At 33.0% G+C, this 72,089-nt stretch overlaps 1 long non-coding RNA gene across 1 annotated transcript; it reads right to left on the bottom strand.

Annotated features, from left to right (window-relative positions):
• Positions 1-12,360: 12,360 nt before the first annotated feature.
• On the bottom strand, positions 12,361-34,221 carry LOC116667757. Its single transcript, XR_004324786.1, has 3 exons — positions 34,210-34,221; positions 21,582-21,592; positions 12,361-12,880 (listed from the first exon to the last, which is right to left on the bottom strand). It is a non-coding gene; the product is annotated as an uncharacterized LOC116667757 (long non-coding RNA).
• Between the last annotated feature and the right edge of the window lie 37,868 nt (positions 34,222-72,089).

The raw sequence follows: 72,089 nt of genomic DNA on the forward strand, positions 1-72,089 counted from the left end.
GAGGAGAACTGTTGGAGCAAAAACCCTAAAAACAAAAATGTGTCTGATATATTATAGAAGAATAAGGACACTGGAGTGACTGGAACAGAAAGAGAAATAGCAAGAGCTTGTAAACACAGAAATCTGAGAGAGAATGGAGCCAGGTTATATAGGATCTGGTAGACTCTGGGGAAGATTTTTTTTTACTCTGAAATAAATAAGATATTACAGGATTTAGAACAGAAGGGTGACATAATCTAACTTATGTTTTAACAGGATTACTATTTCTGCTTTTTTTTTTTTAAACATAAAGTGGAATATACTGCAGGGACAATAGAAAAAGGAAAGTCTGTTAAGAAGCTATGAAAGTGAAGGATGATGGTGGCCTAGTACAGAGTGGTAACAATTCATTGGTGAGATGTGTTCAGACTCTGGATGCTGAAGTTGAAGACAAGAAAGTTTCTTGATAGATTGAATGTGCACCATGAGAGAAAGAGGGGAGTACAAGGATAACTCCAAGATGATTGACCTGAGAAACTGGGAGAGTGGAGTTACTACTGATTAAGAATAGATTTGGGAAGAAAGATCAAGAGTTCAGTCTGGGCATGTTGAGATTTAGATGTTCAGAGGTTATCGAAGATAAGTTTGTGTAAGCATTTTTTTAATTGGAGTTGGACTCTGGGGAAAGGTCTTTTTATAGAAATATAAATTTTAAAGTGTCATTTAAGTTGTATTTAATAAGTGGAATTGAATGCAATAATCAAGAGTTGTAAAAAGAGCAGGTTAAAATGTACAAAATGTCCACACTGAAAACCAAAAAACCAAAAACAAAAACAAAACAGCTAAGATACATTTTCTTAAATCTAAAAAAAAACACATATATACATGTTCATGAATTAGAAGACTCAATATTGTTATGATGTTTTAAATATCTCCTCAAATTGAAATATAGACTAAATATAATGCCAATTGAAATTACATATTATCTTTAAAGAAATTGATAAGCTGATTCTAACATTAATATATGAGTACAAAGAACGTAAACGAGTCAAACAATCTTGAAAAAGGTAAACAAAGTTATAATACTTTCAATACTTGATATCACAACTTACTCTGAAGTCAGAGTATCATCGTGACTATATGATATTGGCATAAAGAGAGACATACTGATCAGTATCACAGAACAAGTTCAGAAATAGTCTCACATGGTTAATTGATTTAAAAAAAAAACAAAACATTGCCAAAGCAATTCAATGGAAAACACAAATCTCAGGAAATGTTGCAGGGACAAAGAACCACATAGATAATCAAACTGAAAAATTACTCAGAGATGAATCATAGTCCTAAAATTAAAATCTTGAGAAAACATGAAAGTATTATCATGACTTATGGGTAAAGAAAAATAGTCCACATAAAACAATAACCATAAGAGAAGACATATTGAGTAGTACATCATCAAAAATTAGAAACATGTGCTCATCACATGAAAGCAAAAGGAGGTGGATAACCTAACTGCACACTGGGAGAAAATCTTTCAATACATCTATCTGACAAATGACTTTGTTCAAAATATAAAGAATTCTTACAACTCAGTAATAGAAAGATAAAATGAACAAAAGACTTACACAGACATTTCAGTAATGATGAAAACACATGCAAAAGTGCTCAAATTAATAATAATCAGGGAAATGCCAATCAAAATTATCAAGAAACATCATTTTTATACTCACAAAAGTTACTAAAATTAAAAATGCTAATAACATCAACTGTCGGTGAGGATGTGGAGTAACTGATATTTTTACGTATTACTGTGTCAGTATAAAATCATACAAGCATGCTGACAAACTATATGAAAGTTTCTTGTAACATTAATCATACACCTAAGTCCCAACAATTCTACTTCTAGGTATTCACCCAGTTATTTATCCAAGAGATAGGAAGTTGAATGTCCATAAAAAGACTTGTACAAAAATGTTCATAGCAGTTTTATTCATAATAGCTGCAAATGGGAAACAACTCAACTATTAATCATGAGGAGAATAGTTAAAAGAGAAAATTCCTTGAAATTAAAATATTATTACTAAAAATTTAGGGTATCAGTGAAATAAAAGAGTTGGGGAATTAGTGAATAACTTAAAAGCAAAATTCAAATAGGAAAATGTTAGAAAACATAAAAGGCAAAGAGAATTAATCTAAAACATCCAAGATCCAAGTAGAATGAATATAAGAGATTGGAAAATAGGATATTATCAATGGAATAATATAAGAACAAATTTTAGAGCTGAATTGAGACATGGGTCTTCTTTAATAGGTCTAGAGAGTATGAGAAGAATAAATAAAATACCAAATGACTCCTATGTTATATACCATAACTTTAGGCTGTTAAATATCGGATATTCTCTCCTTATAGAAAAAAATCAGAGATGGAGGCATTTATTCTTATTATGCAATCATTTTTAGTACTACTTAAAATCTAATGTTGTTTTGGAATATATTCTTTTAAATAAAGGCGACCATTAGGAAATATTATCCCTGATCAACTAATACGTTATGAGCATGTACATATATATGTAATGATTTAACTTTCTTTCTGGCTAAATTTAAGAAAAATAGTGACACCATTAAATGTTGGTGAGATGTCATGGACTTAAGGACTTAATAAGCCCTGTAATGTAGAACAAAATGACCTTCAAAGACAAGAGACAAGGCCAATTCTTTTTCACGGCTTGGGTGGTCTGAGGTCTAAAGACTTGATCTATACTTTCTGATGGGGAAACAAGCAGGAGGAAAATAGAAAACCAGCTCTAATAGGCACCTTCATATGTGCACTCACATACATGCACACACCAATAGTGGGGGATAATTCTGATACTGTGAAGAATTTCTTAACATTTTATTCTAAATTAAAGGGAGTCACTTATTAGTAGTGTTACACTATGAAGTATTACTTTATGAAATACAGAAAATGTCTTTTTGTGTATTTGAAATGATTCATCAATCTTCAAAACAATAGTGTGAGAACTTCTTTTGCATACTCAAGATTAAATGTAGTAGTAGAAGCATGTGATTTGTAGTAAAATTCTCGTCAGATTCACATGAGCTAGAACCCTGGGTTACCACTTAGAAACCACCCATGCCCTTGGGATCTGAGAGCTTCAATGAAAATGAACCTTTCATTTAAATGAAAAAAATAATGTATACTTTATAAATTTAATATAAATTTGAATACATGTAAAATATGTAATATGTAGCCTTAAACATTGTAGGTGCTTAATTTGGAATCATTCTGCTGAATCCTTCCCTTGCTTCCCAGTTCTCCTACAATAAAATCTAATGCCTTAAATATGTATCACCAGACTCTTCATCATCGACGACTACCTCATCCCTCCAACTTAGCATATGATTTCAGCAATATTCCAGCACTTACAGTTTTCTTAAATGTGGCATGCTGTCATCCACTTCTCGTACTTTGCATGTGTCTTTTCTTGCATTTGTCACTCTACTCTTCAATGCACATATGTTTCAGCTTTCAACTTCTCAGCTGCATCTTATTTATTTTTGTTTGTTGATACATTCATTCATAACACAGTAACTGTTACTATTTTCCAGGCACTGCATTTAACTCTCAGAATACAGTAGTAAAATAAGATTGGCCCTCAAGGAGCTTACAATTGAGTGGGTGAAGATATAGATATATGCCCATGCACGCACACACACACGTGCACACACACACTCAAATACATAACACATGGAGGCAAGTAACGTAAAACCTGTTGGTGATGAAAGGTATGATCAAACAGAACCACAGGCTGTAAGGCAGTATGGATTTAATGGTGTAAAATAAGGCTGTGAATGGGAGGAAATGAAGTCACAGACAAGGAATATTTAGTATACCACCCAGTAAGACACACTGAGAAATTCAGATTTTATGTTAGGAAGAATGGAGGATTTGGAAAATGATAGAAGCATAATCTGATTGGCATTTAACAAATATCTTGATATTTTATAGGATAGCAAGGAAGGAATAAAGAGACCAAGTGGTCAAGGTGAGAGAAGATAATGGCTTTTGTTAATGTCATAGAGGTGGAACTTGGGTTAAGAGATTCTTAATGAGATATTTTGAAGAAAAAAAAGAATGACTCCAACTTCCTAATTAGATTTAGACGTGAGAGACAGAGTACAAGATTGACATCTAAGCATGTTGGTGATGAGGAGGAGCAGAGAAAGAGATAGAAGAAAGTCCAAGATTCCTTTTTAACATATGTTAAATTTGAAACTCCTGGTAGTTTTTCAAGTGAAAATATGAGTTAGTGGAGTTTTGAAAAAAATTCCACAGAAGTTATCAGCATATAGGTGGCATTTAAACCCATGGGACTAAAGATTATATAAAGAAGAGAAGGGAACAGAGGACTGAACCCTGGGTAGCTCAGTTCTTTTGGCAAAAAATGAGAGGAAGAGCATATATACAAAACAGAAGAAGTGACCAAATAAGTAACAGGGAAACCATGAGATTAAATAGTCCTGAACGTGTGCTGAAGAATTTTGGATTACTTAGTGTACAAACTAAGGTAAGACAAAGATCTAAGCACACATTGGGTTAAATAGATTTTTTTTTAATGTATTAGTCCAAGAATTCAAAGTCCAGGTTGGTAGGGCAGTTTTGTCACTTTCAGGATGACTTCCATCTCTGGGTCCATGTGTCTTCTCCTATTCTAATCATCTCCCAGCTGGAGGAAAATAGAAGAGTGGCAAAGGGAGTTTACTCCTATTACTTTTGAAGCCATGACCCTAAAGAGGCATACGTCACTTCTGAACACAGCCTGATGGCAAATACTTGATTTCATGGTCCTGCCAAACTGCTGCAGAAGTTGAAAGTATAGTTTTTAAAGAGATGACAATGTGTTCAGCTAAAACTTGATTACTACAGAAGAAGGAAAAAGAATAAATAGGGTAATGATTAAGAGTTTCTTCCATACAGCTATAGTAAAGAAGGCAGCGATTGACTATATAGAAAGTTGAAATGAGGTCAAGAAATTTTGGAACAAGGGATTAATTGTTGGATTTGTTAAAATAGAGCTTACTAGTGGCATTGACTTATTTTCAGTGGAGTAGTGGGAATGTAAGTCTGATTGCTGTGATTTGAAAAAAAAAAACTGGGAGACTTAGGAGTAGAAACAGTAAATATGAAACAGCAATAGTCTTAACTTTTAAGAAGATGGCAGCAGTGCTGGTTTCCAGTCAAATTCATCTTTCTTGAAGTAAAATGAGGAAAGAAAACACAAGGTCACACAATGAAAATTTTAAAACTTGATGCATATTTAAAAATATAAAATGTTTTAAGTTTTGTTTATGTCCTGACTTGTTCCAAAATGTTTTATGTAAAGAAAAAAAAAATGTTTGTGAAGAATGAGCATGGCTAATGCAAAGACAAACAAAAGCAAGCAAAACTTTAGAAAAAGGAGAGGCAAATCTCAAAATTTTTCAGCCTCTATAAACTCCATAGAATCAGCATTAATGAGAGAAATACCAACACAGATTTGTTCCCTTGGGAGCAGAACTTAATAACAAAAGGCAGCATAAAGATAGAACAATTCGATAGCACTTATTTACAAATATATATCGTGTGTGATCAGATAATGAATATATCTCAGCAGAGCTGGAAAGATTGTAAGCCAAACTAAAGCAAGGGAAAAGATATTGAGAGAGTTCTTGAAAACCTCAATATATTCATAACTCCAGGATTCAGTGATACACAAAGATGCTCCAAGAATTGCTTACTTATATTATATCACTTTAGGCAATATTTTGATGGAAATTCAAAGAACAGGAGAACCATGTAAGTTAAATTGACCAAAGGAGCTTTCTTAATAACAAATGACTAATAATTTCAGAACGCCTCGCTTACCTTGACTCCTAGACATGCAGTCAGGTAAAGAATCAGACAACAAATAGAGCATGGAGGAATTCAGAAATTATTTAAAGACAAATATTTTAATGTATTTGATTTTGCACCTCTGATTGCTCTTTTTTTCCTTTAAAATTTTGAGAAGGCATTGTTTTCATTCATACTACTAAAGACTTTTTTAAAGCATTATATTTTATGTCAAAATTTTATGCATGTTACAACCACTTCATAGATAAGGAACCAGCTATTGAGAGATTGAGAACTGATATTTTCATAAGGTAAAAATTTTAAAAAGCAGATTTGTTTTACTTCAAAAATCACTTTTTGTTTCATTACATCCCATTGGCTTCAGCAGTCATGTGTGATTCCCATTCTGTGAAAGTATAATCAGCAGTTAGTGTAAAACACAAAGTATATAGAACATCACCAAAATTACTCCTTCATAACAGGTAAAGCAAATGGAAGTAAAGAAGGAACAGTTTCCTTAGTAATCTGTCCTTCATTAATTGCTTTTCAACTAACGTAGTGGAATGAGTCTATCTGAACATCTCAAAAAACCACTGCTTTTGGAAATAGATTAATTGGTGTAAAAATAGAAAATATCCAACTGGCTATTTGACATTTCCCCATTCAAAAGTGATTTGATTGAAAGCTTTACCTTTTGACTAATAACTTTTTTATTGTAGAATAAAATAAATTATGTCAAATTAAGAATGAGATGCTTATACGAATAGCAGAATAGCAGAAACTAAACATGTAGGAAACATTTCATTTTCTCCAGAAAGAGTGTGTCATGGGTTTTGCAATATATCTGTATTCACAAAATTTATCTTCTTTCTAATAGCAACAGCAAATTCCTTCTAGTAACAGATAATAGCCTACTTGATTCTGCCTTTCATCCAAAAGGCTATTTTTGTTTATAGATGATGGGAAATATTAAATAAGTTAACCTCTGTTCTCACCTGAACACTTGATGTTACTTGTGAAAGCTGCATATACATCTAGGTGTTCCTGACAACTCCCAGCTTTCATGTGTCTGGATGAAAAGTCACAGGGCACTTGGAGTCTTGAGGTTGAGGCAAGTTCAATCAAAACATATTGGAGCAATCTTGAGTGTAAATGTGAAAAACAGCAGAACATGTACTTTATAGCATGGACAATTTTAACAAAGGGATTCCCTTCTCCCTCCCTTTTTTGAATGAACACATGTAAACCGTAAGAATGAACTAATTCAAGCTGTAAGAAAGAACTACTTAATATCCATATGCACACACACACAGATGCATACTGACCCACATTTTTGGAAGATAAATAGCAAAGGTAAGACATTTATTTTCAAGCTTGTCAGAAAATTCCCCTAACTAAGCATACTGCTTTATAATATTTACATTCTAAATATTTTGTTGAACTCTATTGCATTATTACCCAAAGTTATATTTTTTAAAATTCCAAAACAGTCCAACTAACACTTGTGAATTTTTATAGTCTACAAAATGATCTTTTCATAGAATTTCTCTTTCAGTGTCCAACTAACAGGCAAATACTATTACTATCTCTTTCTCATGGTTAAGAAAAATGTTCAGAGGGATTAAAGTCACCTGATTGTTAAGTGGCTATTACCAAATTCTGGAATTAATAACATCAAATTTATTTCTAATTGCATAGCAATGTTGGAAAATAAGTCTTCCTAGATATATGTTTTTCAATATTTTTTTAAAAATCACACTTTATCTGTTCCCTAAAACCATAATATTCTTATAAATAGGGAATAGCTCTTTGAAAAGAAGGTCATAATAAGTCACATATTTTATAAATAATAGCATTACTGTGAAAATTGATTTTGAATATCAGTGATAAAGGGAATAAATAAAAACAGCAAATGTATATTCCTATAGCAACTGTTGGTAGAGGTCAGTGAGCCTTAAAATTCTGGCTTATTACATGGAGGCAAATACTGTGTATTTATTAAAGTAGAGTTTCCCAAGTTTTTCAGGTTAAAATAATATCTATAAGACTTATAAAAATGATGGGCTGCAATCCAGATAGAATGAATCAGAATATTCTAAAAAAAAAAAAAAAGACCTGAGAATCCATATTTTTAATAAATAAGCTAAGTCATTCCTATAATTATAAAAGTTTGGGAGAAACAGTCAGTATACCTCACAAACTTCTAAGGGTAAAAAGGAATAAAGTTAAGCATATCTCCTGTTGTGTTCTAAATAGCATTGTGTGTTTCTGCTATGTTTTTAGAAATGCATACACCCATGTAACCCATAATACAACCAAGATATGGAATATTGCCATTATATATTACCAGGAATTTCTGAATGCCTTTTACAATCAACTTCTGCCCAACATTGCGTAGAAACAATGGCTTTTTAAAATTTTTTCCACCATAGGTAAGATTTGCTTATTCTATAAAGTCATAAAAATGGAATCAAATAATATTACCCTTTGTTTAAGGCATCTTTCACTCAGCATAAGGTTTTGGAAAATAACCCATAGTGTTGCATGCACCAGTAGTTTGTTATTTCACTGAAGTGTTCCATTTTATTATTTATCCATTCTCATATTGATAGACATGTGGAATGTTTCCAGTTTGGGGCAATTATGAAGAAAGCCACTATGAATATTCTTGTACAAGTATTTTATGAACACATGTTTTCATTTTCCTTGGGTATATACTTAGGATTGGAATGGCAGGGTCATAGAGTAGGTATAGTTTTAATTTTATCAGAAACTTAAAGACATTTTCCCAAGTGGTTCCAGCATTTAACACTGCCACCAGTAAGTTCCAGTTATTCCATCATTTGGTGTGTTTTCAGATTTTTTTTTATTATGGTGTTGATTGGTATTTTCTTGGTAACTAACGATAGTGAGAACATTTGCATGTGCTTAATGATTATTCAGAGATATTTCTAGTGAGTTTTCTGTTCAATACTATGCATGTATCTGGTTTGTTCCTTTTTTGGTAAACTCTGACCTTCTGCACTTTGGGGCAGATGTACTTATGAAGACTATGTAATTATACATAACATGTATTTTCTGTATTCTTGGCAACTTTCCCTCTTTATTTCTTTAATGAATTATAACTATAAGCTCTAAATCTTAAGCCTTTATTTTATTTCATATGTGTTAGTATAAAGTATATTACTTTTCATTGCTTTCTAGATAGTTTGAAATTTCATTTTTTAAATTTTTTTCTTTGATTCTATATTCACCTACATGTGTTTTTCCAAATTCCCAAGTAGTTATTTCTTAACGTCCTTTTTATTATTCATATCTAACTTTATTAGATTATAATAAGAGGAAATAGCCTATAAAATCATAATATTCTAAGTCTTCCTTGTGGCCACAACTTCAAAGGTTTTACTAACAGCTTACGCTAGTGGATATTTATGTAATATATGTATGTTGTTTATTTGAGAAAGTTAATTTTCTAATTTTCTTTTCTTTTTATCTCTTCTTCCCCCCAATTCATCTTTCATTTCTTCTACTTCTCTATGATTTTTAAAATTTTTATTATAAAATTAATTTATTATAGAATTTATTTTATTATGAAATCAATGTCATTTTTATGATGATTATCTCTTCCTAATGTACTATTATTATTCACTAATAATGCCACCGCCCATATCTTTATTCCCAAATGTCAGTATATCTAACATGAATATTCCTACATTTGTGCTCATTTTGTTTTTATGTACCTGTTTTTCTATTGCAAATGATTATTTTCAACCTTTCTTTATCACTTAGTCTAATCTTGTCATTGCTTTGTAAATAGCCTTTAGTTGACTTGTTTTGTATTAACCCAATCTGAGACTGCAACATAGGATAGTTAAGTCTATCCACGTTCTATATAATGTTACCTTTGAAATGTTATTAGATATGTCTATTTAATCTATGCCTACCCTTACATTGTTTCCCATTGTTTTTCTCCTTTCTTATTTCTCATTACTTTTTAAAAATTTCTGTTCTTTACCTAGTTACCTGAGATATTTTACTACATTTTATGTTTCACTGATGACTTTATTCTTTTCCTGTTATTTTCCACTGCACTTTCCCCCTTCCAATAAGTGACCTTTTTAATAATTTTATTTCTCTTCTCTTTTCTCCTGTATATCTCTCCCCTTTCTTTAAGAATCTTTAATGAGATTCTGAAAACCTTTTATTCCCCCCTCCTTCCCACAAACCTCAATTTTTACTGAAATTCTTCATTCATTTTAGATTGTCTATTATTACAGTGTCACTCAGGGTATAACTCCTTTTTCCCCAAAATATCTTATTTAGCACAGTCCTGTTATAGTTAGCCGTTGATTCTTAGTTTTCCATATTTGGAGGACTCAGGTCTGCTTCATGTGTTACGTGAGATTTTCCTCAAATGTGGTGCTTGTAGATTTTCCTCAGGTATAGTACTTCTGTGATGTCTCTAAATTCTTGTATCTCTGTACAGATTTTCTTTTCCCTTGACTATATAGATATCTTTGTGGGATATTAGATAATTTGGTTGAAATCCTTTCCTCTCAGTCATTTATGACTATTATTTAATAACTGTTCAACATCTAATATCAGACTAATATTGTACACTTTATAAATTGCTAATGATCGTTATGACTGAAAGCATATAGATATTTTTCTTTAAGATTAGACTTCAGCAGTATTATCAGGATATGCTAAGAATTGTGTTTTGTCTGCTTTTGCTATGTATTTATTTCTCATCAATTCATCTTGAATTCTCTAGGCTCTTTTAATTTTAAATTGAGCCTCCTCAACTCAGGGAAACTTTCTTCAATAATTTTTAACTACTTTAATTTTTCTTTTTTCTTCTACTGGAATTCTAGATACATTAAGTGTTCTCAACACATTTTCTTTTCTGTCAACATTTTCCTCCCACTTGATAAAAGTGCTTAGGCCTTTGTACCATGGCCCAGTTGGAGGCTGCCCTGAGAAGCAGATGGAATTAGCTCAAAAGCCAGGGTAGGCGCCTAGAGGTGGGAGTTGTCAGCTGATCACATTTCTCGTGTCTAGGCAGCCATTCCTCTCAGGAGGGATCTGAGCCTCACATTTCTGTGCCTGGCAATAAATGGTAGGGAGAAACATCTACATCTTTATCCTGTTTGTTTAAAGAAGCATTAAAGGACATATCAACAACATAATAAGGTAACATTGCTTAAATATAGAAAATAAAGAAAAATTAAGAACAAGATTTTGAGATTAAAAGGAGCCAGGAATGCAGCTATGCATGACTATAAATTGTGCGTGAAAGGTCAAATTTTAAAAGTCTAAGCTAACACCTAACTGATAGGAAGAAATTAGACTATTTAAAAAATTCACTTTATCCTTAGATTAAGACTTTATAATTACTTACATGAATCACAACTTTCCTTGGTGCAATGATCAGACGGAATTTCTTCCCCAGCGTATTTGTTATGGCAGTAGGCTGGTTAGGGAAGAAGACTAGACTTTGTAATATCACTGAACCAGAGGGTGAGATTGCCATTTTGTTTATTTTCTTGCTTTTGGTCTTACTCAGCCTAGACTCAGTGACAGCCCTGAGCCCAGAAGTATTCAGAAAGAAAACTCTCCAAGGGAAGTGCTCATATTCTGGTTCAATAAGTGGGAAAAGGAAATTTCTAATGGTCAGAAACAGTGGGGAACATACTATTTTTCTTTTCTTTCTCTCTCTTTTTCCTTTTTTTCCCGTCTTACCCCAGTGACTGCTGTGGTGGTGGTGGTAAAAGTAGAACAGAAACCACAGTGGTTGTCAGGCAGCTGCCGTAAACTGAAAGGGAGGGAAACATTTGTCTCTGACCACAGGAGCTGTAGTCCAAGAGCTTGAGCTGAATCTCCCCTGCTTATCCTCTCTCTCTTTATCTCGATAGTTGGCTCTAGATGTGGACGTAGTTACAGCAAGTGTGAAGGAGAGCAGAAAAGATAAAGAAGTGAAGCCCTGGGTAAGCAAAAAGAGGGAGATTGCAGAGAAGAGGGAGCTCAAGAAAGAAATCCCTTAAAATTGTTTGTGATATTCTATGTTTACTCTCAAGCTGCACTGCACAGACCTGTCCCTAAACAAAATACCAAAGATTTTGAAAACTGAAATACAGATAAAAAGTTACCATCAAAGTCACAGACTGCCTACTGGGTGGCATATATGGAAGACAATTTCAGGTAACACTACAAGGGCTTTTGGAAGTTACAAAGTGATAGTTACACAATATTAGATAGAAGTGATGAGAATGGGCATCCTTGTCTTGTTTCAGATTTTAGGAGGAAGGCTTTCAGCTTTTCACCACTGAATATTACTTTGCCTGTGGGTTTGTCATAAATAGCCTTTATTTTGTTGAGATACATTCTCTCTCTTACCACTTTGGTAAGAGTTTTTTTGTTTTTTTGGTTTTTTTAATCATGAATGGATGTTGAATTTTAGCAAATGCTTTTTCTACATCTATTGAGATAATCATGTGGATATTGTCTTTCCTTTTGTTGATAATTATGTTATATTGATTGGTTTATGTATGTTGAACCATCCTTATGACACTGGGATGAATCCAAATTGATCATGGTGTATGATCTTTTTTATGTGTTGTTGGATTTGATTTGCTAATATTTTGTTGAGAACTTTTGCTTCTATATTCATCAATGATAGTGGCCTATAATTTTTGTTTTTGGTTTTGTCTTTGTCTGGTTTTGGTATCAGGGTGGTGGTGGCTTCATAGAATAACTTTGGGAGTGTTCCCTGCTCTTCAATCTTTTAAAAGAGGTTCAGAAGGATTAGTGTAACTTCTTTGTCCATTTGGTAGAATTACACAGTGAAGCCATCTGTTGGTAGAGATTTTATTTTTTTATTACAGATTCTGTTTCACTTCTAGTGATCAATCTGTTCAAATTATCTGTTTCTTCTTGATTCAGTTTTGGTGGGCTGTATGTTTCTAGAAACTTGTCCATTCCTTCTACATTGTCCAATTTGCTGGCATATAATTGTTCATAATATTTTCTCTTTTTTTCCCCTGTATTTCTGCAGTATTGGTTTTATTATCCAATCTGCCACTCTATCTTTTGATTGGAGAATTTATTCCCAAGGTAATTATTGATATATATGTATTTATTGACATTTTAGACGTTGTTTTCCAGTTAATTTTGTGTTCCTCTTTGTTCCTTTCTTTTTGTTTTCCTTTTGTGGTTTTCTTTTGTATTATGCTTGTGTTCTCTTCTTTTTGGTTTTTGTGAGTCTATTGTATGTTTTTGATTTATGGTTACCCTCTTTTTCAAGTATGTTAGCCCATTACTGTATCTACTCTTTATGCTCATATAGGCTTAAACACATTCTAAAAAAAAAAATCTACATTTTCTTACTTTCTTCTCCCACATTTTATGATTTTGATGTCCACTTTTACATCTTCGTGTTTATTCTTTTGCTATTAATTATAGTTATCATCACTGTCACGAACTTTTTTTTTGATATTTTATAATCTATGTGCTGCCATATTTAACTGATTTTCTTTCCAATTGTGATTTTCTCTCTCCTATAGATTCTTGCTTCTTTTATGTTTAGAAAAGACCTTTCAAGATTTCATTTAGGGTAGATTTAATACTGATGTTATTTAATACTGCTGTTAATACTGCTGTTACTGCCTCAGTTTTTGCTTGTCTGAGAAATTCTGTATCTCTCCATTTATTCTAAATTATAATGTTGCTGGGTACAATATCCAAGGGTGCAGGATTTTCCCTTTCAGGACTTCGAATATATCTTGCCACTCCATTTTGGCCTGCAATGTTTCTGTAAAGGAATCAGCTGATAGCCTATAGGGATTACCTTGAAATTAACTCTTTGTTTTTCTCTTGCTGCCTTTAGAATCCTGTTTATCCTTAACTTTTGCCATTTTAATTATAATATGTCTTGGTGTGGATCTGTTTGGGTTTATCTCGTTTGGGACTCTCTGTGCTTCCTGTACCTGGATATCTGTTTCTTTCTCTAGTATGGGAAGTTTTCATCCATAATTTCTTCACCAACATTTTTTATTCCCTTTTCTCTTTTTTCTCCTTCTGGGATCCCTATTATGCATAAATTGGGATGCTTTATATTATCCTGTAGTTCTCATATATTGCTTTTTTTTTTTAATTTGTGTTTCTGTCTGCTCTTCTCATTTTATCTTCCAGATCACTTATTTGTTATTCTGCATTATTCAGCTTGCTACTTATTGCCTTTAGTTCAGCTTTTATCTCAGCAAATGAGTTTTCTAATTTTAACTGGCTACACTTTATAGTTTCTAGTTTTGGGGTTTTTTGTTTGTTTGTTTTTGTTTTTAATAGTAAGCTGTATTTCTATTGAAGGCCTGTCTTTATTCCTTTAGTATTTTTATTACCTCTTTTTGAACTCTAGGTCTGGTAGCCTGGCCCTGTTTCATTGATTTTTCTTTCAGGGGAATTCTCTTGATCTTTTATTCAGAAGTGGTTCCTCTGCTTCATTTGACTTACATTTCCCTTACATTTCCCTGACTCTCTGTGTTTAGGAGAAACAGTTATCTACTGTGGTCTAGGAGGGCTGTTTTTATGTGGAAGAGCCTCTGTGAAGACTGTGTGTGCCTCATATTTTTGTTGCTAGTCATGTTTTTAGTATGTATGGCTACCATATCTTTACTCCATGTGTGCTGGCTGTTATCTCCTTGATTGGGTGTTTTATTGGTGTTGTGGTGACCAGGGCCTGTAGTGGATGTTGAGAGGGGCCTCCCCTTTGCTCTGTGATTATCACAGTCCTGTCAGGGGCCGGGTCTGCTTTTCAGTTGTTTGAATAGAAGCCCACAAATACATTTCTGAACTGCAGTGTGAGGTAGGCGGGACTGGAGTGCTTCCACTGGGACAGAGCCTGCTGAGTGTTCCTCCTCAGGAGCTGTCCACTGGGGAGTGTGCATAGAGCTAGATTTAAAGTACAAACTTTTAACTTAAAACTTTAAGTGTAAAATATAGACTTTTAGAGAAAAACATAAGAGAAAATATGCAGAGGATTGTTAGATGTCACAAAAAAAAATCCCTAAAGAAAAATTAAGATAAACTCAACTTTTCCTCAGTGAAAGACATTTTTGAAGAGCAAAGCACATACTCAGAAGAAATATTTTCCAAGCATATTATTATATCTGACAAAGAGTGTGTATCTTAATACAAAAAGGACTCTCAAAGCTTGATAGCAAGGAAAACAACCCAGTCCATATGTAAGCAAAAGACTTGAACAAATACTTCACTGAAAGAAAATAAAGATGCCAAATAAGCTCCTGAAAAACACTCAGCATCACTATCCATTAGGAAATTGTACGTTAAAATCATGACAGTGTACTAAAACATACCCATTAAAATGACCAAAATAAAAACAGTAACAATAAAAAATAATAATGAAAGTGATAATACCAAGTACTTCCAGGTAAGGACATTCAGTGACTATATATCTCATAGACGTCTAGTGGAAATGACAAATGGTACAGCACCTCTGGAAAACAGTGTGTCTTTTCCTCAGAAACTTAGACATCCACTTATTCTATGATCCAGCAATATTAGTCCTGTGTATTAACCCAAGGTATATGAAAACTTAGGCTCACACAGAATCTTACACAAATGTTAATTGTAGCTCTATTCATGATATCCAAAAAATGGAACCAACTCAAACGTCCTTTCCTGAGTGAATCAATAAACAAAACTGTAGTGTATCCATATGATGGAATACTACTAAGCAATCAAAAAGAAACAAGCTGCTTATTCATGAAATAATAGGGATGGATCATAAGTGCATTTGTAAAGTGAAAAAAATCCAGTTTAAATGGCTGTTTACCTCAAAATTTGACTTGTATGACATGCTGAAAAAGATATAAGACAGGGGTTGAGAGTGATCAGTGGTTGTGTGGTGTTAGAAGCAATCGTATGGCTATAAATGGACAGATAACAGCAGAGAGATTTTTTTTTTAATGGAGTGGTTAAAACTATTACATATCCTAATTGTGGTGGTTGCACAAATCTATACATGTGTTAAATCTCATAGAACTGTACACCAAAAAGAAAGTCAACTTTACTGTATGTTAATTTTTTAAAAATGTTTTTAAATGTTAATGGGTTTCATAAAGGGTCTGGAAGAAGACCATCCTCAACTCAGTGCTACACTGAAGTTCTGCCGTTGCTCAGTTTCTTACAACTAATCTACTCACAACTGTGCTTCGAGCTTTCAAACCAAGATCAAAATCCAGAGCACGAGGCTATGCTTACCATCCCATTTTATTTACCTCCCACCTCCCACTCATCTCTTTTTTACTCTTCTTAGTCCACCTGCAAAATCTTCCTTTGTCTTCTGTCAATGCTTCTCTCTCTCTCTTTAATTATAAAACGGGTGCTTATTTGTGCATTTTAAGGGAGAATTATTTAGGGAATGACAGAAATAAAGAGTGGGTCTAAATGTTCTTATTGAATATTCCCAATTTGATAGATATCTTATTGACAAAAGAATAGGCTTGAATTTGAAGTTAATAGGGTCTAGAACTAAGATTTTAAGTCAGATATATTCTAACTTTAACAAAATCTGATTTAACTGTAACATAGTATGGAATTGATAGTTTTTTTCAGTACAGTGTAGGCTTTGTAGTTTCTAATTAAAATTTAATAAACATTACTTCATTTGAAATGTTCAAGTACAATTCAAAATTAACAAGTGTTTCTTATTCATATTAATTAACATCATTTTCTTTATTGATTTTTAACTTTTATGGAGCGCCTTCTAGAATGAAAGAAATATGGGTAATACCTCTGGATTTTTTTTTAATTTTTATAAAATAATATAAGTTTAGTTTAGCAGTGATTTATTATTTTCACTCCACCTCAGAAGCAGACTTCTATAGCAAACTGAGTTCATACTTTTGCTATACAGAAATTCTGCCAACTGTTACTGTCACAATGTTCATAAAAACATCATTATATGCAACTGTTAGCAGCAGTACATGTTTAGTGTACCAAACACTTGAATTTTTAATTCAGATCAGCATCTGGTTTTGCTCTTGTTTTACCACTGAGGAAACTAAGTTTGATTGACTAAAGAAAGATCAGTTAATACATGATGGTTGAATTAGATGTTACCATTCATAAATAACAATATACCTTCATTCAAACTACCCAATTATAATACAACTTTCCATTTGTATTTGTTAGTATTACTACTCTTAAATTTATGGTTATAACTTTGTTTAAAATGTTTGCTATTTCAGAAATTTTATTCATAATGTTTCTCTACTTGCTGTTATGCTAAAATGTTTAGAAAATGAAATAGTAAACAGTGGGTGGTGAGATATCTTCTTAATATTTGTTTGGTATTGGTTGTTGAATCTGTTTCAGAGTTTTGCTTTGCCAAAACATTTTATAATGGTCTTATCTGATCTCAGTATGAACTCATTATTAGCTTAATACACATACAGATAGATATATACAGAAACAATTGTAGCTATGGATTTCTACATTGGTTGGTACATATACATATATTGCTATCTCTGTTCACTGAGAGGGTTTAGAAGTACCCAGTAGCAATAAGCACATCTTGGTTTCTAGATACCATTCACCAAAAATGGGAATGGAAGTTCCTTGGAGAAATGGTTGATTCTAGGAGTAGGATAGGGAAAACACAAGACAATCATGGAGCATTTTGCAATATCAAAGCATGAGAAAGGCTGGGAAAGAAACAGAAGGATGGGAGCCTGTCAGAGGAACACAGGAACCACTGAAAAAGCTCCCAATGACCAAAGCTGGAACACTTTAAGCAACAAAATAAATAATGATAATATTGGGTTATAAAGCAAAGAATAAAATAAGTATCTAAGCCCATGTTGATATAAATAAGTGACAAAATAAGTTTAAAAACAGAAGAGAAAGAACCTATATTGTCTATAGAATAATTCCAAATGCTAAAGGTAGGAGGAATAAAAATATAACAGAAGGTCATTGGATCATCAACAAATCTACTGATGAATGCTAAAATTAGTGGATGAAACTTTATGAAGCATCAATATTTTATAGCCTCAAAGCATCATAATTAGTTATTTAGTGATCTTAACTTATGTGAAAATTCCTTGATAGTCCTCCCTCCAGGAGGTAGATATTAATTCCTTTTCCCTTCAGTGTGGACTAGACTAAAGTGATTTGCATTAAAAGAATAGAGTATGGAGAGTGGAAGATCTTAATTTTGCAATGGTAAAACCTGACACACAAGTTAACAGAATGATTTAAGCTAAAATTACCAGAAACTCTTCACATTGACATTATTTATCCTCTGATATGATTTAATTTGAAGGGCATTTTCACCTCTGTGCTACGCTAACAAATCCATAACTACAGTCTAATTTTGAGAAGATACTAGACAAAATTTGATTGAAGGAAGTCTGCAAAACATCTTATCAGAATTATTCAAAACTGTAACAGTCATTTTTTTAAAAAAAGGAAAGACTGAGACATTGTCACAAATTGGAGTACATATGATGACTAAATGCAGTATGGTATCCTGAATTTAATCCTGGGATAAAAAAAATGACAATAGAAAAATTGTTAAAATTCAAATGAAGTCTATAATTTGTATTGTACCAATATGAATTTTTTTTTTGATTTTCATAAGTTTACTATAGCTATTTAAGATGTTAACATTTGGCGAAACAGGGTAAAGTCTATATGAGAACTCTGTACTGCCTTCACAACTCCTCTGTAATTCTAAAATTATATCAAAATTTATACAGGTGAAATCCAAATGATCAAGTAACAGGAAGTGGCAGTCAGATCAGTAGTAATCATGAAAATTTAATGAAATTCTACAATGCACACACAGCAGATTGGCATGAAACTAAAGAGACTGGAAATAATACATGTTGGCCAAAGTATGGAGCAAGAAGTTCTCTGAGACACTCCTGGTAGAAGTTAAATAAGTATAACTTCTTTGGAAAAGTGTTTGGTTTTATGTGGCAAAGTTCAGCATATACTTATCCACAACCTAACAGTTCTACTCTGCGGTGGATGTTCTACAGAAACTCATATACATGTACACCAGAATAAGTGTCAAGAATATCCACAGCAGCATTGTTAGTACTAGCCCACACCTCAAAACCATTGAAATGCTCACTGATACTAGAATAAAATTGTTATATGGTCATACAGTGAATTAACAGACATACAACAATCACATGTACTGAACCCCAGCCATATGTGAGTATGTATGTATATCGTAAAAACAATACTGAAAGATACAAATACAAGATAAAATGTACAATATGATTACATTTATTAAAAGGTCAAAAATACACTAGTATATCTTTTGGGGGACATATGCATAGATAGTGTCTTAGTCCATTAGGACTGCTGTAACAAAAATATCATAGGCTGGGTGACTTAAACAACAGATACATTTCTCATAGTCCGGGGGTTGACAAGTCTACAATTAAGGTCCCAGCAGATTTGTTGTCTGGTGAGAGCTCACTTCCTGTTTCATGTTGCATCTTCTTCCTGTGTTCTTGCTGTGGATGAAGGGGTGAGGGAGCTCTCTGGGGTCTTTTTAATGAAGGCATTAATCCCGTTCATGAAAACACTGTCCTCAGGAGCATGTCACCAACAAAAAGTCCCACCTCCAATTACCATCACATAGAGGGTTAGAATATCAACATATGAATTTGTGGTGGGGAGGACACAAACATTCAGGCTAAAACATTCAGGTGGTAAAAACATGAATAAAAACAAGAGTAATTACCATCATGGTCATCATGTGTTACTTGTAGGAACCTTTTGGGATACATACTAGATGGTAAAAATATTTTTAAAATATGAAGCTATTTATCATAAATGTTAGCATTAGTAGTTACTCCTAAGGGGTGGGGTGAGATCGAGCAAGAACACATAAAAGACTTATGTGTAGATGGCAAGTTTCTCCCCAGCCTAGTTGGTGGTCACTTGGGCATTGGTTTTCCAGTTATTTGATATGCTGCATGATGCAATTTTATGCACTGTCTTTATATATGTTATTTTTCATATTTTCAAAGGCAAATGCATAAGTGTATTTGTTTTAAGAAACCCAGAATCCAAAGTAAGATTTCAAAATCTATGATACTCCAAAAATAACATTTGTACAATTAATGAATAGAAGAAAATTTGATTAAGCAGAAGTTAACAAAGTGCTTACTTAAACTGTCATTTGACTCTAAATTTGAAAATTAGGTATGGAATAGAGTCTCTACGAATGTGAAACACATTTTTCCTTATATTTTGTAATGTAGAATCTTAAATTTATGTGAAACTAGGAATAACGGTTTGGCTTACCATCCAGTCTAAATATTCAAAATTACTGCCAATCTGAAAGATTTGATATAATATATTCAGACTAAGCTGATACACTAAAAAAGTGAACACCAATTATAGGGACACAATAAAATCATAGGGGAGGTAGAAGAAGTAACACAATATTATAAGTTTCACTTTTGTATCATTTCCAATAGTTTGTTATTCAGGCAAATCATAATCCCAGAAAGATTATACCCTCTCTGTGGCTAACTACAACAGTCCAAGTAAAATATTTCAGTCCTTCGTGGGCTAGGTTATATAGCTAAAAAGTGGGCTAGTCACTAAATAGATCTCTTTAAGTCTCTAGACAGACTTAACTCCTTCACTCACCCATTATGGACTTTCTATTATTTTTTTTATAATATCTGCTGTCATCCCCACTTGCCCAGTTGTTAACTGACTCTAGGGTTTAAATAAATCCAGACCATGAGAAGTTATCCTGACTCCTTTTTTTTTGGTGCTGTAGTAAGATTTTCTCACAGTCTTGTTTGATAGTATAGCTGCCATTTCATAGAACTTTTTTTCTTTCCACTGAACTTTTCTGTCATTACCAATATTTCTTCATAGTTTGTACTTTTCCAATTACGTAAGAAAGGGGCGTAAGGACTTCCCAATATACACACTTGGATCCTGACAGCTCTTTCCACATCCTTTGTGGTATCTAAAACAAAGACTGTATGGATCATAGACATTCCTTTCGCCACTCCTGGATTTTGGTATCGCTTTGATGGATTCATGCTGAGTAACTTATCTCTCCACTGGACATCTGCTTTAATTTGAAGGCTGACCTATGGGGACACATAGTCACTCCAATTTCACTTAGAAAAGCTCTCTTCTAATACCTCTCTTTCAATGCTTAGGACATTACACGTTTCCTCTGCATTCTATAGAACAACCTTTAGGCACATGAGGATTTTATCTCTTCATAGGTTCAGGTCATAGTTCCAGAATCCCAGACATGTAGGCATAGAGCTGGAGGCTGTTTTGCCAGTATTTCTCCACGTTGTGGGTGATCACAATTTTAGACCAAGGGTCATGTCAGGTTGATTTCACTCGAGGGCCTAAAGAAGAGTTTGCATGAAGTAGATGTCCTGGCTGCTTAATTGTCTCTTCTAGTCGTAAGCCCAGTCAAGGGACAGCCAGACATAGTTGAGTGGAAGTGGCAGCCCATAGATGTGTGACTTGTATTGAGAAGTATTAAAGACAGTGGCTTGTCTGAAAAATGTGGGGGACACTTTCTTTTTTTTCTTATAGCCATATAAGTAAGAATTTAATACTAAAAACAAAATCTAAAGTTTTAATACCTATCCTGTATAAAATTTTTAATTTAAATTGCCTTATTTTCAACATAAACTTTGAGTACTGTTATTCTTTCTAGACTATTAATTGCTAAATATTGTTATATCAAAAACTAAATGAAATGTATAACATAAATAGAAATAATATGTAGGGCACAAGACATGAGACTACATGAGAAAACACATTTTGAGTGCTAGTTTTCAGTTACCATAAAATTCAATTTTAGATTTGAAACCAAAGTTTTGCACTAAAAAATAAGTACTTGGTTTTCACAGCAATCATTTGTTTGTAGATTTTCTGTTTTGCCTTTTCCTCACTCACAATAAAATTTCATAAGATATTCTGAGAGAGAGAAATCAACAGTCCTGCAATATGTTGTAGCCTGTGGCTTCTGAGGGAAATTAATAACATCTGTAATTGGAAACTTTGTTGAAACCAAATCTCCAATGAATGGCACCACAAATGCTATTATTGACTCGGAAAATTACTGTCTAAACAAAAATGAAAATCCAAGTTTCAGGCCATTATTATTTCCTTGCCTCAAGTTAATTTACTCTACACCACTTTCCCCACTGATGACAGCCACCAGCTTTGATAAACCACAGAATATTACTATTCAGATGCCATAAATAGCACAAAACATACCCATACTGGAAAATCCTTCAAGATAGTAGCTCTGTTCTCATTCCAGACTGAAAATATTTTTTTTCAGGATGATAAACAGATAGGACAGCTAACCTCAGTGGCACTCTGGTACTCACTAGTATATAATATTTTAGTGTAAATATCTGTAGCATTATTTGTCTTATTTAGCACATAGGTCTTATCTGCATGTCCAGTAAATATTTTGAAGAAAAGAACATACTTGTAAAATAATAATTTTGTAAAACAATAGCAATAGTATAGAAAGCATCACTTTGAAATCATAATGTGTGTGCTGACAAATCACAATTTTTAGCTATTAAGCCAAGAGCCAGACTAGTCACAGAGCTTTGCAGATCCAGGAAGGAACACGTCATCTTGTTTCTTGGCCTCTCCTGTGGGTAGTTCTTGGTATTCTATTTTAACTGCAAACATCCACGTTTTTCAGATAAAGAACCTAAAGCTTTTAGAAACTAAGCAGCATTCTTAGAAGTAAACCGTTCATTCAAGAACCACAATTCCAGGTCTGGTCTACCTGAATTCAAGGTCTGTAATATTTCCAATCATGTGTCCTTGCTCTTCTCCCCTCTTCTCATCAGTATCCTACAGACATATAATCCTTATTCCTCAGTGTTATGAAGAGTATTCTCATGGTGTCCTGGATGATGCAGTGAGGTGTGAGAAGGTGCAGGTATGGAAATCAGGTGGAAGGCATTGGAACAGTTGGGCTAGAGGCAGTGGGCATCTAGAAAAGAAAAATATCATAAATAGAAAAAGGGAAGAAGAAATCTAAGTGTTATATATACAAAATATATAAGACATAATGGGTCTTTTAATGTAAGGTATGCAGAAGGAGGCTGCTTCACTCTATATGACTTTTGATGTCCTGATAGAAATATGAGTTAGGACAATTAGATTCATCTTTTAGAAACTTGGAATCGGAAAACATGAGACGAGCCAGTAGCTGCTGAGCACTTAAGAGGAAAAATGTAAAAACTCCAGACATTCAGAGAGGAGCAGAGATGTAATGACTGAGAGAAGTTCTGGCCCATGATAAATAGAAATTTGAATTCCTCATGGCTTTCAAATTCCAGTTGCACTCCATAAGAGGTCTGGATATATTTTGGTCTGTCTGTGGGTTTCTGTGAGATTACAGCATGTACTCATATAAAAACCACTTGCCTGAGTTGGTTCAAGTAAGTCTTTATTTTTTATTGAAAAAGAAAAGAAAGAAAGAGAGGGAAGGATGGAGAGAGAGAGAAAGAGAGAAAAAAGAGAAAGAGAGAAAGAAAGAGAAATAGAAAAGAAAAAAGGGAGGAAGGAAGGAAAAGAGAGAAAGAGAAAGAAAGGAAGGAAGGAAGAAAAGAAAAAACTAACTGAGAAGGAACACACATTGTTGAGAAAGGTCTGTGTTAATGGTGATGAAGCAAAAAGGGGTTAAAGATGTTAAGGAAGAAAGAAAGGAAGAAAGAAAGGAAGGAAGGAAGGATGAAAGAAAGCAACAAAGAAAGCAAGAAAGAAAGCAACAAAGAAAGCAAGAAAGAAAGAAAAAGAAAGAAAGAAAGAAAGAGGAAGGAAGGAAGGAAGGAAGAAATGAAACCAATGAGAGATAACTGTGGACAAGAGGTGCTATAGGCACAAATACATAACTGCTTTCCAGATATCCACTTACATGATCCCAGCTGAGTAATGAAACAGGACATCATGTATTCACATGGCAGAAACCTTAAGGAAATTTGTCTATAGATCAAGTTCAATATGAACCAAAGTGAAGGAAAGACAGGTCCCACATCATAGAGTGATTAAAAATAACTTTATTGTATCCAGGATAGTATTGTTTCTAGTATAAGGATTTATGCTTAACACCCTTCAACCTCACATTTTATTTTTAAAATTATATTAATGAAATTAAAGGTTAAAATGAAGCTACTTGCTTAAAAAAAAAGAAATGAAAATTGTATAAATTAACTATATAAGGCTAGGCTAAATACTATGAAAAATCTACTGTGAATACCAGTCTCGTTAAAAATAAATTGCAAAATTGGCTTTATATTTAGAAGGAAAAATAAATCATAGTCAGGAAAAATATTGAAAAACATTTCAAGGTAAAATTGGCTCCAGGCATGCCTGGTTTTGTCAGGAAGTGCTTACAAACTTTCAAGAAATAAATAATCTCACAGTTATATACCAGTCTAGAGAGGATAATCAATATACCTATGTATCTATCATCTATCTATCTATGTATAGCATATGTGTAGATGTGCTAAATATAACATATACATATATATATATGTATTTACCTTAATAAAATAAAAAAATTTTGAAATGTAAATACATTGACATAATCATTATAATTAAAGCCTTCATTGTGTTAAAAAGAAAATTCTATGTTAATTTAGCTATAAACAAAGGCCTCCAGTATATCGTATTATTGCTTGTTTTGAAGTAGGAAGTAAGGATTCTGCAGATAAAAAGTAATCTTTTTGGTTTTATACCATAACATTTTTAATGCTGTCTTAACCTAACTCATATTCACCCAGTAATACGTAGCCCCAATGTCAGGTATTCCTTAGCCAAAATGTTCTCCAATCCTTTATTTTGAAATTCTGATTTATCTAATATATATATTCCTCTATCAGAATGCTTGGGAGCATCTATAGAAAGATTAGGCAAGAGATCTAAGTGGTTATGCGGAAGACAGGTGGGGAAAAGAGAAGGGAATAAATCATTGTGTTCTAGTCTGTGCTAAGCATTGTGATGATTACTTTATCCTTAATCCTCATAAGCTAACAAAGTAATTATTCACATTTGATAGATTACAAAATAGAATCAGAGACAGTTAATCTGACTTTACTTCGCAAGTGCTTTCCCGTACAATAGAGCAAGCTATCACTCTAAATGTGAAAACAGTAGATCAAAATTCAAGGTGAAAAATCTCAATTACATTAATGAAGGACATTAGAGGACAGTGGTTAAGACCACAGAGTAAAACTAGACAGTCTGGTTTCAAATTCAGTTCTGAGATTTATTGTTTGTGACCTTGGGCAAATTTCATAACCTACTGTACTTTAATTGCTTCAACTTTAATGAAGAGATGGTAATAAATCCTGCTTCCTAGTGTATTATAAAAGACACAAAGAGTATACATATATATAAACACCTAGGAAAATGCTTGGTACTTAGAGCTTTATAGGTTTGCTAGTAATTGTTTCATAAAATTAAACTTAGTAGGGAAAAATAAGAATTTTCTGTCTTATAAACCAGAACATACTTCCTGGTCACTGTTGTGCCTCTTCTACAAACAAGACACGGTGAATCCGCTAATTTCTTTTTTCTTAATTCTTCAGTAGTCTTTAACTATCTCAAGTAAAGTGAAATTTCCTATAGCTTTTTTTTTTTTTTTTTGAGTATTAATATCCTTCTCTAACTTAGAGCAATCGCCCTAGGTAATAGTTAATTTTTTGTGTCATTTGCCTGGGGCCACAGTGCTCAGGTATTTGTTCCTGTGAGGGTGTTTTTGGATGAGATTTACATTTAAGTTGGTGGACTTTGAATAAAGCAGGTTGCTGTCCATAATGTGGGTGAGACTTATCTGATCAGCTGATGGTCAGGATAGAACAAAAGGTGTGACATCCCTGAGTAAGAGGAAATTCCCCAGCAGAATGGAGAGTCATCCAGTATGTTGCAAGTATAATAGATATTTTTCCTTTTTATTTCTGAGTGTCATTCTAGGGTATAGGTGTACCACATTTTATTTAATCAGTCACAAATTGAAAAATATCTGGGTTATTTTCTGCTGGGGTTATTTTCTGCTGAGTTTATTATGAAAAAGCTCCATTGTATAGTAGTTGTATGCGTAGTTTTTTTTGTTGTTGTTGTTGTTTAAAGAAACTGCCAATCTGTCTTCTGGAATTGTCACTTTACATTCCCACTGACTATGCATAAATGATCCAGTTTCTCTACATCTTTCCAGGATTTGATGTTGTCTCTATTTTTCCCTCTTCTGATAGGTATTCAGTTTCTCGTTATGGTTTTAATTTGTATTTCACTAATGGCAAACAGCTATTCATATGCTTGCTTGCCATTTGTTTATCATCTTCAATAATATGTCTATGCCCATTTTCTAATTTGTTTGTTTTTCTGTGAAGTTAGAGTTCTTCATATGTTCCAAACACTAGGCCCCTGTCAGATACATGTGGTTTGCAAATATTTTATCCCAGTGTGTAGCTTGTCTTTCCATCCTTCTAGCAAAGTGTTTACCAAAGCAAAAAGTTTTAATTTGATAAACTCTAATTTATTAATTTTTCCCTTTATGGAATATTCTTTTGGAATCAAATCTAAGAACTCTTTATCTAACCTTAGATTTCAAAGATTTTCTCCTAGATTTCTTTCTAAAAGTTTTCTGGTTTCATGATTTATATTTAGGTCCATGATGCATTTCAAGTCAGGGTATATTACAATCTTGAAAGGGTAACATTCTAGGCTCACCCCAAACTTTTGCTGGCATGTATGCAGGTGGGGTCACATTTTTTTCCTGTGGTGTTTGAATGGAGTACAGCTGTTATTGTCTATAAATTTCTTGGGCTTTTGCTTAGAGATAGCAGACTTGGGGGAAGTTTTTATTGGTTGTTTTGCGGGCGGTTGCTTATTTTTTGTCTGTTCTTACTGGCATTTCTGAGTTGCTGGCTTCTTATCTCCATGTCTGAAATATATGAGGCCAAAAAAAAACCTAGGGAACTCAGCACCGTGTCATTCACCAGATCCCAAAGTGGCTAGTCAATCTGCCTCATTCTCTTCACCTTTAGAGTCCTTTTATGTTTGCTTTATATATAATATACATGAGTTTTAGTTATATTAAATAGTAGGAACAGAGAAAATTGTGTCTACTACCTTTTCCCAGAAGTGGCAATCCTCACTTAAGATTGAATTTGCATTTGTTTCTTCATCTTATAAGATAATATAGAAATACAGTCTTACACATGAGTTCACTGTATGAATTTAATAAGTTAGTATATTTAAAGTATCTATAAAAGTGTGTGATATAATAAGCACTTAATATTTGATGTATATAATTAATATATAATTATTTCTCTTTTATGTCTAACTAATGAATTCCATGTAGCTAAATAGAATCCCATGTTAAAGATTTATGTATGATTTAATTCACATGCACAAACACAAGTTGAACTGTAATAGATTCAGAATAACAATACTTTTTAATAATTGAAAGTTGTCCTTAAAATCACAAAAATTGCTCCTCTTTTCAAAATACATGTTGTATCTTTGACTATAAATTCTATAAGTGAAGGAAACAACTGAATTCCCCTAGGCCTATTAAATGGGATGTCATTGATACGTGTGTTGGATGAATGATAGGCGTTTCAGAATTTAGTTTAGGCTGTAGCCTAAATCTCCTATTTTTTATGATGGCATGAAAAAGGAACTGAAGCTTTCTCTGTCTCCTCTTTTTCCTTTCTTTTCCTCTCTTCTGTTTTTCTTCCCTTCCTTTCCTGAACAATTTAGTCCTACAGGGCTTAGCAGGGCTAGGCATTATATGCATCTGGATTTAGGAGAATCACAGTAGTCGAGTGTTAATCCAGAGCCAGCCTTTGCATGAGGAAGAAGTTCAAACTGGTGGGTAGCTTTGCTCAAGAGCCAGAGCCCAGGAAAGATAAGGAAGCTGTCTGATTGAGGGGCTTGGAGTTTCACAGCTGCAGTGGCCTGGGGTGGTATATGGGAGGTTGCCCAGACAGGTTGCAGGGTGAGGATTAGAGGTAAGGAGGTACCCACATATGAAAGGGCAGTCAGGTGCAGGGTGTCAGAACCCAACCAAAAACAGAAGGAAATCTGTGCAGGAAGGCAATATTGAGAATTTGGTTATGTACAGGAGGACCATTCAAATAAGTATATTCATGGTGTATAATGGGAGCCAGGTGTCTCACTGTCTGAGAAGGGAGTCATGAATTAAAAAAAAGAGAGAGAGAAGGCTAGTAAGCCTCGTGGTTTGGGACCGGTATTGATGGTATCAGTATGAACTCATGGTCTTCGATATAAATTTAAATAGGTAGAAAAATAAATATAGATGTATAATTTAGTCACAAGCTTTGTACACTAAGCTCAAGATTAATGAGCACACTTCAAGACATGGCTTTACATACCAACATCCACTAAAAAGAGAAACTAGAACTTTTTTGGAAAAAAAAGGTTGATTCCAAGGCTGAGTCAGGGAAATTTCAAAGGACCCTGCAACATTTAGTTTATAAAATAACAAAGTGCTTAAAGAATAATTCAGCCTTGTCAAAAGGACCTAGAAATAGCTTGAAGGTTCTTTTGCTGCCTCAAATGGAGACACTGAGAATCAAAAAGTATATAATTATAATAACAGATCACAAACTGCTGAATAAAATAAGGGTGTATGTATTTGTACTGACTTTAATTAATGAATGTAGAATATTATGAGCAATTAGATATTTATGTAGCCTCAAATTACCTCACGACAGAATACTGCATTCTGTGAATTGACACACAATGACAGTGTGTCAATATCTGGTGATGTTAACATTGATCATTGATTGAGATGGGATCTTCCAGGCTTCTGTGCTGTAAATATATTATTTTCTTCTCTTTGTTGTTAAGAAGTATTCTACTGGGAGGTACTTCAAGGAAACTAGAATTTAGGATCAATGTATATAGGATTTAAACTGCTAATCAATATATTACATTTTCTTGTGTTTTACATTATTCTTCTGTGGATTTACAGAATGCATACTGAATAAGAATTACTCTGTATTTTTTGCACCCAGGTTTAGTCTCAGATGTTTTGGATACCAAATAGGTGATATTGAGATATAAATATTAATGAAGTAACTTATTACCAAACTCTCATCTTTTTGGAAACAGAACTTAAAGTATATGAATAGCTTTTACTTGTGAACCAAATTTTTCTTGGATTTATGTCCTCTCTATGGAGTATACAAGTCAATTTTTTCAAAAAGGAAAGGTTTATAAAATACATAATCACTATATGCCACATTGTGCTGAGCACTTTACATGTTATCTTAGGCATTTTTCATATTAACTCTTTCTGCATTTTGTAAATAACACATGGAGTCGACTATCACAAATACTTTATATTAGAGCTAGGATTTAAAACCACACTGCAAGAATACAAACCCCTTTTTGTGCCACAACACAACCAGCTACCAATTATGTGTTGTCGAGCAATTATTTGCCAGAAACTAAGGCATGATATTGAAATTTAAATTTCAAATAGCTTTTCAATGTTGTCCCTTATTTTTCCCCTACATTCACAAGGAAATAGTCTAATCTGCTCCATCCTCCTGGGTAAATGTCTTCCCTAACATAGACTTTTAAATGACTGAGCCCCATAACATATTCGACTTATAAGTTTTACCCTACTCCTTCCACGCTTAACACTTTCTCTTTCCACTTGTTATTTCTTCTTAAATTACCCACTCTCATGTCTTGGATTTCCTTTAAGAAACCAACTCAGTGTTTTGCATAGAGTGCCAGGCTTTCTGTAGATACTGATTTAGATTTAAATAGTTTAATAATAAGGTCAACTTATATCCTCTTCTAAAATTTATTCCAGCATTTAGATATATTACAAAAGAAGTAGTGAAATTAAAAGGTCTAAAGAAAACTGTGGCTGAAATGTTGCTGGAATAATTTAAGACAGATGATATAGTTAGCAACATGCATTTTCTGTAGACACAGAGCAAAATCCAAACAAGTGATTTTTTTTTTTTCACTTCTGACTAAAAGTTACAATGAGAAAATACTATCTTGTGGTGGGAAGAAACATATTTGAGGTTTTATTTTAGTGAGTTCAAGAAATGTTTCTCATTTTTCGTTTGAGAGGCAATAGTAGGGAGAAATAAGAAGAAATCATCCTTTCCTGTTATCTTTTCTGTAGACTAGATAAATTAGAAATTAGAAAAGAAAGTTTTTGTACTATCCAACAGCTGGAGGGTTTTTGGCATTAAGGACTGGAAAAAATTGAAGGAAAAGGAAGAACCTTTGATATAAAATAATTGGAAAGATACAAAGCTTTCTTTGAAGCCAGTTATACAAATTAAAGAGAGATGAACCAGGAATGGACAATCACTAATAATCAAATTGATAATGATAAAAAATAAATAAATATGATGTGATACATCTTATGTTTTTGCATTTTCAATTGAAAATGTAAAAAAAGAAACTCAGTAATATTCTGATACAGAGAAACTGTGAGCAAATGCTTAATAAATCTAAATAACCTAAATATGTTTCTGGAAATGATGTTATAAGTTGCACCTGACTAGTCCTGTCACAGTAAACAATTTTAAGCTGGACAGTGTGTATAGTGAAATTATTTTCAGCTCAACAGGCAAAATAATGCTATAACTCTGAGAAAAAGGAAGTTTATGAATTCAACTTTGGCACACATGCCGTACTTGCTGCCTAGAGTCAATTTCCTGACCACATTGCAGAAAACTAGAGTTTGAATAGAGCACAGTAAGTAGTGCTGCTGTGAGCACTGGGGTGCATGCATAAGATCAGTTTTTTTTAATCCTCTGCTACCTACACAGACAAGATTAGGGCTGTCTTTGCAAAGGGTCATCACTTTGAGTAAGAGCAGTATCTCTCAAGAGCAGTACTTGCCTCTCTCTACACCTCTCTGCTCCATGCAATAAATTTGGGGTGATGGTATTGTGCAGGCCACCATGACAAACTGTGCGCAATTAAAACTAAATTTTAAGTTTAATTTTAATTTAAAAAAATTTATTTACATTTTAATTTATCCATACCTACTCAGATTCAAGCAGAAAGTCTAAGAATTGTCAGCTATTTTTAATTTTGTAAAAGACTTCATTCTGGATTACCTTTTTTAGTAATCCACCAACTGACTCTGACTTTGTTTTTCATCCAGGTGCAGATACAACTAAAAAAAATTAAATGTACATTTTTTCATTAAATTTTGTCGTGGAACTTTTTATTGTTTTCTTCTACTCTCTTGCTTTTAAAAATATTAAAGTTCTAGAGTATATAAAATGATTAATACCATTTAATCATGATTAAATTGGACTTATCTGATGACTAGCAGAGTAGTTTAACATTAGAAATTTGACAAATTAAATGTGTCATTTTAAGAGCTTAAGGAATATGATCTTCCCAAATGATACAGGAAAACATTATGTTAAAATGCAAAAAACCTCCTAAGTAAAATTTCTTAGCAAACTAGGAATTGAAACTTCTTTAACCTTATAATGGTCACCTATAAAAAAGAAAAACAATTATTCTTATTGAAGAGAATTTTGAAGTATTTCCTTTGAAATAATGAACAAGACAGTTATGCCCACTATCTATTCCACATCAGGTGAAAATTGTACTGCAGGTTCTAGACAAAACTTTCTGCATGACGACTGGCATAGATTTTCAAAAATGTTAATGTCATTATAGATATGGTTCTTGGTTATAAGAAAAAATTGACAGTGGGGAAGACCTTAATATGAACTTTGTATTAGTCAATATAATTCTATCAATATTAAATTCCTATGAATGTGATAATGGTATTTTGTTTATTTATGTTGGGAGATACATACTGAAATATGTAAAAGTAAGGTCCCATTGTATCTGCAATTTACTTTTAAGCAATGTGCATAAATACGTGTGTGAGTGTTTCTATAGGTGTGAATTCACACAGAGAAAGAAAGCAAATGTTATTAAAGAGCAATTGGTGAGTCTAGATAAAAGATATATATAGGTGTTCCCTGTACTATTCTTTCCAATTTTCAGTATATTTGATATTTTAAAAATTAAGTCTTTTAAAATATAGTGAAGAATAAAATGGACTATTCAGTAAATTATACCAGTAAATAAAATATCTACATTAAAAAAGAGAGAAATGTGATCCATATTAAAGAATTATTTCCACATAAATTAAAATCTTATTCGGGAAAGAAAACTGTTAAAGATTTACAATGTAAGAGTATATCTTTAAGTGTAAAGACCATAAAGAAAATGAATGGTAAATATGAATGCCTTACATTTAGCAAAACAAAATGGAAGTAAAAGCCACATAATTGTGGTTCTCCCAGTGTATATAACTGTCAACAAATTAGTATCCAGGATATGTAAGAATGCTTACAGTAAATAAGAGACAAAAAAATTACAATAGAAAATTAGACAAAAGATTTGTATAGACAATTCACAGTAAAGAAATCACAAATAGCCAATAAACATAAAAAAATGTTTTTAGACTCACAATTATGGAAATTTTAATTAAAACTAGAGAGAAAACATCAGCTCACATTGTTTAAAGTAGCCAAAAATTGATATTGATGATACCAAGTATTTGCCAAATTTTTTGAGACATAGAAAGTTCCATACATGGTTGGTGAGGCTATGAATTAGCATAGTCACCATGGAAAACAAAATGGCACTTAAACAGATAAATAATAATATTCCCTCTACCCATTAAATCCACTTTAGATATATACCCCAGGGGAACTGTCACACCTGCACGAGGTAGAATGTGCAAGAATGTTCATGGCACCATTACTTGCAGTAGTTAAATCTTGCAGGCAGACTAAATACCCATTAGCAGTATAATGGTAATTTCTATTTTGTTGTATTTCTTCAATGGAATATAATACAGCAACTAAATTGTGTATATTAGAGCATATGTAACAACATAGATAAATCTCAAAAACCTAATATTAAGGAGTAAAGAACATTTTAGAAGGATTTTGTAGTGTATCAGTAATGAAACATGCAGACAGGTTAAATGTTACCTAGAGACATAGGCATGTGTAGAGATGTTTCACAAAGGAAGAAAATAATGAAGCCATAGAACACAAATAAGATGCTATCTGTAAGTTCACTTTTAGTCCTCTTTGAGATAAGCAAAACACACCTTCTACCTATTTTAAGATTTCATTGTACAGAAAGCCACAGAAGTGTACCTTAATTCTATCCAAACTAAGACCAAATTCCTTGCCTTGAGGTATCTCTACTAACTCTAATCTCAGATTTTCCCAAGAATGTCTTGCTTAAGCTCATTCCTTGACCTAGTTTTAACTGATCTCTCCATGTCTGTGTTTTTAATGTACACTCAAACTGACTTTCCAGAATTTGATCTTCTCCTGTGTGCTAGATTATTCTATTAACTTGGTGCTTCCAAGAACTGTTTCCTATAATTGTTTTTCCTTTCATGTGCCAGCATAGAGTTAGAAAAAAGTTAATTTATGCAAAATTGGAAAGGCAAAAATGAAATAGCAGTTGTTATTCTCTGAAGGCCATTGTTGGCTAAAAATGATAAAAGCAGATGTAAAGCTAACAGGGAGCTGGGTTTGTCTTCAACCTTCTCCATTTCTCATTTAACTCTTCTTCCCAACTGCCATCATTCCTGACACAAACCCACCCCTAAACACTTTGCTCCAGTTTGATAGAGACGGTGACCATCAAGAGCTAGTAAGGTGTCAGATTCCCACATAAATTCCCTTCTTGATTTCCAGTGAAGCAGATGGATATGGATATATCTAGTTTCCAAGTTTCCCTGAAAGCCTCAGCTGTTTCTCTGGTGTCCAGGTTGGTAAGTATTTCCCCCTGGTATGTAGATTCCCTTTTATTCCCCATCTCCTCACACAGTTGGGTATAAGTTAACTCCTATAATAAATTCCCTGTTTTTCAGTCCTCAGAGTAATTGTGCTTTCCTGATTAATCCTCAGTTGTTAAAATGAGCACCCCCAAACCTAAGTATATTCTCCCCTCCTCTGCACCTACTAATAAGATACTTCAGCTTTATACTGAACCAAGATATAGGAATATCTTCATGAATCTAACATGCTTTCTAGGTTGAGATCAGTTGATTAAGCTCTACCTTTCTCTGTTCTGGTGATTAAATTCTCCTTCATGTTTAGAAAATAATATAATCACACCAATCATCACAATGTGGCAGAGCAATAAGACTACTAGAGTAACCTTTTATTCTTAGAGATTCACCAGGCACTTTTTTCATCTTTCAGTAAATCTGATGAGGCTCTAACTATATTCCTGTGTTTAGAATGGAGCTTGTTTCAAGTATGATAAAGAGGACCATACTGCGTCCATGACAAACTGGTAGAATGCTGATAAGCCCTAGTGGTGTTGATTCCCTGTAGATGTTCTTCAATGTGTCTTTTCCTGCAAGAACGGGATCCAATTCTCATAAACACATAGGATCGCCCTGCTGATTATTGATGAGAATTAAACTTAGAAAGTATTCATGATTCAATTTCAGTAAAGCTTGCCAGAACCTTTTGGAGATGCAGTAGCTATCTTGGCAACCAAAGCTGCTATAGACGTTGTCGTATCTTGGACATTCTTGCTTCCAGTAGGTAATAATCAGTGTTTGAAACTTTGACCTAGAACATCCAAAAACTCATGGAAGTTGCTTTTTCTACTTGTAACCTGTATAACTGACAAGTCAGCTGTATAAAAATAATTGCTTTAACAAGAAACTGGGATTTTTGAGTGATGAGAACAAGGAAACCTATCAGTATATTGATAAAGAAAAATATAGCTCTGTCAACTCACAATCCTGTGTACTTTTACCCATTTTATAGCTGTATCTTTCCTTTTATGTATCAATCAACCTACATTTTTTTAACAATCAATATTTTTCCATTCACAATCATCATCAGATTCATCATATATATATTAGAATAACTTGAATCTCTGGAAAAATGTTATCTATAAAAAAATTTGAGAGACTGGTTGTGTAGGATCTTAGTTTCTGCATTTAAACAAATCTAGAATTCAATGCTGGTTTCTCTGCATTATTCATGAGACCTTATTCACACTGCTTAAGAGATTGGATCCTCAGTTTCATAAACTGCAAAATGGGAATAAAAGGACTATTCATTCACCTTCTAGGGTTGTTGTGAAGATTATAATATACTATGCACATTTTAGAATATATTTGCATATGTATAGTTTTTATTATTTATTTTATACTGGTATAATTTACATAAATGGAAATACTCAGATCTTAAATGTACCCTTCAATCAATTTTCAAACTGATAAACACAAAACATTTCTCTCACCTCAGTGAGTTTCCCTATGTCCCTTCCCAGTCAATTTCCCATCCCAGAAGGCACTACTGATCTGATATCTAACAACTATCTAGTATAGTGTGGTACATATGTGTTAAACAAAAGACCCAATAACTAGTGCCCTTTTATAATCCTATTTCCGATCAATGCAGGAGAAACCTATGACCTATAAAACTTTTCAAATAAATGGAATCATAGAGCGTATTCTTTTCAGTATTTGGCTTCTGTTACTCTGCCCAATATTTCTGAGATCTAGCCATATTGTTATATATATCAATATTTTATTACTTTTAATTGCTGTGTTATATTCCACTATTTAAATATATAACACTTCATATATTCCTGTCTATGGAAATCTGGATTATTTCTGACTTTTGGATATTATAAGGCTATTATGAAAATTCGTATAGAAGCTGTTTTCTAAATGTATATTCTCATTACTACTGGGTAAACATATAGAACTGGAATTCCTGGATTGTTTAATTTCTTTGAAGAAATTGCCAAATTGTTTTCCAAAGTAGTTGTATCATTTTATAGTATAGACAAAAAAGTATCAAAGTTGCATCTTTTCCAACATTTAGTGTTGTCAGTTTTCAGTTTTTTTCATTTTAACTTCTGTAGCAGTATCTTAGTATAGTTTTAATTTGTATGTTCATAATAATGTTCACTACTTTTTTATGCTCCTTGACCACTTGTGTATATTATTTTAGTAAATGTTAGTTTAATTCTTCAATTTTTGAAAATTGGCATATTCATTTTTTTATTATTGAATTGCAGGTATTGTTTACATATTTTTAGTAAGAGTCCTTTTTCAGATATTAGGGTTTCAAATAGTCTCTCCCACTATGTAAGTTTATTTATATTATCAGTGATATTTCTTTACTTTGTGATGAACCCTAAAATTTTAATCTTGATAAAGCCTAACTTTCCAAACAAAAATGTACATTTTATGCTTTCTCTGGTCCCTAAAGAATCCTTTGCCTAACCCAGGATCTCGAGGATTTTCTCCAGTGTTGTATTCTACAAACTGTATTGGTTTAACTCTTACATTGAGCTTCATAATTCATTGCACATTGATATTTCTCACAGATGGTATAAGAGGGGAGGGTGAGTTTCTTTATTTCTATAGGGAAATCCTATTGTTCCAACACCATTTTTTTAAGAGATTTCTCCTTTTCTCATCAAATTGCTTTGACTCTCTTTGACTTTGTTGTTATTGTTAGGTCTGATGCTGTTGCTTTATTTACCATTGAGATTTGATTTCCTGTTTTTGAACTCAGTCTCCAAATTCTGGAAGTAAGAATAAGGGACCAACTGAATAAAATATAATTTAACACTTTACTAAACTATTAGTAATCCCTTGGGATTTAGGAAGCTTTCATTGCTCCTATAACCAAAATTTATCTTCTGCACTTTCTATGGGGAGAGAAAGGCTCAAGCAGTGGTTGTTTTAGATGTCAGTTTCAGTTAACAGGATTGAAATAGAAGAGGGAGAAGCTTTTATTCCAAGGAGAGTTTGTCACAGTTGTTCACTTCAATTCTTCCTTTATTCTTTAATTTCTTAATTCATAGGTCAGGCAGTATGTTTATTTAACCCCACTATGTGCAGGTAACTGTGTTATCTTGGGTTATTGAAGTTATGGAAGAGCAATCCCTACCCACAAGCAGTGGTTATATTAACTAAGCTCCTTGATTTTTCCCTTAAAATTTTACTAGTATGCAACTTTTTTAATATGATTTCTTAAATTTAAGAATGCACTATAACACTTGAGGCAAATCTAGGTCAATGTGTAGACAGAGCTAATTCAGAGAGGAAAAGGGATAAATTGAAAGAGTTCCCTAAAAGGAGAACAATATCTCAGAAAGCAAAGATGCAACATCTTCCAGTAAGCAGTGATAATCAGAATAGAATGCACAGACCAATCAAACAGAAAGAGAACAAGAGCAAAAAAGTAAATTAAATAAAACACTAGGGATACAATAGGATAGTGGTGGGAAAACTCAACTATAATTTTATAAGGATTATGACAAATGATATGTAGAACAGGGTCTAAAAGCATAACAAGTACTGTTTACAAAATTTTGTTTCCAGATGTGTTCCGGTGCCAGTTTGCAAGTTAGCCAGTCATTTGATATTTGGAAGATATTAGTCTTTCTCCAGAAGCAGAACATAAACACATGAGCCTAAAATGTTGCAAAGGCAACATCCCTTATGAAAAGCCTAACTTTGCTCTTGAATAGCTGGGGAAATCTTTTGCTTGGAGAGCAGTGGTATCCTTCTGATTCCCTAAAAAGTATCATTAAAGCTGAGAATTAATGACACTTTCCTTGACCTCCTAGTCCTCCCAACAGTTTGTAAGCAAATAATGAATTTTATTAAATCAATTCCTACTTAAAATACCTAAGGTATGTATTATTTTCTGGACCAAAATATGTCTACAACTGGAAGTAAAAGAAGTTTTTTTTTTTAATTGGAGAATGCAAATGTAGTAAATCCAAACAAAAATAAATGAATAGGTGTATCAGCATAAAATTTTAATACCCTTTAATGGAAGGCAGCATAATCCAAAGAGCCTGCAAGTTAACATACATAGTATCAAGCAGACATTAAAACAATTACTAGATATGCATAGAAGCAGGAAAATATGATAATCTGGAAAAATTAGTAAACATAAACAGACATCAAGATGACTCATGTATAAATAGCTAATAAAAATGTTCAGATATTCAAAGTATGTATAAAACTTTAATGACAAGATGTATATAATAAGAAAACATTTGAGGAATACCAGCAGAGAAAAGAAAATTTAACCAAACACAAAATAATTGACAAAAATTCTGGAACTGATAAGTACAATCGTGGATACAAAAAAAAAAAAAAAGGGTTCTGATGGATTTAACAGAAAAATAGAAATAAGGAAACAAAGACTTCATGAATTTAAAGGTATAGATTATTTAAACTCATTAACTTTGAAGAACAACTAGAAGTAAAAAGATTGAAGAATATTATATATACCTTGGTGACTTTTAGGATAAAAATTAGGAAGAGAGCCCTTACCAGAAACCAGATTTGCCAGAACCTTGATCACGGACTTAAAGCCCATGAGAAAATAAAAAATAAATACCTCTTGTTTAAGCCACCCAATCTGTGGTATATTTTGTTATGGCAGCAGGGATAGACTTTTACTCCTCATGAAATACACATTTAAAAACTATTTCATAAAACTAAAAAACCTGCATGCTAATGATTAACTATGTGAATGGAAATATGTGCAAAACTATATTTTTCTATATTATCATTTTTAGTAAAAAATATATCATAAAATCTACCCACTTATCAAAATTTTATGTGTGCTATAAGTTATTATTAACTGTATGTACATTTTTGTATAGTAGATTACTAGAACTTTTCCATCTTGCTTAATGGAAACTTTATACCCATTGAACAGCAACTCCCCATTCCCTTACCCCCCCCCCAGATCTCTGGTAACAAGCATTCTACTTTCTGCTTCTATGAGTTTGACTATTTTACATACTTCCTGTAAAGTGGAATCATGAAGTATTCATTCTCATGTATTTGGCTTATTTCACTTAGCATAATGTCCTCAAGTTTTATCCCTGTTGTAGTATATGACAGGATTTCCTTCTCTTTTTAAGGCTGAATGATATTCCACTGTATGTTTGTATCACATTCTCTTTATCCATTCATCCATTGATGGATATCTGGGTTGACATACAAATGGCCAACAAGTATATGCACATATGTTCAACATCACTAATCGTCAGGTAAATTCAAATCAAAACTATAATGAGATATCACCTCATAGCTCTTGGGTTAGCCATTATCAAAAAAAAAACAAAACAGAAAATAGTGAATAGTGATAAGGATGTGAAGAAATTGTAATCCCTCTGTACCCTGGTAGAAATGTAAAATGGACAGTTGCTATTGAAACAGAATGGAAATTTCTCAAAAAAATTAAAAATGACACTAGCATATAATCCAAAAATCCCACTTCTGGGTATTTATCCAGAAGAATTGAAAACAGGATTTCAAAGAGATATCTGCCCTCTCATATTCACTGCAGCATTATTCATTACAGACTAAAGGTTAAAAAAAAAAGTCTACATAACTAAATTTTTGAAACCATTGTGTGCAAATCCTCTTTAGACATTATTTTACGTGTAGTTTTTGTCTCCTTCCAGAGTAGGTATGTGCATCAGAAATGACTTCATTTTGTGTTAAATTTTTCTTAATGTAAACATTTAAAGTTTGAAACACAAAATAAATAATCAAAAGATGACTTTTAAATACATGAAAACAGAGGTTAAAATAGAAGCAAAATTTTTGGCTATCCTATGTACCACATGCCTATAAATTCTAAGTTTATTTCTGTTTTTCCTCAAAATATACATAGTGCCATATGTCTTATAACCACCACCCTACATAATTCAGTGATTCAATTATCGTTTGTCTAAAGAACAGAGCTTTAGATTTAATGAGTGATAAATGTATGTATATATACATATATGAACTGATATTAAAAACAAACCAATGTACTGATATCTAACTTTGTCTATTCATATATAGACCAGAGAAATGATTGATTGCATTTGTGGACTGCACTAATATTTTCCATTATTTTACACCTTAGTTTTGCTGCACGTAAGTTCTGTCAGTCTTACTGTCATGGAAACATTGCTTCCCCATTGTAATCACTGCTGGTGTAAAACACAGCTGCCTAACAAATGTACACTGGAATGGGCTGCTTTGAGCATCTGTTAAATCTCAACAGAGTGTACAACCACTCTTTTTAGAGAGCATCAATCATGGAAGAGTGAGACAGAATTAAAGAGTTTAGCCCTGCTTGGCTCCCTTTGTATCTAATTTAGGCATGTAAGACCCATTGCATTCATTGTTGTGCTTACAACAGCTGTTTCTTATTATTAAGAAAAGCAGCTTTGCGTGCAGAACATAAAACAATAAACGCTAGCCCATGTGGATAGAGTACATTGGCTTCTCAAGGTTATAAATATACACTTAATAAAAAAGTAAGGTGATGGTAGCCATATTTCACAGAGAACAAATGGAACTACATCAGGCAATAAAGTCTAACACCTGATTAAACAAAACAAAACAAAACAAAACAAAAAACCACCCCAGAAAACAAAAACAAAAACAAAAACCTCCAAACCCAAAATGAATCCAACAGTTCCTATCACTGAAAAAAATTTTGTAATGAATAAAATTACAATGAGCACAAAGCAAATCCTGGTGGATCACCATGACCCTCTAGACGTGCATTATGGATTCAAGTTGAAAGTGTCTCCTACACATTTAATTATTGTTGCTCCCATAATACCTACCACATACCAATGCTTACTATTTGGGTAACAAAACAAAAGTTTTTATGTTAAAGATAATTGCTTTAAAGAATAAGGCAATTATCTATACTAAATGATGAGTTGTTAATAGTAACAATGAACATTGATCCACTCCTGTATTTTAAAAATCTACATTGATACCTTCAGTATGTCCTACGTACCAAACGGGGCCCTAGGGAAATCATGGTGAATGCAGCGTTCTGTAAGGAGAATGGAATTCACAACCTGGTGAAAGAGCTGGGGGTATCGCTCAAGGGTAGAGCATTTGGCGGCACAATCTGGTGAAAGAAACAAACACTAAACAAGTGAACAAATTCACAAGTAAGCATTGCCAATTGTTTAAAGTCCTCTGAAGAAATAATAATAGCTTAGTAAGAAGAATAAAGTGATTGAGAATATGAGGTAGTCAGGGAAATATTTGTCTACTTAAAATAATAACCAATAAAAGTTATGAAAAGAACTGGAGGGAAACCACTGAAGGTAGAGTCAGAAAGCATCTGATACAGGAAAGGGCTTGACATGTTCAACCGTGAGACGAAGAATGGTGTGCATACAGCAAAGAAAGTGGGAAGAGGGAAGGGAAGGGCCAGTCCAGGCAGAGGATTGTAGGAGCTGATAAGTAGTTTGGATTTTTCTGAATTCACCATAGGAAGACATGATGTGTTTTAAGAAAAACAAATGTCTATGGTATTATTTTAATTTTTTGCATTTGATATATAACAAAATATTTTGACAGTGTATCATATATAATAATACATGCACTTAAAAAGCAATACTTACCTTTGCCCATAAAACTTAAAATATATACTCACAATTTGCAAAAAGGTTTGTGACTTACAATTTTAATAATTTCCAAGTGAGCTTGTGTTACTACACCTTAATATTTTAAGTAACAGCTCATTATGGATGCTCATAAATAAATAGGAAATTTTCAATACAGTGTTCCAGAATACTCATTTTTAAATTCACTTCTGTAAAATGATTTTGTCCATGGATGTCTTTTATAAAATATGCCCTGAATTTTCAATGAAATGATGTCTTCTGTTTACTGCATAGCATTATTCTGTAAAGAAAAACTTTTCCTATGTTCCTCTCTTACTATTTAAGTATTATTTTGTTTTAGTCTAAGTGTGGACTTGTATATTCTTTTTTGGAAATTGGTATGTTAGAATCTATGTCATTATTCATTTGAAGCTCATTTATGGCTAGTGGGAGCTGTTTAATCTGTCTCCTGTGGGTTTTTTGCCAGATTTCCATTAGTTTGGAGCATTTCCTTACTTTATTGGACAATTACATATTACAGTTTACTTAGAAATCCTCTTGTCCCAGAATGATAACTAATCATTTCTACAAGAAACACTAGTTTTTCTGTTTTTTTCAATAGGGAATAGTGTCTAGAGTGGGCATGAAACATGGTCATTGCTAACAAGGAATCAATTTCTCTGTCTCTTAGTAATGACAACCTCAATGCCTTTAATTCCAGTTCAACATCTTTGTTCAACTTCATTCTTCCTCTCCTCTCATTTCCCCATTCCATATTTGTATCTCTCTTCACCCAGAGTAAGAACAGATTGTTATTTACTTATTACCCCTGTAAGCAAGTTTACTTTGATATTTTGATTACTTTCAACCCACCTCCTGTATTTTCACTAGTTTCATAAGTTTACTGTTCCTGTATAAAATTCTTCAAAGGATAGCCTTATTTTCATTTCTTACATAAAATGTAACATATTGTATATACTGTTAGACCTTGTTTTTTCATTTATAGCCTAGAAAGCATACTATATACTTCACAGAGATTTTTCTTATATTTTTTAAGCTACATAGTATTCTCATTAGAACATAAAAAAAACACATGCACAAAGGTATTCATAAATACAATTTTAATAGTAAAATACTTTATAAAGATGTATCTCTTTTTTTCAGGCAATAACCTATGTATGCTGTTAGATTATTTCCAGCATGTTACTATTAAAATTGTATTTGTGGATGCATTTGTGTATGAATTTTTATTGCTGATATTATGTCAGCTTTTATTTTCCAATTAGTGAGTGTGTGTCTTCAGGATAAATTCCTAAAAGTGTGATTGCTGGGCAAAAGGCCAAAACAAATGTGTTTCATAAGATTTTTCCAAATTCTCTTCATAGAGATTGTACCATTGTCCATATACAATATATGAAATTGCTTTACCCTCATAGTCTTGTCAGTCTTGCCTTGTTTAATAAAGCTTTTGGAATTTTGCCAATTTATAAAAGGTAGAAAAAATAGCTATCTCAAAGTAGTTTTAATTTATATTTATCTTAGTATAAGTGACATCAGGCAACTTTACATATAATTTACATATCTTTTAGGGGCAGTTATGGCTGTTTATTTCTTTTGTCTGTTTCTCTAATACATATTTCATCTTCAGTCCCTCAGTTATCTTGATGCTGTTTATTTTTATTTTGAACTATAATTTGTACATTATGAAATTCACACATCTTTCCTACTGAATTTGAGAAGACTTGAGGAATATATACTGAAGTAACTACATGCAATCAAGATAAAGAACATTTCCAACATTCCAGACAGTACTCTCATGCCCATTTCCAATCAATGCCAAACATCTGCTCTCCACAGCAAACTCTGTTTTGATTTTAAGTAGCATATGTTACATTTGTATTCTCTTAAATTGCATATGAATAGAATCACATTGTATAAATCTTTTGTTTGAGCTCAACACTGCCCCCTTGAGTTTCATCTTTGTTGTTGCATGATGTGTCTATGATCAGTAGTTCTTTCTTTTTATTGTTGACTGGTAGTCTACAATCAGCTTATCCATTCCTGTTGATTGTTTCCAAATTTGGGGGATTGTAAATTAGCTACTATGAACATTTTCATACAAATCTTTTTTGAGCATATACTTTTATTTCTCTTTGATAAATACTTATGGTAGCAGGTATAAGAAATTCATAAGAAAATGTTGAACTATTTTTCCAAAGTGATTATGTTATTTAACTCTCAAGCCATGTATAAAATTTCTGATTTTTCCACATCCTTGCCAAATTTTGATTTCAGTTGTTTTTCATTTTAGCCATTGTAAAGAATGATGTTCAGGGAAGGGTATAGCTCAGTGGTAGAGCTTGTGCCTTGCATGCACAAGGTCCTACATTCAATCCTCAGTACCTCCATTAAAAATAAGTAAATAAAATAAAGCTAATTACCTCCCCCCAAAAAAATTAATTAAAAAAAATTTTTTTAAAAAGAATGATGGTCATATTGCATTGTGGTTTCATATTTTATTTCCATTATAACTAATTATTTTGAGAAGCTTTTTGAGAACTTATTGGCCATTTGCATATCTTTTGTTTTTTGTAAAACGTATGCTCAAATTTCCACCTTCTTATGTTACATTACTTTAGTTCTTTATTTCTAGTTTTTTTAAATCTATTCTGAATATTATTCCTTTACCTGGCACATGCACTGCCAATATTTTCTCTAAGTCCGTGGCTTGTTCTTTCGGTTTCTAAAAGGTATGTTTTGATGTAGAGAAAAGTTTGATTTTGTTAAAGTTCAACATGTCACTTTTATTTCTTTTTTCATTAGTGTTTTTTATCTCAAAAGTACTTTCCTACCACAAGGATAAAAAATATTCTTCTCACTTTTCTTTATAAATCTTCATAATTTTAGCTTTTTTTGATTAAGCTTATGATCAATCTTAAATTAATTTTTGATATGATAAAAGTTGGAGTCAAGACTCTTTTTTTCCCTGCTTCTACAGTTGTTCAGGAACAATTTTTTCCTAAATAATTTTCTTTCCCAATTAAATTTCTTTGGAGCCTTTGAAGAAGGTTAATTGACCATACATGCATGGGTCTCTTTCCAGCCTCTATTTTGTTCCTTTGTTCTAGCTCTATATGCTTATGCCAATACCATACTTTCTTGATTACTGTAGATTTTTACTGAGTCTTGAACCCAGGAAATGCAAGTTTACTAACTTTTCATTTTCAATATTGTTTTGCCTTTTTTAAGTATTTACGATACCTTATAAATTTTACAGTAAGCCTATCAGTTTCAAAAAATTCAAGGATTTTGTTCAGACCAAGGTTAATTTATAGATCAACTTGAGAAATGTTGGTATATAAATAATGAGTCTTATAATTCATGACGATGTATGTTTTCTCATTTATTTATCTCTTCTTTAATGTCTCTTGTAGTTTTCAGTGTAGAGATTTTATATATTTGTTAACTTTATTCCTAAGGGTGTTGTTTTTGGTTATATATTTAACATTCATTTTTGAGACTTTTATCTTATTATGTGTTGCTCTTGTAGCAATGTAATTGAAATATTGACTTTGTATTATGCAACCCTGATCAATGCACTTACTAATTTTACATATGAATACATTGCTTAGAATTTTCTACATATAGAATTAGGTCTTCTGCAAATAAGTGTATTTCAGCAAGAACTACCTAGGTAACCTGCTACTGAAATCATATAGTCCATTCTTTTGGGTTTTAAGTACATGATCATATTCTACTTATGGAAAACCCTTAAACTCTACCCATGGTGTTTCACCCCTTGTATAAAATTATTTCTGCTTCTAGTTTTTTGTTTATTTGTTTTGATCTGGTTGCACTTATTAGAACCCTCAGTTCAGTGTTCAATAATAAAACATATTTGTTATATCCTTATGTGATTGTGTTACTTCCAATATTTTATCATAAAGTAGACCATTTATTTCTATGATTATCCCATATTTCTTTTTTTTATTTAAACAAGTTCATTTGTTCCTAGTTTCATAATATTTTAACATGAATTGTGGGTTGAATTTTTAAATTATTTTAGAGATTTATTTGGTTGTCACATCATAATATCTAGTATGTTTTACTATTAATACTGATCTTGGGTTCTGAGTGATAACTCACCAGAAAGAATAGGTTTCACACAATACTACATATATTTTTCTTTTCTTTTTTTTCTAAACACTTTTTGAGGTATAACTAATATACAAAAAAACTGCACAGGGACTTTTACTTTCCAGTTATGTATGTAAGTCATCACTCTGTCTTAACAAGTAAAAAGCTGAAAAAGCTAAAAAAAACAACAACTCTTTTAGGATCTGTAAGAAAAGTGAGAACACAGGGCAAACCACAGACCCCCAGATTGGCAAGACAGACAGGAGAGACTCATGAGAGAAAATTACTCTGGGAACCAACACCAGAGTAGGAAAATCTGCACTGTAGTTGACTGAGTAATGGCTGCGTTTCACTGTGGACAATTCTGAGAGTTAAACACTCCAAAAAGACTCAGTCACAGAGAGACCCCCCCACCCCAGCCCACCCCAGTTTTGTGAGATTTGCCTCCAGGAGCTTGACCTGGTTCTCAAAGTAAATTTTGGAGAAAAGTTACCTCATGCTTCTAGCAGGTGGAAGAGAATAGGTACCATTTTTAAATATGCCAGAGCACTCTTTTACTCTTAACAAGGCCTGCCCTCAGGAGAAACTAGTTAATCAGAGCCTAACCTGCTGGAGTATTATCACAGCCTAACTAACCTGAGGGAAGGCAAATTTTCAACTCCAGCACACTCTAGACATCCTCTCCCATCTAAGGGGAGAGGAGGGAAAAAATAACAACCCTTACAAACACTGGTGAAGTTTACATTCCAGAGGCATAGGCTCATTAAAAGACTGAGACCTAATTAAAGGACTATAGGAAGCTTCCCCTCTCCTCTCCCCTATACACTTCATTACTAAAGGTTTATTTACAACAATTCCTTCACCTGATGTATCCTGCCCAGCTATCAAGACAAAATCACGAGACATACTAAAAAAGCAAACCACACAATTTGAAGAGAGAAAGCAAGCATCAAAACCAGATATGGTAGGGGTATTAGAATTATCAGACTGGGGATTTAAAACAACTATGGTTAAGATGCTAAGAGCTCTAATGGATAAAGTAGACAGCATGCATGCAAAAACAGATGAGCAACGTGAGCAAGGAGCTGGAAATCCTAAGAAAGAACTGAAAATAAATTCTTGAAATCAAAAACACTGTAACAAAATGAAGAACAACTTTATTAGTAGACAGTGGAGGAGATAAATCTCTGAGCGTAAACATATCGCAATAGAAACTTCCAAAACTGAAAAGCAAAGAAAAAAGACAACAACAACAACAACAACAACAACAACAAAACCCCCTAATATTCAAGGACTGTAGCACAACTGTAAAACTTGTTACACACATAATGGGAGAACCAGGAAGAGAAGAAAGAGAAAAAGAAACATAAGAAATATATGAAACAAGAAGATGAGAATTTTCCAAAATTAATGTTAGGTAACAGATCCAGGAAGTTCAGAAGACACATTATGATAAATGCCAAAAAAGACTAGACCTAGGCATACTGTTTCAAACTACAGAAGATAAAAGATAAAGAAAAAACCTTGAAGAAATCCAGAGGGGAAAAAAAACACCTAAATTATAGAGGAACAAAGACAAGAATTATTTTCAACCTCTCCTCAGAAATCCTGCAAGCAAGAAGAGAGTGATGTAATCTAGTCAGTATTGAGGGGGAAAAACGACCAACCTAGAAATCTGTACCCTGCAAAATTAGCCTTCAAAAGTAAAAGAGAAACAAATGCTTTCTCAGACAAAGAAAAATTGAAATAGTTTGTTGCTAATAGAACAGCCTTTCAAGCAATGTTTAAAGAAGTATTTTAAAGAGAAGGAAAATAATAGAGGTCATAAACTCAAATCTACATAAAGGAAGGAAGAATATTGAAAAAGGAAGAAGTGAATATAAATAAAAACTTTAAATTTTCTTATTCTTAATTGATCTAATAATATGGTTGATTATGTATAATTATATACATATCATATGTATTACAAGTGCATATATAAGTAAAATAAATGACAATGATACAAGGAATGAGAGGAAGTGATTAGGATTTTTTTTTTAATTATATAGTACTCACTCTACTTGTGAAGTCATATAGTGTTATTTGAAAGTGGACTTTGAATGAATTGTAAATGTATTTTGGAAATTCTAGGGAAACCTTTTAAAAAGTTAAATATATATATTTGTATATGTGTGTGTGTGTATGTATATATGTATATATATATATTACTGATTTGCTAAGAAAGGAGAAAAATGTGAATCACACAAAATCTCCAAAAAGGCAGAAAAAGAATGGAAGGAAAAAACAGGAACAGAGAATAGGGCAACAAATATAAAACAGTTACAAATATGGTAAATATTTATTCAACTATATAAATAATCTTGTTGAACTTCACAGATCTAAATGCACCAATTAGAAGACAGAGATTATCAGAGTGGATCAAAAAACAAGATCCAAATATATGTTGTCTACAAGAAACCTACTTTAAATATAAAGACCTGCATAGGTTAAAAGTAAATGGATGAGAAAGATATAACATGCTAATATTAATCAAAATAAAGCAGGAATATCTATATTAACTTCAGACAGAGAAGACTTAAAAGAAAGGAAATGTATCATGGATAAAAAAGGGCATGGCATAGTGATGAAGTGGTCAGTTCTCCAAGAAGGTATAACATTTATGCCTAAATTAAAGCATCAAATTACGTGAGGCAAAAGCTGAGAGAACTTTAAGGGTAAAAAATTAATCCTTTATCACAGTTGGAGTGTTCAATACCCTTCTATCAAAAGTGGACAGATTGAACAGGCAGAAAATCAGGAAGGACATAGCTGAGCTCAATAACACCATCAATCATCTAAATATAATTGATGTCTATAGACTAATTTATCCAACAAGAGCAGAATACACATTCTTCTCAAACTCATATAGAACAATGCAACAAGGCAGAGCATATTATAGGCCATAAAAATGAAGAAACAAATTTAAAAGGATAGAAATCATACAATATCTGCTCTTAAACCACAATGGAATTAAAGTAGAAATCAATAACAGAAAGGTCACTGGAAAATCCAGAAGTGTGTGGAGATTAAACAACACACTTCTAAATAACACAAGTCAAAGAAGAAATATTAAAGAGACATTTAAAAATATTTGGACTAAATAAAAATAACACAACTTATACAAGTTTTGGGAATGTGCCAAAAGCAGTGCACAGATGGACATTTTGAGCATTAAATGCATATATTAGGAAAAAAGAAAGAGCTAAAATTATAATCTAAACTTAATTTTAGGAAACTAGAAAAAGAGGAACACATTAAATTCAAAGTAAGCAGAAAAGAAGACATAAAAAGAAAACAGAAATCAATAAAATTGAAAACAAGAAGCCAACAGAGAAAATCAATGAAACCAAAATGTGATTCATTGAAAAGATCAATACATTGGCTAGCCTTTAGCCAGGGTAAGTAAAAAAAAAAAAAAAGAGAGAGAGAGAGAGAGAATACAAACATTTCAACTATTGAAATGAAGGAAGGAACATCACTGTAGATCCCGTGGATGTTAAAAAGATAATAATGGAATGCTACTAACAACTCAATGCCTAAAAATTTGATGACTTAGATGAGATGGGCCAATTCCTTGAAAAGCACAAGCCACCAAGACTCAGACATAAATAAAGAGATAATCTGATTGGGTCTATGTCTATTAAAGAATCTGAATCAATAACCTCCCCAAATGGAAAGTACCAGGATCGGATAGGCTCACTGGTGAATTCTACCAAAGATTTAAGGAAAATTTTATAACAATTCTCTACAATCTCTTTCCGAGAATAGATGCAGAGGGACTACTTCCAAATGTATTCTGTCTAACTAGTATCACTCTAATAGCAAAACCAGGCAAAGACATTAAAAGAAAAGAAAACTATAGACCAATACCTCTTATAAACATAGATGCAAAAATCTTCAACAGAGTTATAGCAAATCATATCTAACAATGTATAAAATGAGTTATATCAAAACAGAAATGGATTCACAGACTTAGTAAACAATCTTATGGTTACTGGAGAAAGGGGGTGGGAAGGGATAAATTTGGGAGTTTGAGATTTACAAATGTTAGCCACTATATATAAAAATATATTTTTAAAAATTTGTTTTGTATAACACAGGGAACTATGTTCAATATCTTGTAATAACCTTTAATGAAAAAAAATATGAGAATGAATATGTGTATGTATATGCCTGACTGGGACATTGTGCTGTACACCAGAAATTAATACATTGTAATTGACTATACTTCAATCAAAAAAAAAAAAAAAAAGTTACATCAGTGGTTTCCAGGAACTGGAGAGTGGGGAAAGGTGAACAGGCAGAGCGTAGATGACTTCAAGGGCAGTGGCAATGCTCTGTAGGTTACTATAATGACGGATACATGTCATTATACATTTGTATAAATTCAAAGAATGTATAACACCAAGAGTGAACCCTAATGTAAACCATGGACTTTGAGTGGTATTGCACTGTATGTTCATCAGTTGTAACAAATGTAGTACTCTGGTGTAGTACTCTAGTAATATTGTTATAATAATCTTATCATCCTGAAATAAATCTTACAATAATTTAAATTTTTTTCTTATTAGTTCCTTTTAATACTATATAGTTATTTTTGCAATGCAATTATTTATTTCTACATTTTGAGCGCCTGTGTTCACAAGATTGGCCAGCAGTTTGGTTTGTTTGTTGCTTGGTCAGTTTGTTTGTTGGTACTCTTTCTCTTTTAGGAAAATTTATGTCAAGACGCTATAATCCTTGTAAACTGTGTTGGAAAGGTCCTCACTTTCCAAACCTCTCTCCTGCAGAATATTTTATGGGACATAAGAATGATCTTTTCCTTAAATGCTTGCTAAAATCTTCTCTAAAACTGCCTTGGCACTGACTCTCTTTATAGTAGAAAATTTACTATCTTTTTACAATCTACTGCAGTTATTGATCTCTTGAGGTACAATGCTTGTTTCTGAGCCAGTTTTAGAAATGTATATTTTTCCCAGAAAATTGACCATTTTGTCTATGTTGTCAAATTTATAGCTATAAAGTTGAACATAGTATTCACTCTTTATACTTATTTATCTCTCTTCCTTAAATCTTTAGTTATGTGGTTTTTTTGTTCCCAGTCTTGCTAGTGTATGTGTTCACCCTTTATTTTCTAATCACAATTACCATAGATTTGCTGATTCAATGGTGTCTGTAAAGAATAGGCATTTTTAGTTAATGAATTATACAGTTGTTTTTCTAGTTCATTAATTTTGGCTTTATCTATAACAATTACTTTCGTTTAATTTCTTATTGTCTTTCTTATTTAAAAATAAGAACATATAACACTATATATTTTCCTATGAGCACTCTTTTAGCCCTGTCCCAGTGCTTGCGTGTATGTTTGGTTCTTCTCTATTATAATATCAACTGCCTTAAGACATTTGGTTCTTGTTGGATCCATGCTTGTCCTATATTATTTATTTCTTATTATGTTAACTGAATTTTATATCTATTTATAACAGTCTTTTTGTGTGAAAGGATATGATGCTGTTGCTGTTTGAAATGAACCAGAGTCGCATCTTCTGGGACAGGAATCCCATTGTTCCTCCCCAGTGTCATTAGCCATCTTGGGCATTGCTCTTTCTCTCTAGTGCTTTCTCTCACACTACTCATTGCTTCCAGCTTCTATTTTGTCTCTTTATGTTCCTTCAAATGAAGGATCCATTTCTTATCTTACATTGCAATTCTATATTGTAAATAGGTCAATTGATAGAGATAGATGAGCTAGAGAGAGATGTGGGTATATGTGTGTATGTGCATATATACATAGTCTTGTCAGTGTTTATGTGTAGGTGTCTGTTTCCTTTTAATCAACTATTAAATGCTGATGTTATAGATTTAGTGATAAATTTTGAGAATTGAGAAGCTCAATGTACCTAACACATTTAATTTATTTTCTATACTCTGAACCAATTGAATGATAGAAATGGAGGGGTGGTCAATGTATCAAATTTTAGAACTTCTAGATTATATACTTTAGGTACACAACTACTATGATTGTATCATTGAATTAAACCAGCTTATCCAACCACTCCAAACAGTCAGTGCTAGAAAACCAATGTTTTTTCCTATGGTCTTAATTCAGGACCACTGATCTAAGTAAGATGATTTTAGTAAGAGTTGCTAACTTTTGTTAAATATGCATAATGATTTACATATATTTACATATATTACATATGTATTTTTTATAATAACAAATTACATAGAAGTGATTTATTCAAGACGATAGCAAATACATGGTCAAATGTGGATTAGTATACAAAAGCCTCACTCATACCATTGACTTTTTTTGCCCAAATAATAATTTTTTTTCAAATAAGTCAATTTGTTTCAGTAATAATCTAGAATCAATAGTTTCCTTGTTTGGATTATTGTAACAATTATGAAAAAGAAAGGGAAAGTATGAGGGGAATGTAGAACTCACATGGTGCTGTACAATAAAATGATTTTAAAAATAACAAAAAAAGATGAGAAAATGGCAGATGACTCTAAAGTCCTAACCAAAGATTTGGAGAAGACAGTGACATTCTAAAAATAATTTGATAGTCACTATGCATGACTCAGTTTGATATCAAACAAAATAAGCATTTGCCGGATCTTCTTACATTACTTAAGTTGTATAAAAATAATGAAATCAGAAGGAAAAAAATAGAACCAAGAGAGTATGGATTTTCGAGAAGTAGATGTTTAATAGTTAGGAGCCAAAGAATGATCAAAGAAGATTCAAGTTTAAAATCCTGTGACATTTTTAAAGGAGTTCATTGGTAAGATTTGCTAGAACACATGAGACATCAAAAGACTGCAAGGAATTAAGAGTCTTTGTGTGAAAAGTAGACAGTACCTTCCTGTTTCTCTTCCAAATATATGTAACAGAGGATATACTTTGGGTTATTTTACTTTCAGGGGCAATACACTTTGTTGAGCCAAGTATGTTTTCTTCATGATTAGAATTCATATTTACTGATGGCATGTGTTTTGTAAGGTAATTCAATATGATGAATATCAATCAATAATCTAGCTTGTCCTGGAATTGATTTTATAATCTCTTGACTAAGATATAGCTAAGAGAGCTGCTCTTTTTCTCTTCCTTCCTTCCTCCCTTCCTTCCTTCCTTTCTTCTTTCTTCTTCCTTTCTTCTTTCTTCTTCCTTCCTTCCTTTCTTTCTTTCTTTTTTCTTTCTTTCTTCTTTTGAAACTATATATATATATATAATTTATTAGAAAAAAACACTCTTATGAATAATCTGATTCTTCCAAGACTGATTTGTGACAGTTGGTGTGACAGTAAATTTTCATTACAAACATCTCAGGTGAAATAAAGGTGTGTATTTCAGGAGAAGGATCATCAGGCTACTAGAGTCCACTTTCCTGATGACTTCTGAAAGCCAGATACTTTTTTTCTCTCTGGATCTACCCTTAACTAATGACTAACAGGCATGTGACAGTTGTAAGAAAGATCCAGCTATTTGCCTTAGGTCAGTTCAACTCAGAGGCAAAATTTACACTCCAGAATTCTTCTGTAGGACCAAGTCTATGATAATTTCTGCATGGTTTAGCTTGAAATCTCATCCTTGTTTGGCTTCCTCCTATGTTCTGTTCCATTTCCTACATTTCCCTTATTGGTTTCCCCTCATAGAACTTTATCAATTTATCATTTGCAAACTTATCCTCAACTCTGGAGTCTGCTTCTGGGGAGACTGTCCTAAGAAAGTGCTTCATGAGATTTCTGGGCACTTGATTTATAGCATATAAAGGATGCTGTGATTAATTATCCCAAGTATGTATCAGTCCAACTGAAATATCCTTAAGAGCTAGAATAATCTCCATAATACTATCCATTTATTTAAAAATTTTATTGAGCACCTATATGTATAAGGTCTTGTGGAATCACCAAAGCAAATGTCATATCCTAAATTAAGAAGCAAGACTATGGAAGAGGTTTTCAAAGGGTTCTAATTTTTTTTAATGCTTTTTCACTTTCACTCACATTGTAAAGTCTGAAAGTACCTGGAGTTGGAGGCTAGAATAGGACTTACCGACAAAGCTAGAGTTTACTCTAAGTTCCACTTCTACCACCAGAGGATGGGGGAAATAAAGCTTTCAGAAAACTCAGTCATCTTGATTAATGCCTGTAAAGAGTGCACTGGCCTTTGAGTCCTATAGAGATATCTAAAGCGATAGTGATGATATCACTAGCAGCTTGGACACACACACAAGTGGTAGAAATAGAGCTGCTTTGGGTGACGTACCCTCCCAGAGCTTGTTGGGATAAAGCACCTGTTTTTACCAAGGACCTGATGTGTGCCATGCCCCGAATGAGTTAGCATGGTTTTGTCTTGGACACTATCCAAGAAAACTATCTTGAGGTGTAAAATGACTTCAGATACTACTATGAACTTTATAGTGGAGCCAAGATCAAATGACTAAAATGTGCAGAGATGTTTTTCCCTGATCAAGGCATTTATAGATAACTGACTGCCAGCCCTGAGTGATGGGCAACATCCATAGAGTATTTTAAAAGAGAAAATCAAATTAAAATATTTTCAAGTCTGTGAGTTGAGTTTTAACTTTCCTCTACTCCTACATTTTCTCTTTCTCTATACTCCAACCCTGCAAAGATTAGAAACTTTTATTATTATGATAAGAAAGGGCAGACTACCCAGTTTTTATGACTCCAGAAGACATCACTCCCATTAAACAAAATGTAGATGCTGTCTCAGGACGTATGCAGCATGGCAGCTCTGGATAAGAGACATAGAAGTGTTGTCCAGGAAAAGAGAAAAGTGAACCAGTCGTCTTTCTGGATAGACTTGAATGGGGTAGGGTCAGGTAATAGTTTTGAATTTAAGACTGAAAATTTGGCAAACACACCTGACTAAACTTTCAAATGACTGACCAGAGACTGCGTTTTATGCTTCGGAGTCACCAGATACTTTCTGTTACCTAAGTGTTGCCGTAAGAGTCATGGGTTTTAGCAGACAACTTCCAGGAGGGTGCACAATGATCTTGCTTACTGATACTCATCCCCTTGTAGAGTCTTCTCCCTTTGAGTGTGAACTAGGTCCAGCGACTTGTTTCTAATGAACAGAATATGGCAAAAGGGATGTAAGATTAGGTTCCCAAAGACAGTGAGTTCTGTTTGCTGGCATTTATTTCCCCCTAACCTCACACATGTTTACTCTGATGAGGCCAGCTACTGTGTTAAGATCTGTTGTATGGAGAGGCCCACAGAGCAATTAAGTGAGGGAAGCCTAAATTCAACAGCCTGTGAAAAACTAAATCCCGTTAACCTAACAATGAGTAGAATGAGCTTAGAAATGTAAATATGGTCAAGTTTACAGATAAGATCACAGCTCTGCCAAACACCGTGATTGCAGTTCTGTGAAAGAAGACGCAGAGCCTGAAGGCCCAGCTAAGCCATGTCTGGGTTCCTGAGGCACAGAAGTGGTGAAAGAATAAATGTTATTTTAAGCCACTGAGTTTGGGGGCAACTTGTTCCAAAGCAATAGATAACTAAACATGACCCCTGCGTTGGTTTTCAGCCACAGGGTTGGCAGGATATAACCCCAGCAACTAAATGCAAAAAACAGTGAGACGCAAAGATTTAAAAGTTTTGTCTTCTGTTTATACTCCAGAGGACATGCTCTAATAAATGTAATCATTGCAAAGTCTGAATAAAACATGTTATCTGATTTCAGCAGTTTACAGTCTCAAAAGGGAGATTTGCACCAAAGCAGGATGTTGTGAGGAATAGCTAAACATGTATGTACTGTGGAATACGAAGCCCCTATTTTTTGAATTCATAAAATCCTAGAAAGCTTTGAGTTTTCTTCATCACCCAGAGCTCAGAACTCATACTAACAACCCATTGTCTCCATTTAACAGTTATCTCAGTACTCTACAGCTATTACCTCTATTTCACTGTGCTTTCACATATATAAAGTTCACACACACAGACGCATGCGTGCTTGCACATATGCATGCACACCCACCCTCCAGGAGGGATTTACATTTAGAAGACTACATTGATGATTGCAATGGCAGTAGGAAGAACAGAATATGTATTTGTGTCCAAACAATATACATTGATTCAAGTAGAACTTTAAAGAGCAACAATTACAGTTACTACTTCCCTCCAATGATAAATTTCTGTAAGTTATTTCACTGTGTAGGGGCCTTGATCCCACATCATCTCAGCGTTTAGTTATCCAGGCAGCACCTTCTCCCTTGTAATTATTTGTCCCTTCTTTCTTATGAACAAAAATAACTTTCTCTAATTTTCCACATAACACACTTGGTCCCTTCAGTTTCTGAGGCCCTTAGCTAATAGCTGTAACACTAAAGGTCAACTTTCCTACCCTAGTTACTCATTAAAATATTTTCTTATAAAAGCAGGAAGGTTTTGAATGAAAATGAGTTCTGTTTCAAGCTGCTACTTTTCACCTGGGACAGGAGTTTGACAGTGACCTTGTTTAGATAGGAGCTATGGACACTGAGGGGTGCTCCCCATGTATCGACTTCTTTTTAGAACAGAAGCAGTCACTCCCCCTAGCTGCTTAGAGGGTGACAGCTGAACCTGACAGAATGCCCTACACTGAACAGCGACCAAATTTGGAACATTTCTTCTGGGGAAAGTCGGTGCCGATGAATGGCCAATATATTGGGGCATAAAGATCTTGATTCCTTGCCACAATATTCTCCCTTTTTCTAATCCTGCTTCCTTCACTACCCACTTTATGTTGATCATTCTTAACAAATTTCTGCATACAAACTCTATGTGCAGAACTTGTGTGTTGATCACTGTCAGTAAATCTTTGCTTTAGTCTTTTATTCCCAGGGAACCTAACCGACAAATATTGGCAACATATGAGTAGCAGCCTTCAGGAGGATGTTAATGAGATGGATTTTAGATATGTTGGATTCTGTGTACTGCTAGATATCCGGTGTAAATTGTTCACTAGGTAGCAGAGAAAACAAATAGGAGAGAAAGCAAAGTTGAACATGTAGATGTTGGAGTAATCAATATACTGGATATATTTTAAATTCACATGAGTTAACTCTTTTTATTGAAAAGTGCTTGCCTTTGGTTTCGAGGAAAACAAATGGTTTTTTGTCAGGATTTTTTTCTTTGAATTCACCAATTAATCTTCACCTGCTTATTAAACAGTCTAATTAATTCATCTATTAAATAACTGATTTATTAAACTTATATTAACTGAATTCCTAATGTACCAAAGAAGGTCTAAGGTATGTTGTTGTGAACAAGATAGAAAATTTTCCAGCTAATGATTAAAAGGAGGCAGACATTAATAATGTGACAATAATAATCCCAGCAAAGATTGTGATATGTGAATTTATGCGATGTGTTTAGCATTACAAATGAGACCAGTGTAGTTGGAAAGTAGTAAGTGAAACAGGAGAATGTACAGAGATGAGTTATAGAGCTTGACAAGTGTCATTAATTACAAGCTTTTAGACCATGCTTCAAATTTATGCTTTATTTTAGTGACAGTAGGAAGAAGTTGGAGATCTCATACAACAGATAAATTAATTCATTTATTATTTAAACCTGTTAAGTACGTGTTCTGTGCTAGTTTATATTTTTAGGTGTTGGGGTAACAGTGGTGCACAGAACAATGGTACTTACTTGTCCTGTATCTACATTCTAATGATGCAAGAAGTTAACAACAGAAAAATAAATAATAGACAAGAATAATAGAGAAGAAAATAGACAATAAATAATTTTAATAAAATATCAGGTAGTGATAAAACTCATGCAAAAAATAATAAAACAGCATAACAGAATAGAGAATGACAAAGGATGTTAATTTAGAATGAGTGATCAAGGAAGACTTTTTCAGCACAGACCCTAATAAAGCATCAGAACAAAATATGACAATAGTTTTATTTATTACAATCATATTTACACTTCAGATTATTGTGTTAGCTGCAAAAAATTCATTGAGACATAGACTTGAGAGTCACAAGCAAATAGATGACTTTTAGAACAACTGATATTAGATAAGTCCTCTTTAGAAGAGAGTGTAGAAAGAAAACAGATAAAAGAAGAAGCAATGGGACTTCAATAAGAGACTTTCAGGTGAGAGGAAATAGAAAGTCCAACTGGAATTGGTTAAAAACAGTATAAAGTGGTGAAAAGTATGAGTCGAAAAGCATGAATGACAGTTTTGAGAAATTCTCCTGGGAGTGGAAAAAGATGTGATAGTATCTTGGGTTGGACAGGCACATGGGATCAAAGGGGTCTTTTGGTGATTCTATTATGCATTTTGTTTACTAGTGAAATATATTCTTAATGATGCAGAATTTGGTGATGTGGTGAAGAGCAGAAATAATTTTATGAGGAAAATTCTTAATTATGGGGGAGAGAGTATGAGCCAAAGGCAGAGGAAATGGATGTGTGTGTTTTGTCTTCTTAGGATTATAAACACTCCTGTGCAGAATTCATACATTTCTACACATTGACTATTATTTTATTCATCAGATTCTGTGTTACACCTACTAAGTTTACATACACATAGTAGTAGGAGAAATAAAAACCAAATGAAGATGGAATTTTATGTTACCATTTTATTGGGACTTTTAAAACCTTGCATTACAGAATATAAAGAGATTTGATACCTTTTCTTTAAAGAGAGTGAGAATAGAGTACATGTAATGATGTTTTCTGTTTGCTTAAAGTAACATTCAAATATATGATTTCACACTAAGTCACTTCCATAAGTTACATCTTTGGTAGATAACAATTCCTGATTGGTTAATTTCTTTGGCCACTTCTATCCCTTCCCATTTCCTTTTTGAAGACCGTTATAAAGAGGAGTTCTTTCCACTCGGAACTAAAGGCAATTTAAAATATATTTTCAAAAGGGTTTCTTATTTTTATGGAAGTTATTTTTAAAATACCTTTTCTCTATATACCACTCACCCAAGCATTATATTTTTAAGTTGGAAATAGCTTATTACTTTATTTCTTGATTCAATACATCAAAATCTTTGTTTTATGTGAGCATTTGAGATATTCCTCATCCAAATATCAAATACTTTAGTTAGAACTTACTATTCTTTGGTGAGATAAATGTCTTCAAATAGTAAAAAACTGCAGAACACACAGACATTAAAAAAATCAAGCATGACTTAAAAAAAGTTGTTGATGTGTTTACTTAATTATTAACATCTCCATCATTTTATATTTACAAATGTAAGTGTATCATCAGAACTGTTGTGTTTCTAATCATAGTTTCCTGGTGCTTTTAAAGAGTCACAGGAGAATACACAAGGCACAGTGATAAATATCTGTTGCAGAAGAGACAATCTTCTCTTTACTGAAATCTAGAAATGTCTTGCTTCTCTTAGATCATCAACACTGTGCATCATTAATTTGTAATACATTTTTCAGTTTCAAAAGAGAACTAAAAAACTGATATATTCTCAAACTTAGGAGGGATTCTTGTATTTTCACCACAAAATTCATTGTGAAAAATATGTAATTTTTAAAAAGTTCCCTTTTTAATTAGCTTTTTTTAACTAAGGAAAATAATTACAAAAAAATTTTTAACTGCTCATTATAAGAGAATATAAATTTAATTAGCTTTTTTTAACTAAGGAAAATAATTACCAAAAAATTTTTAACTGCTCATTATAAGAGAATATAAATTGCAATAGGTTATAACAATTCAGGTTTATAGTAATAGTTTGTTAACAGTAAGTTCTGACACAAGAGTATGTGCATTTAAACACTTTTAATATGTAAATCATGCTGTCCAAATTCATTGGTAGTGAAATGTCAGACAAACTGTGATATTGTACAATAGAATTTAATAAGCAATGCTTTATAGCAGAAATACCCACACTCTAAACAAACAAACAAAAAATGTATTCAATATGTCAGGTGGTGTTTCAAACGTACAGGGTATTTAAGGACTTAGTATGCGTTAGAGAAAACTGTATGGCTGCTTCACGGTATCGGCTAGAGAGAATTAAATTTTAGACTTAATGTTAAATGTTACCTACATGCCAAGAAAAAAAAGTGTTTCTGTCTTCATTTACTTTGTGTGGATATGTGTCAGGGACTATTCAAGTCACTGGAAATATAAAAGCAGTCATTTCTACCCTCTTGTCTTATTTTGTCTTCAAGCTATTCTGTGAGATATTAATATCTTCTATTACAGTGGATCACAAAACTGAGAATAATGAAGATATTGTTGAGTTGTAAAATCACCATTATAATCCATGCCTCTCTGAAGCAATGGACATTTTGAGGACAACACCAGTTTGCTATATTTATTAATAGAAAAAGGATAATAAATTCAGCCTTCCAAACTTAGTTCCACACTACTATCTGTTTAAGATAAAGTTAATGAAAATAGTGTAATAGTTTTTCCATTCACATTCATTGCTTTGTCTGTGATGAATGTTGATTAAATTACATCCCATAGAAACAAGGGTCCATTTTTCATTATGAATGAATCACAGTTTTAAATATTTATTTTCTCTAAGTAAGGAAGGGCTTAAGTTGTTCAAATTAAAATCAGTAAGAGTGTGACTTTTAAAAGATGGTATTATGCCAAATTACATCAGGCAAGGACTATTATAAAGATAATCACTTATGATTGATAAACCTGATAGGATTGAAGAGATAACAGAGTTACATAATTTAAAATACATATGCTTAAACTGTGTGAACTCATAATTATAAACAAAGAACATAAAAGTTTTGTACTTTTGGCTCGTATTTCCATGTTATTATTCTGTATTATACATTTTATTTGAAAGATGATTTGCGTTCAGTTTTGCAATTGCATACGTGACAATTAAGAGAAGTTTCTGGGCAGTTAGGCTCAAAGATCAGCTTCCATTATTTGGTTCCAACTTATCCAGTCTTAAACTTATCTTGTTGACATCAATCTTTTCCTTTATTATGAAACTTTGCTCCTTTCTCTGAGAGGTTAACTTCTTACCTCATATAGAAGAGGCTAAAGCACTATCTAACAATTTCATTCTTGTTCCTATAAGATATTGTGAAAATCCATTAAATAAAACTATCCAAGAAACCATTATTTAATGTTCACTTTAACTTAAATAATAATAGAATTTTATATAACATTTAACCATAGAAATAGTGTGCAGCACTAAATATTGTATATAAAACTCATTTTCCCCTCACATATTTTCTCACTGATAGCCACACTGCATTTTTGGTAGCATTATTCTCCCAGTGATCTAGAATTGAATCACTTGATCTACAATTTCACTTTTCATATTTTCCATATCTACTAAAACTTATAGTCCATGTTATTTTCTTTCCATCCCACAATCATTGTGTCTTTAGAAGTTTTGCTGTTCATATCCTATGATGTTCTATGATACATTTATTGACTTCCTTTTACCTATTTTTTTATCTGGAAGAAATGTAGTCAAATTACATGCTTGTGGAATGGGGGAGTTGATAGGACTTGTTTGTTTTGTTTGTTGGTTGATTGGTTGGTTGGTTTTGGTGTCCCTCAACTTGCCCGTAGGTGAGGTTGAAGCCCTTCTCAGACCTACTCATGGGAGCAGGGTGACCTGCAGTGCACTTTCTAAGGTGTCTGTTGTACCCTGTCTCCCTTCCCAACTGCCCGAGCCTCAAACACTGAAAGGTAGGCCAAGTGAGTTTGTACAGTCCTGACCATATCTTTCAATCCAGACTTTTCCTGCCTCTTACCTTTCTACAGGAATTTATTGTTAAACTGTACCTTTCTCAGGATGCAATGCAGTATCACTAAACACTTAATGTTTTCTGCCATACTAGTCTGTAGGAGTTGCATTTTCTGAAAAGATGTAAAAGTGGTGTTGGGGAGTTAAGAGTAGAAAACAGTCACCTGGAACAGACACTTACTTTCAAAAGGTTAGTGACAGGAAAGTGGAGAGAGAGTTTCCAAGGTTTCTGTTTGATACCACTGTATTTCTCGGAAGCAGGGGCAAATGGTAGAAAACAGCACATGGCCCCACATGCTTTTAGTCATGCAGGGCTGCACTTGTTCCATGAGAGGATGGAAAGTCCTGCAACTGACGGTGTTGATAAGTGTGATTTATATTCAGTTGATGTTTATCCCAATTGCTGGCATTTTTTAAATTGGCCTTAGGTTTAGTACTTTTAATGAGTTTTCATGTGTTTCTTGCTTTGGGAATAGTTTAAAGGAAAGTAGAAAGAAAGTGACTCCACTTTAATCCAGAAGTTGTCCCCAACTTTCTTTTTTTATAATGTAAATATTGAAAGGGTTTATTTTATTTTTCTTTTGAAGAATCCATGAAGTAGTTGGTTTAGTCATTGTGCCATCTGTTTTTTTTTTTTCCCCTTTTATTTTTAGGAGGAACGTGTTTTGAAATTTTAGTTTAATTAGGAGAGAAACAGAACAACATAAAAAGCAGATGAACATGAACGTGTAGAGCACTCAGTGTTTGCTTTCTTTTGAATCTTTAAACATCAGTTAATATTACTTTTCTTTTTTCGCATGAATGCTGCCATCAGTTGCCAATAAGTATTTGGGGACAACTTTGAAAGCTTGATAAAAAACAGGCCCAGATGGGCAAACATTTTCCTTACCTTTTCATCCTGGTTATTTTGACCAAGTTTTTTCATATGCATTATAATGAAAAATATGTACTTCAAATAAAATATAATTTGTGCTTTTATGTAAGTATGATCACAACTGGTTTTCTCTATAACCTAAAAAAAACCTAATTTTGTAATGATGGCTTAAAAATCTAGGAATAACTATTTTAATAATGTACAATATTATTTTAATTATTTATTATTAAAAGTCCAATACTTTATACACATTTCCTTCCCTAGTTTTAATAGTGAGATTATACTCAATTAGTCATTGTTAGTTGCATAAAACATCATATCTACATTTTAAGGATATTTTATTATACAACTAAAAACAGGTATGCCTATCTTTTGAAGATCTAGTACAAAAATAAAATACATTTAAAAAAATACAAACAAGGAAGCATCTCATGGTGTCCTGCCAGAATAATCCTGATGAGATGAGATGTGAGATAAGCAGTATGTTCTTAAGGAAAAGAGTGAGGACATCAGGTCTCACACAGATTGTGTTTTGGGAATTTTAAATAAACAAGAGATCCAGATAGGTATGATTAAGCTAAACAAGAAGGCCTACATTTTTTAAGTGCAAAATATTGTCACTTTACATACTTTCTAAAGCATTCTATTTTACTTTTAGTTTTAACATATAACCAATTAGATTATTTCTGGCATAAATGTGTGGCGGCAGAAACAACTAAAGGAATTTAAGAACCATTTTTCACATGTGAGTTTTAATAAAGTTGAATAAAAATTCACTTTAAAATGTATTCACAATTTCTTAATGTTTTGTTACATATACATCATACATATATATGGCAGAAAATTTGGAACATACTGATAAGAAAAAAACCCTCTTATTTTCTTTGCAAAACTCCAAGAATATAAATAGTACAAGGTAATATTTTTCTAATTTAATTCTCTGTTAATAAATGTATTACACATTAAGTTTTGAATGTGTTCCTCGAATAATTTAATAAACGAATAACTAGGAATATCCAAAATAGTTAACAGAAGTTATCAAGATGTATTTCATTTTTGAACTCTTATATACCAATATATATTTGGAAAATAACTGCTGAATAAGAATAAGAAGGAGGAGAAAGAAGTCAATTAATATGTGCAAAGCAGCATTTTAAGTGTTTACATGTCCAGTGAGCTAGAAAGTTTTGTTATCTTTATTTTTCCAATGAGGAAACCAAGACACAAATAGGTAAAATATCTTCCCCAAGTTTTTTATAGCTATTAAATGTTAAAAGCAGAACTTGATTTTAGAAGTTTGACTCAAAGTCTTTTACTTTTAATCAATATTTATTCTGATAGAGATAATTAGGGTAGGTATACAAAATGTGAAGGTGAAAATGAAGATGATATGAGAATAAAATCTACCATTAGGAAAAAAGATAACATCGGAGTTGATATTAAGGCTATGTTCCACAGAATCCTCAAGGACATGACTTTCTAATTTTTCACTCCTTAGTAAACTTCATATTCTCCAAATTCCCTCAAGGTCAAGCTGGATGTTCCAGCCTTCACATCAACATTTTAGCCAACCAAAAAGAAAAGGCACAGTTGCACCTTAAAGGAACCATCCTGAATTTTATACATATTCTCTTCCCTACATCTTAATAGTCAGATTATACTCAAATAGTCATGTTAGTTACAAAGGAAATTGGAGTTTTATTATGCTAAAAATTAAATGTGACCTTACTCTAAAACAAAGGGAAAACAATGTTAGGTTAGAGTTAGCAGTCTCTGCCACATAGATATCATCACAAGTAATACATACAAAAAAGTACAAAAAAGGTTTACATTTGACACAGCTATTGTGTTGAAGCTGAGATTTTAATTTAGCAACTTGATTCAAGTTAATATAGCAACAAGGAGAGATACTAATGGGGAAAAATAGGTTGATTGAACTGGTTTGAATACAGATAACTTTGGAACAAGATTATAATGAGGATTCACCTAAGATACTGAAAATAATAAAGAAAAATTAAGACAAGTATAAAACCAAAATTATATTTTAGCTCTAAGTAAAATATTCCCTAAGACAAAGATATCTAATTTTCACTGGATAGAAAATTGTATATATCCATCCCAGTGCAGAATTCGTTGAGAATTCATTAACTATATTGCCCTAATGAATGTGAGGAAGCTTCCACTGATAGTTAGAACTCATCTAACTATAAATAAGTTACACTTCAGCTACCTTTTCAAATTGCATAAAAAGTATTTAATGTTGAAGAGTTATATGATTAAAATTTTCTAGTTTAAAAGCTTATAAAAGATTAACCCTAACTTTTTCTTTTGGTATATGAAATAACATAATCTTCTTGGAATTAAAACTTAATGAAAAGTAAAGGCCATGTATTATTAATATACCCAGTGATCTTTAAAAATCAATACAGCTAAAAATGTACATTATAACAAAGATTACTTACCTGGGAAAATGTATTTAGTTTTTAAATCCAATTGAAGGAAAAACATTATATATAATTCACTCAGACAACCACTTTTCATGGTGTTCATCCTAGTTTTGATGTAAAAATTGTCAGTAATGCTTGAACACAAGACAAACAGAAGGTATTTATACCATTATAGTAATCTTCTGTACCCAATTAATTTATTCATATTCACTAGGATAAAATAAAGGAAAACTCTGGATCTGAAAAGATAGACAGGATAGAAATATAAGGATCAGTAGAGGAGGAAGATTGTTCACTCAAAAGTTCAAATAAAAAACAGACATAATGAGGTGGGAAGCCCCATAAAAAGACCACAGGACCCCCAAGCAGCGCCACTACTCTCCTGCCAACACCATCTGGTTCCCTGGCCCAGAGGCTCTATCTCACTTTTTGCCTCTGAAACGGCTTACTTACCCCTAAAATTCTATTGGTTCCCTGAGCTCACTTCTGATTGGTTATTTCCTTCACTCCTGATTGGTTATTACTCTCACTTCTAATTGATCTACTCCCCTAACTTCTGACTGGTTAATTTTTTACTACTTCATTTGCATGGAGCTCACTCCTGATTGGTTATTTCTCTCCCTCCTGATTGGCCTATTTCTACAAAGCTTGTTCCTAGTTGGTCAACTTTTGTTATACTTTATTTGCATATAATGTTACAAAGTGTAAACTGTCAGCATATAAAGGCCTGTGTAAACCTACAGATGGGGTCCAGAGCTTGGAGTGTTAACTCCTGTGGGCCCGCTGGCGTAATAAACCAGAGGTCTCCAACTCTCCGAGTGCTGCTTGGTCTCTCGATCCAGGTTGCTGTCACAACTGAGATGTAACACCGAGCTATAACGCTGAGCTGTAACACATTTTTCCACAACAATAAATCTTAAGTATTCAAAGATGATTTGCATTATTCCCTGGAATTCTGGCAGTTCAGTACTTTTATAACTGAAAACTGTCAACTTATGAAACAAAGAAGCAACAAACATTCTTTAAATTCTTCACCAAAGAGAAGGAAATTAAAATATCATTTCAGAGGAGTCAGAAAGATCCTTCTCTTCAGGAAAAGAAATACTCCTCGGTAATACATGTTGAGGGGTAGCCATGGAAACGAATCACTAAGATCTGCTTTGGAGACCACATAGCTGACCAACAGTCCCAGCTGCTGCTGCTCCTTTAGATGTACCATCACATCTATGTCCACGCCATCCTTCTCCGGGGCCACTCCTGGCTAATTATTGAGTGGGGCAGGATACTGGCACTGAACCTTTCCTATGGAAAGTAGGACTCATCTGGCAGGTGACTGGACTCACCACTACCCTGGCCAAAATTTTCTCAGAACTGCACTGTCATGTGAGACTCTTCCTACTCAGCCTCCTTCCTTCCCATTCTCCTTCACAGGCCAGATCTGCACTGTGGTCTGAAGTTTCTCCTGCTTCCTCTCCTTTATTCTTCACAGTCATTTTCCTCGACAAATTTCTTGCATATCTGATCCCATCTGGCCATTTGCTCCTTGAGGAAGCAGAACTAATGCATTTTGTGTAGGAAGTTACATCAGGAAATGAATACTGGCAGCCAAGATACAGGAAGTTTTACGTAGTATATAAATTCTCAGGATAATTTGATTGTTAATATTTGTAACTCTTAGCGGCAGAAGATAGCTGATTTTCCTGGGGTTCTTAGAGATAAATTTTAAAGGCAGGAATAACATAAAGTTGGCATGATTTTGAATTTTTGATCTGATTTTAATAAACTAAGGATTTTGTTTAATGTGGCACAGAACTACTTATATATGGAGATATGTCCTCACATAATGTGAAGTTTCAGAGGTATTTCTTTTCTCTTTAAAGTTTCTCCGGCAACTACAAATCTAAGTTCTTGAAAGAAGTCAGTGAAAATACCATAAACAATATTGTTCAATAAATTTACAAGTGAGAGATCGATGAGACCCTTTATATACTTATATAATGGACATTTATGCTTTCTTTTTTTTTTTCTTTTTTTTTTTTTCATTCATGCTTTAGAAGTAGATTCTGCATTTTTTCCTCACCATATAATCCAATAAATTAAATCAGTCTTTATGGAAACCTTACCTCATTTTATGCCATTGAATCCTTATTTTTTTGCACCTAAAGTGATAGTTTTATTAGACTGACACACAAACATGATAATGTTTATAAGTCCCCTAGCACAGACTATAAAAAAAGTTAAATTTCACTAAAATACCCACATGTAAGTTGAACTGAGATCAAGTGGTTTAAGAAATTTGGAGCTAATTATAAGGAAAAAAAATCTTGTAGTCTAAAATAGTCTTTTACATGCTATTCAATTATCATAATATAATTAATATGAAATTATTTTCTTATTGATAAACACAGGTAGATTTGTTTGTGTGTTAGAGAAAAAGACAAGTTAAGAGCCAATTAAAAGTTATGCTTCATCACTGTATACAGATTATTGTCCATCCTGTGCAGTTTGATTTGAATGAATTATAAAGCAGACATGAGTAAAAAGATTCAATCAGTGGAAAAGACGTATCATCTAGATCAGTGAGAAAAACAGTGTTAAATAAGGAAGCTCTCTCACCAGAAAGGTATTTACTATACTAGGTTGAATAATGCACCCGCCAAAAAATTTATATTCACCTGAAACCTAAGAATGTGAACCTCCTTGCAAATGCAGTCTTTGCAGACGTAATTAGTTAAGACATGGTCATAGGGGATTAGAGTGGGACCTAAGCCAATGTCTGGTGTCTTCATAAGAAAAGGAAGAGAGACTCAAGACACCAGCACACAGGAAAGAAAGCCAGTTGTTGTTAACAGGCAGAGATGGAACTGATGCAGCTGCAAAGCAAGGGTTTACAGGCAACAACCAGAAGCTGAGAGTCGGCAAGGAAGGATTCTTCCCTAGAACCTTCAGAGGAATAACAGCTCTGCTGACATTTTGATTTCAGGCTTTAAGCTTCTAGGACTGTGAGAGGATATATTTCACTTTTTTCAAGCCACCCAATATGTGGGATTTTCTTATAGCAGCATTAAGAAACTAATTATGGATATCTTTCTAATATAAAAATTATTTTAGTCATAAATAAATGTTTTACTCTTGAATTATTCATAGATTATTTCACCTTATTTTCAAAGGGATGGGCAATTTAAAAATATGGGACAGTCTTATAATCTGTTACCAGTATACAAAAGAGAAATATTTCTGATGCTGGTACGACAGCATTATCTTTGAATTAAACACACACATATGAAACATTCTCTGTAACCTGTCACCATGACTGAAAGCAAAATTTTTACTTATGCTGAAACAAAAACGTTATTTGTGTATTAAGCACGTGCATGTACACACACACTTACATTTATATTTTCCACATTAAATGTAACTGAAAGAAAAATGAAAGAAAGAGTTTTAACTAATTTAGTACTCATGACAGTGTAAGCAACCATTGATATTCTAGGAGCAAAAAAAATATATGATTATCTTTTTTTTAAAGGTTTAATAGTCTTTTTCATAGAAGCTTTAATTTTACAGAATAATTAAGCAGAAATTAAAGGGAGTTCTCATAGAGCTCCTCTTCTTAGTGTCTTGCATTATTTTACACTTGATGAATGAATATTAATACAATATTATTAACTCAAGTCCATAGTTTAAATTAGAATTCATTCTTTCTATTATGCAGTTAAATGGGCTTGACAAATGCATGTCATGTGTCCATTATTACAGCATCAGATAAAACGGCTTGAATGCCCTAAAACTCCTCTGTGTTCTCTTCATTCATACCTCCATCTCTCACCCTAAATCTCTGGCAACCACTAATATTCTCAGTAATCTCTATAAGTTTGACATTTTCAGAATGTCATATGGTTAGGAACGTACAATAAGTAGTCTTTTAAACTGGCTTCTTCACTGAGCCATATGCATTTAAGGTACTTTCATGTCTTTTTGTGGCTTAATAGCTCATTTGTTATTGTCACTGATAATATTCCATTGTATGAATATATGAGTTTGTTTGTCCATTCACCTATTGGAGGATATCTTGATTGCTTCCAGTTTGAGGCAATTATGTAAAAAGCTGCTATAAACAACTGTGTGCAGATTTTTGTATAGACATAACTTTTCAACTCATTCATGTAAATATGTAGGAGCAAAATTGCTGGATCCTATGGTAAACCTATGTCTAACTTTGTAAGAAACTGCCAAAATGTCTTCCAAAGTGGCTGTATTATTTGCATTCCCTCCAGCAGTGACTGAAGGTTTCCGTTGCTCCAGATGTTAGTCAGCATTTGGTGTTGTCAGTGTTGTGGGTTTTACTCATTCTAATAGGTATGTAGTGGTTTCTCATTGTTGTTTTAATTTGCAATTCCCTAATGATATATGATGTTAAACATCTTTTCATATGCATTTTCACAGCCTGTATATCTTCTTTGGTGAGGTGACTGTTGAGATCTTTTTGTCCATTTTTTAAATCGGGTTTTTTCCTTATTGTTGAGTTTGAGGGGAGAACATGACAACCCTGATTCTGGGAGTGCTGTAAAAACAGAAAAACGCTGAAAACTGGAAGCAACTGCCACCATCAGCTGAAGGGCTGTTGTGTGGCTTTGCTGGCAGAAACAACAAGCAATTGGGGCAGAGAAGTTTTTTTCTGTCTTGTAATTGCCTTCTAGATCCCTCTGGTTGGCAGAGCTTAACAAGAAGTTAGCTGGTAATGGGAGAGATGGTGGCTCCTTTGCTGTTAAGCAAGGGAAAGTAAACTAAGCAAGTATGCAAAAAGGTATTAATGATGTGATAGTCTATAAAGTTTTATCATGTTACTCTTCGAAGTGCTGTATAATTATATTCAATATAATAAAAGGAATTCTCAGGAAAGGAGGTTAAAAAGATAATAACCACAGTCAAAAAATGGACCATTCTTTTTTCTGAAAATGTTTTAACCTTAAAAGGAAATTTCTTCTCATCCAGAGACCTATAATCTTTCAGTAATTGTTTTGAATTATTTGTTACTATGTTAGCAAGTGTTTAAAAAAAGATTTTTTGAATAAACAGTACAGATTTTCACAGTATGACCTAAACTTATATATGATGTATAAATTTTAATTTGTCTGAACTGTAATTCCTGCACATGGAATTACATATATTGTAAAAAGCTTCTGTGTTTTGAAAATGTTTTTTTCTTTCAATGCTTGTGAAAGGCATATCCTTCTATTGGATATACCTAGCGATATTTAGTTATTTACAAGTGCTCTGTGCTGTACAGCACTCAAAACCCATTTGTTTCAAAGTTGAACTGTTAAAAATATGTGTATGACATTTATAATCCTAGAGGTTCCATACAGTTATTATTAACGTTTACAATTAGATTTTTGCCATATTAGCACACAAAGAAACTATACAAATGTAAAATGCAGCATTTCTAAACTTTGTGCAAACATTTCATATTTCTCAGTATATGACCAAATAGAGAGTGGCTTAAAATTATTCAAGCATATTCTGCTTTACATTTTAAAAATCTGAGAATACTTCTGTAGTTCTAGTCTCACAATATTGTCTAGATTAATATTTTTAGAAGACATATATTGGTTGGTATTGAGTTTTTTTGATGATAGCAAAATTCAAGAAAATGTTGCAGAATGGTACTGTAATTTTTGTTGCTTCAAGGAAGATCCCATAAAAATCAACATACAAGTTATGTGTGTGTGTTGTGCGGGGAGGGTGCGTGTTTCCTTTTATTACTAGTCTGTTCAGTATTTTATTCAGGAATGGATATGACATTTTATCAAATATATTAAGATGTATCATATATTGATTTTATTTTAAATTTATACTGTTATAATAAATGTTATGTGGTGGTGAAACTATCACATGTTAGATTTAATAATAGAAAATGTACCAAATAAACTTGTGGCAAGATGGCTTCTAGGCAAATGCTGAAATTTGGGTATTGTTGCTGCATATAAGCTACCAAATAAATGGATAAACTCAGAAAAATAATTGGACAGATTTCATGTAGATAAGAGGTAATGTAGAGAGCCCAAAATTCTGGATGGGAAATAAAACTATATCTTGTTTCCCACCTCTTCAGTCAGTAAAAGATTCTCAAATTAAGATACAACCTGGGGACACAGGCAAAATCAAAATCATGGGAGTCACTTTGATAGGATACCTGAAAGAATAAAGATGACATCTAGAAGATCTTTTCTTTTGAGCAAAAGAACTTATAAAAGGCGTAAGTTCATGGCTTTACTAAAGAAAGATGTACTTAAAGACTCTTAATTATATCTATAGGAAAATAGATGTCTCTAAAATAATTATGGGGTTAGATTGTGACAAAGAAAATTGAGGGGAATCAAAAACATATAGAATCCATGAAGTTTTTAAGAGAAATATGTTTTTAATAGTGCAACAAGCCTTAACTGAGATGGTTCAAGACGAGAATAGTAGTCTTGGTCTCCAACTTTCTACAGGTATGAAGAAGGAGGGGAAAGTTGTTCATCTCCAAAAAAGCACGTTTTACAATTTCTCTCCAGAATTGGCCAGAGAAAATGATGGAAAAATAAGGATGTCCTAGGGCATATCCAAGAGTCCTGGAGACTACTGAAATGGCAAAACAGTCACAGGAGGCAGAATCAGTGCCTAATAAAAGATATCTCCTATCCCACAGTTAGGAAGGTCTGCCATCATTTTATCCAGCAGGATTTCAGGATGGTTATGGACAAAAGAACAAGTGACTGCTATGTGTCTCAAATTATCTAAATATGCATTTTTATTAAGGATATTCTTTCCTTGTTCTACCACTATGTGTTGAGGGGATGTTTTCTTTCTAGCTCATAAATCTTTGAATCATAAGGAACTAATCCAAATTTGATGTTGATATAGATCCCAAGATCTTTGGTTTTGGGCTTCATGCTATGATTAGATTAGGGTCCTGGGATGAATGTGGACATGTAGTAAGCTTGTGAATAAATGTGACCGAGAGCACACTGCAGTTAACAGAATTATTGGCTAATATTCTTTATTTCTCCCTCTGTCCATGACCATATATATATATAAAATAATATATATATTATATATATATATATTTTTATATATATATAAAACTTTGTAGTTTCCTCCATAACAAGTCAAAGTGGCTTTGGTCAAAAGCATGTGGATGGAAGTAATGATGTGCCAGTTCTAAGCCAAAACCTTAAATACCCTTAAGTATGTACTGATTGTTCACTTGTGCTCTGCAAACACTATTAAAAGGCATTTCTTAGCTGACCCACAGGTCCATGAGAAAAGCTGTTGCTTTGAATCAATGAGTTTTTGAGTGGTTTAGTATACAGTGGTTTATAAACAGTAGTTTATTTATCATGATGCTGAAAGCTAACTGATACAGTTATGGACTTAAAAGTGAATCAAATGATGAGATAGTTATAAGAAAA

This window comes from Camelus ferus, chromosome 12 (assembly GCF_009834535.1).
Source record: "Camelus ferus isolate YT-003-E chromosome 12, BCGSAC_Cfer_1.0, whole genome shotgun sequence".
In the NCBI taxonomy this organism is placed as follows: Eukaryota; Metazoa; Chordata; class Mammalia; order Artiodactyla; family Camelidae; genus Camelus; species Camelus ferus.